This window comes from Cydia pomonella, chromosome 11 (assembly GCF_033807575.1).
Source record: "Cydia pomonella isolate Wapato2018A chromosome 11, ilCydPomo1, whole genome shotgun sequence".
Classification (NCBI taxonomy): Eukaryota; Metazoa; Arthropoda; class Insecta; order Lepidoptera; family Tortricidae; genus Cydia; species Cydia pomonella.
In genome coordinates this window covers 10,138,228-10,200,326 of record NC_084713.1, presented here as the reverse complement: position 1 = coordinate 10,200,326, position 62,099 = coordinate 10,138,228, and the positions used below count along the sequence as shown (strand labels likewise).

Here is a 62,099-nt window from a genome sequence, read left to right as displayed (position 1 = left end):
TTTTTATTTGTCTCACAAAACAAGTTACAGACAATTGCAGTAATTACAGTGTTATTACAGGGTTAGCATACAGTACACATCTAGACTATAACTCTAAACATGTGTGCACAGAAGGATAAGGACATATAATTACTTACAATTTATCGCTAGAGAGGTGAGATGTCATTTCTACGCTAGATTATGGACGAAACGGTAAAATAAAGAATAGCAAGATAATATTATTTACTAAGGTATATTGTTAAGGATATGCTGATATTTCGTGAAACGGAAAACGACTCTCTCGGGCCCGAAGCAAGGTGTGGACCTAATTGACCCATTAATGCTGGATTACCTAAATAATAGATATGTAATACGAATGGGAAACGTCTTTACCATTTCCACTATTTTAGTTTTCAATAAATATTTTTGGTTTGATGGGATCCTTTAACAGTCTTACTATGGCCTCCTACATCAGACTAGGTTGGATCCAGGCGGTTGGCCAGCGCCTTCCTGCGATTACCACATTACCTCATTACATTTACTAACCTTGCCGCGTTCCCGACTAAGTATCGTGCTCTAGGACCTTTATTACTTGATTGTTTCCTGTTACGCAGGAAAACAGACGCACACAGACGTAATCATTGTGTTAGTGCCGTAAGTAAGGATAAACAGGCAGCTACTACGATGTAGTTTTGCCTTTTTTGGAAAATTACCTCATTATCATGGCCACATGTACCTACCTATCAGTTTGAAATTTGGAGTGTATGAAAATAAACTTCTTATGCTGACAGTGGCTAGGGCTTGCAGTCCGGATATCCATATAACCGTTTTATCCGGATATCCGTCAAATTTACTATCCGGATAATTCTTAAGTTGATATTCGGATAAAACGAATAATTCGAATACCGTTTGTGACAAAAAATATTGTTACATTTTTTAAGAAAACTATTTGAAAAACGTTGAAAGTTACATTGAAAACGACGTTGTCGGTTGAGTTTTTCTTATTTGAATAATTTTTATATACATTCGAGGATAATCTTATGCATATCGCCTTATATTAATTCCATAAAAGTAACTTTCATTATTGGTAGCGTTACAAATACAGTTCGTGTCACCAGTTCGGAAAACCATCCAATCAAGTAATTAAAGCTTGTGTAAGAAATCATTGCCAAAAATTAATTTCAACGTCGCAACTCAACACAATAATTCTTAATAACAAATAATAATTGTTAATTCTTAACATAACTCTAACCTAACCTACATCTACATATTTTCGTCCAAAATACCGCAGTGTCTTAGGACGAAAGTCTTCAACCAGTGTGTGTTTGTTACCAGTGATGACGTACGGCAGAGAAACGTGGTCGCTCACAATGGGCCTCATAAGAAGGCTCAAGGTCACTCAGAGAGCAATGGAGCGAGCTATGCTCGAAGTCTCTCTGCGTGATAGAATAAGAAATGAGGAGATTCGCAGGAGAACCAAAGTTGTCGACGTAGCTCAGAGAATTGCCAGACTTAAGTGGCAGTGGGCGGGCCACATTGCTCGCAGAACCGATGGCCGATGGGGCAGAAAGGATCTCGAGTGGCTACCACGTACTGGAAGACGCAGCGTGGGAAGGTCCCAGACTAGATGGACCGACGATCTGATCAAAGTCGCGGGAAACCGTTGGTTGAAGGCAGCGAATAACCGTTCGTTGTGAAGATCTTAGAGGGAAGCCTTTGTCCAGCAGTGGACGTCTTTCGGCTGAGATGATGAACCTAACCTAACGGTTCCCAACTATGTTTGCACATCATCTTCAAAGGTCATATTACAACGTTTATTCTACGTGCGTTGTCGTCGCGCCTAAGTACCTAAACAAATTTTGTATACCTACAATAATAACCTACTTAGACAAAAAAATCGAATCCAAATAAAACGTTCTCATAAAGATTAATTCCCGAAGGTTGTTTTTCACAGTAAAGCATAGGCAAAAAGCATTAAAGTCACCGATATTTTTTTCCAAATGAATTTTGGAAAAAAATATCGGTGAAAAGATAGGACGCCTAAAAATTTTATTACATAAAGGTCGTGTGAGTTTTATTAAACTTTTCACAAAGGACGGATGAGATTTATTAAATAAAAAGTAAATATTCGAAGTATTCGTTTTATCCGGATATCCGGCTAGTAAAATGACAAGTATTCGAAATATCTGGTTACAAAAAGGGCGGATAATTGCAAGCCCTAACAGTGACACAAATTCACTGATATACAATTTCCATTATTTATCCATTGTATGTAATCGGTTAGGTACGCCTGAGTGTCAGCTTCGCCGTGATTAACATTAGTATTGTATTTCGGGGTAGTTAACAGCCGCAAAATGAAAATTACTAGTCATGTCATGATCCAGCCATGTTCAAAGTGTTATCATACCAATAACACGATACAACACAAATTATATCTCAAGTCATACCTACTAGCAAAATTTAAATTAATTTAGTATTTGTTATTCAAAAAATTTGCTTAACCGTTTACAATACAATATAAGCACTCATGTTCCATTATGTATAATTCCAGTGGTCCTGGTGGTTGCGGTATCGTGCCGGCCGGACAAGCCGGACCTGAAGCAGCTGAAGGCGGAGGCGGCGCGCAAGAAGGCGTGCACACACGACTGCACTTCCGTGGCGCTCGACCCCGTCTGCGCGGGCAAGCAGGGCGACAAGCCCAAGTCCTTTGCCAACGAGTGCGTCATGAACAACTACAACTGCGAACACAAGGACAGTAAGTACTGCTGTAACTACTACTACACCCCTCGAGCCAGTCTGCGTTGACAAGCAAGGCGACAAGTATAAATCTTTCGCTAACGAGTGAGTCATGACAACTGCACCTGCGAGCACAAGGACAGTAATGTACATTAGTACAGCTGTACTACTATGGTGACTCTCAAGCCAGTCTGCATTGACAAGAAGGGCGACAAGCCTTAATCCGTCGCCAACGAGTGCGTCATGACAACTACAACTGTGAGCACAAGGACAGTAATGTACATTAGTACAGCTGTAGCTACTATAGTGACTCTCAAGCCAGTCTGCATTGACAAGTAGGGCGACAAGCCTTAATCCTTCGCCAACGAGTGCATTATGACAACTAGTTATAACTGCAAGCACAAGGACAGTAAGTACTGCTGTAGCTAGTATCACTATTATATAGTGCTATCACTATAGTAGCTGTCCTCGAGCCAGTCTGCATTGACAAGCTGGGCAACAAGCCCTAGTCCTTCGCCAACGAGTGCGTCATGAAAACTACTGTACTTCGTTTTTCTATGATTAGATTTTTTCTACCCTCAAAAGTAGTGGTAAGCTAAAGCTTTATCTTCCGAAATGTTAGGTTCCTATGATATTGCGGTATAATATTTTCCGTGCAATTTAAATATTAATTTAGGTATGAGTTTAATGTTTTATTTTGCTTTATTGTTTAGTTGTTGACATGTATTTTTATTTTTATTTGATATTGTTATTATTTTTGTGTTTTATCTATGGGCCAGCCTGAAATAAATAAATTGAATTTTATAATATGTAAATTACACTATAATTTAGTGCATAGATACTCAGATTTAATTTTGGAGGAAAAAAGTTATCAACACTTTTGAGGTTATTAATCATTCAATCAAATTTCTTACCTTAAAAAAACAGGGTATAGCTGTATAGGGAAGTGGATACTTATGTAAGGGCACCGACTGTACATCTGTAACTTCCTCTATGACTATCGACTCCTCTATGACTTGCATCGACAAGCTAGGCGCCAAGCCCTGGGGCCTCCCGCAAGAGTGCGTAGATTACGCGTGACGCGATGCAAGCTGCCCTAGGAACCTAATTGTACATAAGGATTTGTAAGTTTTAAATATGAACCGTTTAAACAACCATAAAAGCCGGTGAAGCCTTAACTAACCATTTACGAGGAAATTCTTTCGAATATGGTTCCGTTCAAAGCTGTGTAAATAAATAGTGCTTTCGATAGTTTCGACAAAGGTGCCATTCGCAATCTCATTTTGCAGCTCAACTTTTGCACACACCGTGCTTCAGCGTGTATAAAATTAATTGAGGCTACGAGTACTTATGTCGGTTTAATTTTCGGGTTTGCATTATTTCTGAATCTGGGTATAGGTACTGCAAAACACATTTACGAAGCATAAAGTATACCGAATTCGCCAGTGAAAGCCATGCCACCATGATTGGGAGTTCGACACGCGCGGCAGAGTGTGACATGACATGACGCAAGCTTTGTCAGCAGCAGACCTTGCTATTGTGCGGGCGCCGGCATCGGCAAGCCGACCGGATCGTGACTCACGTTTGTTTTTTGTAAACATGGACTTTCCGTGGAAGTAAACTGGATTGAGTGAGCTAAACTTAGCTTTTTGCAGTTATACATTTGAATCAATAGGTACTGTAGATATAAGTTTTAAATAGGAATGTCAGTAAGTTAGAAATAACAAAACATACCAGTTATAAATACCTTGCTTAAATGGAAAAATTATGCGTTCGATGTCCCTGAAAGTTAGTTGTGTAGGTATTATCCGTTCGCATGTACCTATATAAGCACTGATCAGTGGGCATGAGCTGACCAAGGCCTCCAGTACCTAGTGCTGCATTATGTCCATTTGTTGGGTTCTTGCTGGGTTCTTGAACCACATAAGCTAAGAAAAAGCGATTTAGCTCTAAATTTAATTAGAATAGCTTAATATCAAAGCAGTCATGATATTGTAATTTATACTACGTCGGTGGCAAACAAGCATACGGCCCGCCTGCTGGTAATCAGTCTCCGTAATCTATGGACGCCTGCAACTCCAGACCAGAGGTGAGGTGGTGGTGTGTATGAATTTACCGCCCCCCTTATTCAAAAACTTTACGATCCTGATGTAGTTAAAATATGTTTTATCTCTTTCTTACAAATACATAAGCCTAAATGACAGGTAGACAAACGATTCATAGCAAAATCAGGCTTGTAATGCGTTCATGAATAACGCCATTATAATGTGCTCAACCCTGTTATACCTACTCATACTAATGGTCACCAATCCACATGTGTAATTGCGCATATGCACCTTATCTACATCATTACTGCCTTTGTCTATTGAGACAATTACTAATGGTCCTCTCTCTTCCAGCGCTGCACAAGATCAGCAAAGGTGAATGCCCCGGCTCGCAAGGCATCCGTCTGTCCTAAATGACGCGAATACCGCCAGCTATTACACTCATTTATTATAAGTAATCCGCCAGCACTGATGTCTCTTTGCATTATAATGATCTGTGAATAACCTCTTTTGAAGATTTTAACTGCGATCTACAAGATGCTGTATTACATATTTGTGATTTTTTTGTATTAAGCTAGCTTTGAAAGTAATAAACAAAAGCGAATTTGTTTAATGAAAAAGACTTTGAATTTAGAAATATAACCTTTGTGAAAATTAAAATTAATGTGATGATATGAGATATATAGTAAGTAATAGAGCCTATTGTGCAACGAGGGCGGTATGTGAAATATTGGACATGAGGGTGATATTTAAAGAGCCGAGTTTGCAATATTCTTGCCCCCGGAGTTACATACAATGTTTTTCATTACACTTCCGAAGAAAAATAACTCTTATTGACGACATTTCAAACATTCGTCTACCATATTGCCATTGTTTGATAGGTTAGGCATCGAAGGCACAGATCTATCTGGCATTCAGCCACGATTGGAAATACTGTAATGCCTGACCTATAATATATGATCATGCGCCATATTGCGGAATTTCATTGAAACTAAATTTTTCATACTGAACTGAATTGTCACCCTATACTTGAGAATAACAGCGCCCTCTTGACAATGAAATTTATATTTTTACACATAAACAAAAATATGAAATTGGAAACGTCAGTATTTTAAAAGTAAAATTTATACCTACATGGGTCGTTTGAATTAGTGACAGAATTTACATTTATTCCCAATCCATAGCTCCCCCTGGGAATAATATAGGCCTTTGTCCTTTACCTTATCTTTACCTGCATGAAATAAAATCTTTTTCGAGCAAGTGCGATGAAAAAATATTAGAACCTAGAGGGTAAGGGCCACCCCACACTAGTGTCTTTTGAGCGTCTGAATCTAGTCAGCGCTATGGAAAATGGCTTCGCTGAGCAGGTGCGCTTGCGTTGCGTCGAGCAGCAACCATAGACTTCAGTAGACGCCGACGCTCGACCGCTCGAGAAACATTAAGAAGATCATAATTCATAATAGACACCTATCTAGTACACATACTTAGAGGTAAGTTTATCTTTAAAAAAAATGTAAAAGAAGTTGTTATAAAATATATGCTTTATTCATATTAAAAATATTTACTTGATACATTTATAAATACAGCAATTCGTCTAGGACTGGAATATTTCAGTCGCTTTACTAACCTACCGGTTAACTCGTACTTTGTACAATAAATAATCATATGTTGTAGGTGTACTGCTTAATACTACGGAAACTAGAAAAACTTAAGACAATTTATGTCTCCAATCATTTTAAAGATTATTCTGAATCTTCTAATGACAATTTGGAATTTAGGAACTTTTCTACTAGCAACGCCCTAATTATTAGTAAATATTATATTCTTTGGTATTTTTCATGTAATGCGCATTAAGTTTTATGCATTTTATCGTTTATTACTTAGGAGATATTGAGTATTATTACTCAGTTTATAAACTAATTCTCTCTCGTATTTATTAGTCAAAATATAAAACAAAATTTTAAGTCCGCTATACGATTTTATGGAAGATCATTTACGATTTCTTTGTAGGCAGCGGATATAAGTAACAAAGGTATATTTATTTCATATTTTTGCAAAAAACTTTTGGGTAAAGTAATCTTATACTACATTTATGGCCGTCTCTTCAGTCAGCACTCGCCCAAGCTCGTGATAGCATAATCTGTAAAAAAAAAACACAAGTTATCGATTAGGTATGCGAAATACTCCTTTTGTAAACAATGGATAAGGAGTGCGTATAAAACTAAAATAAACCTTAAGAAGAAAGGGGATGGCTGCTTCTCTATACAAACGTAGTCCCCATTTTCCTCTCTGGATATTGACATTATGGAAAATATTTTTACTTAATTTGATGTACCTATATTAACAATAGCTACGCCCTTACGTTTGACCTTTATTAGATTTTTTGATTATTGTTAAAATTAGGAGCGAAAAACAGATTTCATACAAATTTTTAAATGCTCCTAACTCTTAATCGCCGTGGTTGATATACAACAAATTGTGTCAAAATATTTTCTATAATGTTAATATCCAGAGAGGAAAATGAGGACTACGTTTGTATGAAAAGGTGATTTCGAGCGAGTCCTCCACTTTATTTATTTATTTAACATATAAACTTTATTGCACACATAAAGAAAAATGTACAAATGGCGAACTTAATGCCAAAAGGCATTCTCTGCCAGTCAAGCATTGGGTCAAACAGAGACATTTGTATGTGTCGGTGCAGGAAAAATTAATAACAAACAATAAGGAAAAATGTAAACGTCTTCGTACTTTCGTCTTTAATTTCGGTTTTTTTAAGGTTAAGTTCATTTTTCCCTCTTTAGTTTCAGTTTTTGTCATGAGTGACGCAGCATTCTTCAAGACTTGTGCCTATCTATCGAAACATAAACACTAATGTTAGTAATGTCATTAAACAGTTTTGCGCACTAAACGTTTCAAACTTCAAGGTCCGGATCTGAATCCATCAAGATTTGAGGAATTCCCTCAATTCCACATGGAACCCATCATCAGTACTGGACCTTGACACAATTTTTTCTTAATAACCTTACTTGCTTAACAAACTTAACGAAGAAGACAAATCGCCCAATGTGAAACACTCATTAACAGTTTTGAGTTTGAATTTATGTCTAGTGAAACACGCGTTGTTGAAGAGCTGCTCCGTTCTGGTATCAGTTTCCACTTTTTTGAATGAAAATGCTACCAGGATTTTATTTGAGTGGGGCTTGAACCCAAAAAGGGTAGGTAGGGACCCTGAAAATTCCCACGGTCGGATAATGATTCTTTTCGGGGGGGTGTTTGGATCACTTACAGGTGCTCTCACGGCACGATACTGCCTCAAGCTCGCAAAGTGTCGCGAATGTGCGTGCTGTGCCAGCTGCATCGAAGGCGCAAACCGGGCCGCGTGGCGGCGAGGCGCAGCGGCCCGCGCACAGCGGCGGCGGCACGCCCTCGCGCACGCGCGCGCGCATCTCCACGGGCAGCCGCGCGTCCGCCACGTCGTCCAGCAACTCGTTGTCGTCGCTGTCGTCCAGCTGCGGCAGCCGCACGAACGGGAGGCTGGCGGTATGAGCCTCGTGCCACGCTGAAAAAACACAAAAGAATCACTAGACCTCTTCGAGAAGTTAAGAACATTGTCAATTTACGTGCAGTAGTACTGCTTTTGACTTAGCCAACAGTTTACAAATGGGAGCGTGCACGACTGTCACGCAACCTAGTGTCCGCAAGTCTAGGGGAAAACGTCAATTCACTACATCTTATAAAACTACTCCAAAACTAAAAACTACTGAACGAATTTTCATACGACTTTCATTTATCAATAGAGTGATTCTTGAGGAAGGCTTAAGTATTTAACTTGTTAAGGTTTTGTGTAAATTGTTTGAAATATAACGATGTTGTCGGAAAAAATCACGCTGGCTAGGAGCTTTAATCCAAAACGCTGCCTAATCCGTTTGAGCTACTATAACAACACAATGTATGGTGGGGTTGTTTCTCATTCATAGGTTTACAAAAAAGTCCGCGATGTTAAATGTCTATCTTTTAAGGATAACTTACTATACATATTCGTAACTTCTAGAAAAAGATCACGTAATATGTGGCATTTGCAAAGCTATTTACATGGATACATTATTAACAATTATCAAAATAAATACGTTCGTTATATTAAGCATTTCATACAGCTTACAATGGTCCCTTACACCATACAATTTAAATGAATATTTCAGAAGTAATCGTAAATCAAAGTTTCATTTCGAGCCATATAATTGTACGAAATGTTAAAGACGCTATCCGCAATTAGTTCAAATTTTTACCACCTTATGCGCTGGGATCGCTTTACTTACCCCCACCATGCACTTCGCACGGTCCCAGGTTTATTTATTATTTAATGTTGTTCATGACCCAACAAAGAAAAACAAGGTTTAAAAAGTAGGTATGCTTGAATTTAAATAGGCAAGCATTTTCATGTCCAAAGTCTTGCACTTGATCAGAGAAGTTGATTTGTGGCCGTAAATGTAATATCTCTACCGTAAATGCTATGAGTAAATTATGATCCCATATTAAAACACGTGTTTGCGTTAAGTCTCATTTTGTATGGGATTTTGAGTTTCCAAAACGTTCCGCTTGGCGCGCTGTGTCTAAATCCCATACTAAATGAGACTTAACGCAAACGCGTACGTCACGTTTCGTAATCGAATAAATTTACACTAGGGGCTCGGGTATATAACGAATTTATTTTGTTACTTTTATTTCCGACGTTTAGACGCAGGTTACACTGGCAATGTGTTTGGCAGCTTATGTTGTACTATGTGTTCAAAACTGGAAATTATGATCCTGCTCTTATTATTTGTGGAACCGTCGAACAGACATCTAACAACGTTGAGTATTATCAGTTACTTTCTAATCAGATTTTGAAAACCAAGTCAAGTTTTTACATTTACTGAGTCGCGATACTCGAAAAGATTAAAAAAAGAATATCGAGCCAAATGGCTGAAAGCTGCGCGCCGACTGTCACCGATACACTATCTCCATATAATTAATGAGGACATAAACGTAGCTTAATTGTTTCTCGTTTTATTCCGTTATTGTTTTGACGAGGCTCCAGATTATGGCGACTCTTACATGACCTTTAATCTAATCTCCTTTGTTTGTTTTTCTAACTTTTCCTGTGATCTCATGCTTTTATCTATATCAACTATTGTGTCAGCAATGAAAATAACTCTTAATTTGGTTTATGTAAACAGTAAGTTAAATGCGTAAATGATTATTTGTTGCATTGAGTTTGTAATAAGTGTAGGGATGCTATTATCTAATGAGTATTTATTTACAGGCATGTCGCCACAATCAACCCTTTGCCACACCTATTTTATACAACGCACCATTGTAAGCCTTAGCCGAATGTACGAAGGTTGATATTACACTATAACCGAGCGCGTCAGTTGACGTCTTTGGTGGTTGAAGAGTTAAGAAGTAGTACGTTGTGTCTGTGCGTTGTTTGCGGATTGTCTGGTGACTGATGTGAGTGCTGCGGTACTTGCACAGTGTCACGTATGTAGCCGTCCAAGCTAACTCTGCAGCAACTTTGACTTAACAAAGTGTGGAATTGTGGAGGTGAATGAACGACATACTTTCATTGTAATTTGATGTTTCTGGTGACACTATCACACTCTGTTGCTGCAGAGTTATCTTGGTTTGACTATAGCTTTTTCATTGCAGTTTAATATTTGAACAATGTGTTGATGTGGATTTTCTAACTTACCTAACAAGTTTATCCTAGGCGTATCAGGAAAGGTTTCTACCTATCTACCTAGTACCTACTAGTAAAGTAGTAGGAACAGATCAGAACAATATAGGTATGTAGTATTTATGGACTTCATGGTAAGGAGTTTATGGTAATAATATGGTAGGATTTTATTTTGTAACTAATCATTGGAAATTTGAAGAAATATAATAGGTAAGGAAATTAACACATTTTATCCTACACGTTCTCTGTAAGTACATGGAGTTCGATATCAGAATTATCAAACACGGAAAGATTTCAAAAGTTGATAGACTTTGAAATATAGTACTTATGCAATTAAAATACAATGACACATTTTGCACTCGCGGGGTTTCCAAACTGACGAGGTAAAAAATACCACTTGATCGTCCACACAAAAGGAGAAAACGTTTTTCCACTTCTAAATACTTTCCATTCGCCATGTTTTTTTAGAATGTTATTGACACAATGAAAAACTAGGTTAAGAGGTTATACCTATAAACCTAGAATATAATTATTATGTTGAAGCGATCGACATCAAAATCAAAGTGAATTTGTTAAGATTTAGTGGAAACCGTTTTCTCCCGAAATGGAATTTCATAGAAAAATTACCGTTACTTCGTTAGATTCAAAAAGTTATCCTTCCCTCTTAAGTTACATAAAAATGTTGATTGATAAATAAACGGGAAAACAACAAATGATGATGATGATGATGACACTTCAATGGATCATACGTCATTATTTTCCTTATTATTCTTCCTATTACATGTTTTGTCCTAGGTCACACGGTAGGTAATATTATTTACTAATTATTAAGCAGCAGGTTATATTTTATAACATGCAAACTACACATACGTATGATATGTACGTTAAATCGTTCAATAACCACTTTAGTGGTTTAAAAAACTATTCGATAAAAACGTTAGGGTTCCGAATTTGTTGTCGTGACAATGACAACGACGTCTACTAAAGGTTAAACGGCTTAGGTTTTTGCAGCTTACTTAAGCTAAAACGTAATTTTAGGCAATATGTGGTAATGGACGCTAGCCGGAAGATCAGAGGTGACATGGAGTTTTAAGCAAAGTTAAGACAAAACTTTGTAATTAGAACGTGGAATTACAATAAGTCCTGTAACTGTAAGTATAAATACTACACTACTATTAATAATAGTGTGTGGATATCTGCATACCTACCTAACAAGTTAATCGACATAAACTAAGTTTTTCTCTTTGACAGAAACAATTACGAAGTATTTCGAAGAGGATTGATCAGTAGTGCTTTGATCTACTGCCCTGAATCCTGTTCCAGAAATACTCCAAAAAATGTAGAAAGTTATTAATTAATTTCTTAAAATAATCAAATCCCGGAAATGATCCAAGGCCGCCAAGGTAAAGTTTATAATGTAGGTAGGGTTTAAAGTGGCAGTTGGTCTAGATTTATTTCCGACAATAGGTCCGTTGCTTTTAAACAACTGCGCAATTTTCGCTGTCATATCGATGACGACGGCACTCGGCCTGGTTTCCACAAATCTGAGCTCGCTACTTCCGATGAGTCAGTTCAGGATATCGTGGTATCTCCGTTCCCACGCCGTGTGTAGGCTGTATTGCGATTTAATCTATGTACCTAACCAGTACTGGGTTGACGCTTCTGAATTGCTATTGCTATTTTTCTAAATGCTGAACAATTTCCGAAGGTGGAGGTTCTGAAATCGACGGGTCTTTGTTTTTTATGGATCTTCCCCGATTTGTCGAACACGGCGTGACTGGTTTGAAAAATGCTTTCTTTGTTTGAGATTATATTATACGTACTCGTACAGTTAGGATTTATAAGTAGTTAATCGTGCATTTGCTGAAGGAAAACATTCGATTTGGTATAATGTATGTAACTGCTGACGGAGACCATCAAACGATGGCATTTTAAACTGTAAAATAGTTATTGATGTTATTTATTTAAGTGACAATTTAATGTTTTTTTGCCGCCAATAATGTTTTTTTTTTCAGATCGTAATCATAATCGAATATCCGTAGTTTATCTGTCGTACGATTTTCAGGAAACAAAGTAGTTTATTACATTCTTAAACTTAAGATTACCTGAATAATATAATAAGTAATCGAACTTATTTTTATGATTCCCTAAGATGGCTGAAATAAAAAAGTATCGTGGCTGATATTTATAAAAAAAAAATGTTAAATTATATTATCTTAATAAACGAGATCTAGATAGCTTTATATCTCTAGTCTATCTTATCTTGTAAAACACCAAAACTATTGCTGACATTTTCATTGTAGCAGATAATTAAAGCGGTACAAATGTACCGGTCGTACGGAGGCTCAACTTTTTTTTATTGACTGTTCTTTCACATTTTCTGTTTGGTCTGAAACATCATTAAAATGGGTACTGCTGTCAGGGCTCCGACCCGTATTGGAATACCTATTAATATCGTTCCCAAATCGGTTTATTATTTCGTTCATTCAAACCGGATAATTGATTGAACGTGAACCAAAAAAAAATCGTGTTCTCCTTAGCGGTAAGAAGAGGGAATGAAATTTTATAGTTTGCGAGGAACGATATCATACCGGTTATTCTCGGCTCTCGGACACTCTCAGCTAAACTTGTAGTCTATCTTGCTTCGATATTTTCAATTTAACCGGTGAATTTCGTTCTACAAAAACGAAAGATGAACTAATTTGGCATAAACTGGTATCTCAATAGAACAATTCTCTAACAGGTAACCGCAAACGAAAATGAAATCATTTTTGTTCCCGGGTGAATAAACGAAATCGACTTGAAAAATAAAACTGTTTCCGAGACCTGGCTGCCGTGGTACAAGTAGTCAAACTAGCCGAATTAGCCCTGATAAGTTACGGCCTGATAGAAAGAAATCGTTTTTTTAAAGCAATATATTAAATGACTAAACAGAATCATGATGTAATCTGTATGAATCTGATTTAATTGCTGTATCAAGTTGTACAAAGTTGCATCGCTCTAGTCGTCTTAAAGTCTGTCAGTAGATCGGTTACTCACGTCTAATAATACGGCGGTGGGCGGGTCCCGCGCGATAACCCGGGATCAAGTCGCCACTCGGTCTACGCAGCTGCCCTGCGCCTACCCTCCGTTTATCTAGATTTGCGAAAGCACAGGCCATCTTTGTTTACGAGATGATATCATGCCTAAACAAAGAGCCGAGGATATTCACTAGGATCTTTCCATTGAGTTTGATCGGTGCGTCGATTGACTGGTGGAAATTGGTCCGTTTAGGCGGACGACGGAATTGTAGCTCGTTTCAACTTACGAATACCAACTCTTTTTGGCTAATTCCATTGACTAGAGCCTAAAATTTTTCATCATGCTTAAATAATTAGCCATTTTTTCCTTAACACGACAAACCAGACTGAGTACATACTTAAACTTGATGCTACGCGCACTTATTTTCATCGTATTGAAAAACTGTTATGTTTGCAATATACTTAGAACAAGAGGAATAAGATATTAAGTAGGTATGTTAAACATAACACACGCACGAACAATGTTCCAACTCGACTTATTAAACAGTTTGAGTACTGATACTTATTAACTGTCTGGTATTTTATTCTGTTTTTAAATATAAATCATAAAAGGCTTCATAACTTACCAGCTACTAATATCACGCAAAACAGAAGCTTCCCGCTTAACATCTCCACCTGATTGTGTCCGAAAACGTAACTGCCGCCACAAGCCTACACTCGCGAAGCCTTCGCGTGCGATCCGGATCGAGATCCGACTTTATTTAATATATATTTGTTTTGTTTTGTGGTCGGTCGGTGTTATTGGTTGTGTATTTTTCGCTTTACTGGTGCATCGGTATCGAGCGGGAGCTGGTGGGGGAAGCGATAACCTCTGCTAGCCGGAGGACGGGGCACGATAACGACACCGACTTTCAAACGAGAGCGAGTACTCTTTTGTGGACGATAAAACGTGGATTTTTTCGAGATTTGGGAAGATGTTAAGGGGAATCATTAGTGGTCATATTCCCATACAAACATTCTCGACATTTTCCTCTTTGGATTTTGGCCCAAGATGATTTTTTTTATATGAGTTCAATATTACCAATACATGAGTTTGTACGTTTTGCTTTTTTTTAAATATTCTTGTTTTAATAAGAACTAGGTTACTTCAAAAAGCGCTAAAAACAAACTGCATAGCATAGCATACAAAATCGGCAACAACAAACGCAAAAATCAAAACGGTCGGACAAAGATAATTTCTTTCTCATTCCGTCCCTAAAATTTCGTTATGATGGGTTGTGTTTTGGAGGAGGAAAATGTCGAGGACAAAACCTTGTTTCTGAGATTTTTCGCCTAAGCCTTGTCCTTATTGCACTTATTTTAGGAGCCGCCCCCGCCCCCGTCAGCGCAACAGTTATTACCTAAAATTCTCAAATTTGAAAAGAGGCTCAGCTGGCCTCTTGAACGAGCTCAGATTATGAATGGAACTTTGGAAAATGGAATTGTTATAAAAAATAGTATCTGTAATATAAATAAAAATCTACGCACAGTCGCAATGAAGGGATCCTCTACCTTACACATAAAAAAAAATCACTTTTTTGTACTCCCAACATGAAGAATTGCGCAAAAGGTTCAAGTAAGTGACTTTTATGGGGCTCTACTTTAAATTCTTAATTTTTATTATTTGCAGTTTTTTTTCAATTACTTAACTATGGCGATATTTACAGACTGACGGCCAGTGGAGACTAGAGGACCCAGTTAGCGATATGCAATTTCTGAAACATTTCACTAGTTTCCTTCGGTGACATATTTCAACTGTTGAAAATTACGTAATCAATAGGAAATGTTACCGTATAAATTTCATGTAACCTGTCCGCTACTCCTGACGTCAGTAGAATGGATTGTGATAGAAAAATTCAAGAATATACATGCGTGGGTAATCGTACCCGGTTGTTATACAAAGGACGGAAGTTCCAGACCACCGTTACGCTGGGCTCTTTTTCCTTTCTTTTCATTTTTTTTTTTTATATAACATATCTGCTATTTGTTTTCCTTCGTATGTGTGTATTGTCATGATTTATTTATGTTTACATTTAAGATAGCAGTTAAATAATAATTATACCGTGACAACATTATTATGTTACCCCGATTAATACAGGGGTAGTTGGAAAAATAACATTATACTGAACACGATTTAACATTATGTCAAAACACGGTAGTTTTAGCAGGTGGTGGGGACACGGTAAATGTTGGACAGGCTCGTTCACTTGGGTTGAGGCTGTCAAAGAGGAAGCATCGTAATGAACTGGTTAGGTCAGAGTACCTGGAAGTATCCCGATTGCTGTAGTAGTAATAGTTTAGGGTAACCATGCAATAAGAAGCACAATAAATCAGAAGTGTTAACGTACCACTAACCCACATTGGGATTTTGAGATTTATTTTGATTCCTAAGTTTTATGAAACGTAAGTTATAGAAATAAAAAGTATTTTATTTCATGAGTTTAGGACGATTTACATGCTTCAGATATATGTTTTTGGCGCCTGCTTGTAAGTAATTATTATATGTATTAGCAATTTAAAAAAATGCATGATGAAGTTGCAGGTAGCTTTAAAACTCGTGAGTAAAAATAGTCATTAAGAAGTATATCTTACCACTTCTTTGCAAGCAACTGAAAACAATAAATTGGCTGGTAGTTTATTGTGATAGATAATGAATTTATGATAATTTAGACAGATAATATTAAATGATTGTTGTAAATCATATGATGGCCCAAGAAAGTTAATTAAATATATATTATGATAATAAAAGTTCCTTTAAGACATCAGTATATGAGGCATCATGACCAGAAATAAATTAGTTTTGTCATTTTTACACATGGAGTAGGTTATGCTTTCCTATATATTTTTTTCTTTGATAAGAATTTTTAAAAGCATTTATGTATTTCATTGTTGTACACGTCATGATTTATGTTCAATGCAGCAGTTTTAGTTAAAGCTATACGAAATCAGTGAATTGGTAGTAGTAAAATAGAATACCTCGTTGGACAGCACTAAAATGCGAAATAATAAGTACCTATTTATAGACATATTTTTGTCGAAATAAATACCTACGTTTAATGGTGGCAGTGACAGTGTTATACAGGTGACAGTGTTACACATGTTATCTGTAAATTTTACTCCAATTTAGCTAAAATTGTATGAGACTCATAGTTTATTTATGCTAATGAAAGCCTTACAGTTGAAAGCGGGCTAGCATAAAAATATAAGTAAATACAGATACTTATTTAAAGTAAGCTAGTGTACAACAACGTAAACAAGCGTTTTGTGTAGTATATACTTATGTAGTTTTAATAACATGAGTAATATTAAGAGTTTGGACGTGAAAGATGAGATAAATAGAATAGCAGATTCATAATGTGAGCGTACATTATGGTAAATTTACATGAGCGAATGTAAATTAGATGATAGTACTTCATAATGTGAGCGTACATTATGGTAAATTTACATGAGCGTATGTAAATTAGATGATAGTACTTCATAATGTGAGCGTACATTATGGTAAATTTACATGAGCGTATGTAAATTAGATGATAGTACTTCATAATGTGAGCGTACATTATGGTAAATTTACATGAGCGTATGTAAATTAGATGATAGTACTTCATAATGTGAGCGTACATTATGGTAAATTTACATGAGAGCATGTAAATTAGATGATAGTACTTCATAATGTGAGCGTACATTATGGTAAATTTACATGAGCGTATGTAAATTAGATGATGATAGTTTTTCATAATGTGAGCGTACATTATGTAAATTTACTTGAGTGTAAGTAAATTAGAAGATGATAGTTTGACATAACGTTCTGACGTTGCATTATCTTATACCTTTGAACGAGCAATTCTTGTATATATATATAGTTTTCTGTGGTCTCGGAAACGGCTCTGGCGATTTCGCTGAAATTTGGTATATGGGGGTTTTTGGGGGTGTACAGTCGGTCTAGATTAGTCTTGTGTTTGGGAAGGCGCGTGTTTTCGAGTTTTCATGCGTTTTTCTTTCGACGCAGAATGTGGTCGCTGATTTCGTGTTACTGGCCACTGTCCGTCTGGTCCGGCGGGTCGGGACGCGGACGGCTAGAAACGAGTGTTACGGGTTCGAATCTCGCCCGTTGACTAACCTTTGTTTTTTTTTATATGTTCAAGTTTATATATAATTTTTAATTTTCATTGTTTTGGACAGGTTTGGTTTGGTAAAAAAATGAGCTATGTAATAAGAGAAATTGGCAATAGATGGCGTTACTCTGTGACAAGTGCTGTAAGGTTGAATTCGATTGTAAATAATAATAATTGTCAGTTCACATTTTACTTTTTAAGTTTATGTAGATTATCACCTATTATACGCCACCATATTGCAATGGATAGTTGTAGCCGAGCGGAGCTCGGTCGCCCAGGTACTAGTAATTTTAAATGAGCGTATCTAAGAGATCTTAATGAAACATAAAGAGATTTGTTATGGGCTAGAAGCCTGAAATAGACAATCCTTTTTTTTTATTTTATTAATGAGATAATTTAATTGGGTTAAATGACACTATACTTATGTATAATGTGACAATGGATTTTGACAGTGTGTAAATTTAAATGCATTGATTCTAAATCACTTATTTAGTATTAAACGACAATATAGAACTTGGAAAGAAGTTATGATAATTAAACTCATGCAGAGTCTGTGTAAAATTGCTGGTCAATCATATGGTCTACTAGTATGATTTAAAGTTACGCAGGTACACGATATATAATAACAATGTGAGAGAGCATTATGGTAGCTTAACATAAGCGAAGGTAACTTAAGAGAAGTTAACTCAAGTTTTTGTATGACAATAATAAATAATATATTTATTAGCATGAGAGCGAGTATTGAGAGTTTGTTGTATACAGAACTATTCAGTGTCAGTGCCAGATGATAGTTTTGTTAAAGACAACAAAGAGCGAAAGACATATAATTTATAACGAATTTGTTTGTTTCACTGATGAAAATATTTTATCACGTCAGCAGCTCGAACAAGGGTAATTTGCTGCTTAAAAACAGTGAGCAAAATCACATTTTGCTCACCGAGTGAGACAAAATAACATTCAAGTGACCTTTAGAGTCGAATGTCATTTCAACGAGCGGGGCCTAATACAAGTTCGGAATATTTGAACAAAAAAAGTGCATACGTAATTCAACGGTATATTGACGGTTTATAATAGACCCCCGAAATAAGTCAGACCGCATCGTTCCAAAACACCCTACGAGTCTTCATTCGTAATAATTAATTAATGAAATAAAAGTTTAAAATTTAATAAAAACACCATATTTTACGTATTTTATTATACAATCAAAACAAGCACTCAAAGAAATATCAAACTTTGCTTTCTTGTTGTACAAATAACTATTGTTCAATCAAGTTATTTAACTTTTGTTGGACGTGAGAGTGCGTCTAAAATTTGATTATCGATTGACGTGAGCATGCGTCATGGAAGTAGGAAATTTTTTGACGTGAGAGTTCGTCTGAAATATGATTTGTGCTTGACGTGAGTGTGCGTCAAGGAAGTTGAAAATTATTTGACGAGAGAGTGCGTCTTAAATTTGATTTTTATTTGATGTGAGCGTGCGTTTTAAATTTGATTTTTGTTTATCGTGAGAGCACGTCAAGGAAATTGTTTTTTATTTGACATGAGCATACGTCAAGGTAGTTAGAAGTTATTTGTCGTGAGAGTACATCTGAAATTTGATTTTTGTGTGAAGTGAGCGTGCGTCAAGGAAAGTAAACATTAAAGTACGTGAGAGTACATCTTAATATTTTATTTTTGTTTGACGTGAGGGTTCGTCACGGATGTTGAGAATTAGATGAAATTGTTTGTTTTTTGACGGAAGTGTACACATTGAAATTGCGAATTATAAAATGCGAATGTGCGAATGGTGAATTCTGTATGACTAGTTGCTAAAGATTTGACTATGGTGGTCGCGAGAACGCGACGGATGTTTTTTTTAGTCCAAATAAGATGACTAACCTTTTCTTTGATTGTTCATAAATTATATTCTAACGTGACATTGCAAGTAATATTTACAGTATTTAGTACGATGACGAGAATGCAACTGGTTATTGATGGAATGATAATAAAAAAAAGTAATTTGTAGCTTATATTGATTTTTAATTCCAACAAGCATACGTATGTATTGATTAAACGGAGATACAGAATCACAATAGTGACTTGTGAGAGCTGTTCGTTCTCTTGAAATGGTTCATATATTTTTTTTATTTTATATATGGTTGAAATTAAAATAACCCTGAGCATACGCCTCAAATTTTGGAGAGATGAATCAAACGAAGGATGAATTAGTGAAATTACACTCTTATGAAGATAAGAATTATAGATTTTTATCGACGCTGGCAGTTTAACGACTGTCGTGTGTGGAGATATACTTACGCGATTTTTTTTAAGATATAGAATTTACAGTGGCCTTGTGAGAAGAGAATATAAAGTATAAGTGGGTAAAATGTAAGACAGCGTCTTGATTACAAGTTAGATCGAAATTAAGTTTGATCTCCGTTAAATTCTATAATACAGAGTATCAAATATTTTATTTTATGAAATGAAGTAAAAAAAAAAGTATAACAAAACCTAATGGTTTACATCTATCTAATGATAGATGGTAAAATGAAAAGAGAGATAAGTTATACATAGAAAACATATTGTATGTGTGTGAGCATTGTCCGATTAAAATGTTTTATAATACTATTATAAGATGCTAAAATGAAAAGAGAGAAAAGTTGTACATAGAGAACAGATACTGTATGTCTGTGACTATTGTTCGATTGAAATGTGTGTTACAATTAATATTTTTTACAAAAAAATTTGTTAGAATTTGGGGAAGTTTTTCTCTTTTTCTAGGAAAAAACAGTTGTTTGAATTTCGGGTGTTGAGCCAGATGAAGAACGTAATTGAACATGAATGCGTTTAATGCTTGAGCATTGATTAAGGCTCTTGAGTTTGATATAGTGATCCAAAACTGAACTGCAGAAATTTAAACCGTCGTGAGTAATGATACAGTAGCAAGTACGTAAAGTGACTGAGTTCTAACACAGATCGAGGTTTTCTTTCTTTTTTTCGAGTAAAGAGATTTGCCTTTAAGCAGGAAATTGAAAAGTATCGAAGTACTTAGGTAGGTAAGCAGAAGCCGGTATACTAGAGAAAAATATATTGAAAGTTTATACGAGATTGATAAATATAACAGAAATTAATTGTCATTTGACGGGATAAAGAGACTTATAATGGATAGACCAGAGCAGTGTGAGTAATCTTTTTGAGAGGTGGACAAAATGCATAGTTAAAATAGAATAGAAATATTTTATTGACAAACTGTGTACAGGTGATGTCATTACAGACTAAAGTATCAAGTTACCCAGTTTGAACATGAAATTAACTACAAGCTAGTAGTATTTTCATAAATGAATTCTGGGTTTTCTTAATGCAACCAATAATTAAGACACGAAACAGTATTGCAAAAGTTTGCTGTAGTTTGTTAGCTTACTTATAGTAGAACAATTCGTGATCTCTTGTGAGTCGATAGTGAAATGAGAAACAGAAACGTAAATAATGACCCAAACAGTTAAAAAAAAAGAGAGGCGACAAGATAGAGGTATAATAGAAGATTTGAAAATATGATGCCTGAAAAAATTTAACGCATATGTTCGAACAATAGGATAACTAATAAATAAGTGTTGAACGTAGTAAAAGAAAGGAATTATTAAAATTATTGAAAAAAGACAAAAACAATAGAGCAGAGAGATTGGGTATGTTATAACATACAGCTGTTTCTTTATAATTGATATCGAGAGGAATATGGAACAAAATAGGAGTATAGAAAGATGATTGTATCCTATCAAATACTTAAAAGACATGACACGATTGACTGATTCGAGTTAGCTGATGATCAGGAGTTTATCAAATGAAGTGGATGCTAATAAACCTATCCATGTTTAGTTGAGCTTTTGTAAATATTATAGTATACACGTCGCTTTATCGATGTAAAAATAAACTTTTGTTCAATTTAATCCACTCAGAACAACATAGTTGACTAAATGACTACTTATACGCAGTCTTGAGGAAAGATGCATGTGTTAGAGTTGTAGCTCCTTTTTAGTATCCAACAAGCTAAATATGATAGTATTAAAAATAGTAAAATGAAATTGTGATAACATTTGACATCTTATATTGGCTATGGATGTTTAGTGTTTTTGACTGAATTTTTGAGTCGCAAACTCTTGTGACAGCGAGTTCGTGAAATTGATTAAACTTTTGGGATAATTAACTCGATGTTGTTGATGATCAGTATTAGAAGAAATATCTTTATATATATATATGTGAAATTTTAAATAATTGTTAATTATTTTCATGTTTCGATAGATTAGACGATATTCATATTGCATTTTGAGATATTGTACAGACATTAGACAATAGAGACATTGTTGTATGAGTATATTTTATGCACACGAAGTTCTAACTATCATAATTTTGAAGTAACTTTAATTATTATTCGAATAAAAAGGTGTTAAATGTATAGAAATGCATTAAATAAGAGATCAGAGGTAATTATCATGGATTAAACGAGATATTCCGTTAAATAAAACTAATTATTATTAATAAAACTAATGAATGCAGATGGACGCATAATGTTGAAGTGATAACTGCTAACAAATAAACAGTAACAGGATAGTGCCTATATAAGCATATGTATACCTACCTATGGAGATTACCAAAATACCAAATGTTATAGTATAATAAATATGTTTTACTGTACGACTTAAATATAGAACAAATATAGTATAGAGTAGACTTCAGACAGTACAAGAGTATCTCAGGTAAACAGATTTTGAGTAGTCGAGATTGTAAAGTAAACAACAGATCGGACATATTGCAAACGATTTGTTGTATCCATGGGATTTGTGACAAAGGCTAACAAGTGAAAAAAAGTAGGCACTTGAGTGTAGATGATGATAATTGCCCTAAATATAGATTACGTAGGGAAACAGGGAAGATAAAGGAACAATTATTCAGAAAGATCAATAGAGAGACGAATCTTTTGTTTGCAGATTGAATGGTGATTATCTAGAATTGGTTGGAAGTTATATTTACATAACTAACGTTTGAAACTTAGCAAACGCGGTGTTCAGTTCGAACGATTCAATATAATTTGTACTTGTAGTACCTATGGGAGTATGCGTTGTAACAGCATCAGTTAGTAGCGATGTTAAAGTTAGATAATTACGACGGGACAGATAAGATAATTGAGTTGAACGCAAATGTACATGGTCATATTTCGCAAGTTGAAAGTATAAAAATATGATACAGATATCCAGAAAACGTTTTAAACTGCTACGTAGTTCCTGAAATTCAAAACTGGAAGTAGTAAAAAACGATGTATAATTTATAAAAAAAAAAACGAATGAAAAAGAGATGTGTGAGAAAAGAGTGCATAGACGATAGAGATTTGACGTATCTGTAGAGTTATTAGTAGCGTTACGAGGTAAATACGCAATAAATTGTATGTAATAAGCTTAATGAGGATAGTTAGTTAATATAGTATTTACCTGACGATAATAACAAGTAACGCCCAAATAAGCTATAGATATAGGTTTGACAGAACAGTTATTTATTTAATCTTTATTGCACAAAAGAAAACCTTATTTATTAAAAGGCGGACTTAATGCCATGAGGCACATTTGGGGTTATTGTCCTTTTAGTAAAGATATATCTGTTATGGTTTGCTAATTATCATAATTTATATTGTTTACAAAAGTAATACAAGATATTGGAAGAAAAAAAAAGCTCGTAGAGGTTTAAGGCAAGATAATATTAATAAAAATGTGAACTTCGATCAATGACATGAACAATATATTATGGCATAGATGTAGTCCTAGAAAAAAATATATATATAAAGAAAAAAATGGATTTTATTGGATATGACAATAATTTGATTTGGTAGTTTCAATCATTGTTTAAATTAAATGAACTTGAGTTTTTAGTATTGACACTTGTCATTTTACATTGATGTCAAAGGCGTATCTAGCAGTGCTTTAGTCACCTTAAAAGCAGTATACGGGAATCTTATGTTAATGTATAAATACAACCAATTATTGAAACTGAAACTTTTGCAAAATGTTTGGCATCCTTTGAAATTTCAAGACACAAAATTTAATTACCTCAAGGACACTTTAGTATCACCCCTAGCAGAGTTGTATAATAGCCTCTGAAAGCGATGTTATTCAAGGTGGCATTTGAATAAAGAAATTGTCGTGTGTTATTGTCATACGAACACCCATTATGAAATGAGTAGTATTATTAACAATCAGAGCAACCTTTTAAATAAAAAAGTACAAAAACTTGAACATTGTTATAGGTATTGTTACCTATAACAATCCAATTATACGTTTATATAAGTTTGACACTTCACGTGCAGATATGGATCCAGAGACATAATATTGTAAATGTGTAAAATTTCAACTGAACTTAATAGTTTTGAGCTGAACACAGGACTAATGACTATAAAGATTGTCACGTCGACTTCAGAGTTAAAGCCATTTAGGGGTTAAATATTATCTCTAACCTGTTGCTACGTTACGTAACGATTAATACATGAATGGAGTAAGATGAAGTCTACATTAACGCAATGTAGTATAATACAATATTGGGTCAAGAAATGTTTGATTGTTAAATGTAGAACTGAAACAGATAGTGCTGAAGTCGAACCACTTTTGCCTGTAAAACAACGGGTATTGAATTAAATCAAAGACAAGTTTTAACGGACAGAAGTAATGTTTGGTTTTTGAGAAAACAAAACAAACTTTATACATAATAAAAACTGAGCTTATTCTGTTTTTTTTTTTTAGTTATACGAAATTAACAACAGGTATTAAGATTTTTCATTAACGTAGCAAAATGCTAATGTCACGGCATAGTAGTGAGTTATATGAACAAGGGGAAACAGAAGACCGAATGTCATGATATTATTTTCATGTATCTCATTATAATTTTATTTAACACATTTCCTGATTATGTAAATGTATCAATTGTGATAAGTTAAGTTTCAATTTACTTCATTAGAAACTGTTTTGACGCTTGAAATAATTTTTGACGGTTGGTGTAAGATTTAAATCGATCTAGCTTTTAGTGAGAAGGTTCGTGCGCCGGAGTCATGCACGAAGTTGGATGGCCGAATGTCATGATTTATTTATGTTTACATTTAAGATAGCAGTTAAATAATAATTATACCGTGACAACATTATTATGTTACCCCGATTAATACAGGGGTAGTTGGAAAAATAACATTATACTGAACACGATTTAACATTATGTCAAAACACGGTAGTTTTAGCAGGTGGTGGGGACACGGTAAATGTTGGACAGGCTCGTTCACTTGGGTTGAGGCTGTCAAAGAGGAAGCATCGTAATGAACTGGTTAGGTCAGAGTACCTGGAAGTATCCCGATTGCTGTAGTAGTAATAGTTTAGGGTAACCATGCAATAAGAAGCACAATAGTATATAAAACTTTTTCATTTGAATCTCTCATACCTGAAATGTTGACATAAAAATAGTCTGGGTATATTTCGCTTGAATTAATAGACCCTAGGAAATGCTAACACCCATTTTCGCTAGTGTTTTGCATACAAGAACATAACGATGCTAACGAAGCAATTATTTCCCCTATTTTTCCTACTTTGTTCAAATATTGAACCAAGTGAGTACCTTGAGCATTTATCTTTGTTTACCCAAACTACTTCACAATAGGATATAGCAATCTATGTAACCGTAGGTAGGTAGGTATACGAAATCACCGTCAGGGCAACGATCATAATTATTTAGATTTTAAGGTCCAATATAGTAGTAGCCGTTGGTTATTTTCGTCTTATCTATGCAACAGTTGCTTCGTGACCTGTTACCCTAAGATTACCTATTATTATACTGAGAGTCAATTCTTGAATGCCCTAACGAATGTGGAAAAGATTGGATGCACGTTCTTCTCTTACCCAAGGTAATGAACTACCAAAATACGGTGTTTGGTTCATCGATTGCCAAATTAAAATGCCAAAGGTTAGGGTAATTTTCCATATTAAAGGTAAAAGGCATTATTTGTAACAATTACAAAAAAAAAACATTAGGTGTGCATTAGGAAATGGACCCAACTCAGCATAATGCTATAAAATCCAGCGCTATAATCATCTCAGACCTCCCAAAAATTCTTGTATCCATGGATTTTCTTATATCTTAAATTATTTTTGAAACCGTTATATATACTCGAATAAAAAAAATGTTAATAGTAGAGTAACTATTAATTTATGCTCAATATAAGCATAGCCATAGTCTATATTATATTTAGCATATATTTTTTGTAATGTTAATATCCAGAGAGGAAAATGGGGACTACGTTTGTATGGAGAAGCGATCGTCCCTTTTCGTCTTTAGGTCCTCTATCGTTGGTCTTCGTTTGATCCATATTGAACGCCGTATCCTGTATATTTAATATCGGGCCTATACATTTCGCCGTAGGTATATACGTAAAAAAAAAACTAAGTTTTGCAAAGACTCAGTCTGCCTGCCTCACAAAGTTGTAGCGAAAATCAACCGATGAGATGTAAATAAGCGATTTTCGATAAATCTGACTAGTAGGTAAGCTTGTTTTCCTTATTTTCTGTCTCGATCGAACTTTTTTTGAGAATGGAATGTTTATATTGGTATGTTTATAAGACCAATTATTTTCTCAGGGCGCTTACAAAGCGCTAAATGATACTAAATGACTCCACAAGGGTAAAGTGACTTACAGAACGTATGTGTGTGCGTTCAGTATGTAATTAGAAAACAAAATTGTATTTGTTATACCTAATATTTGCTTATATATGTAAAAACAGTACTCAAAACTATTTTTTACTGAAATTAATATTTGGACAATTAGTCCAATCCAAACCAGTTTTCACAAAGGCATTTCGCGAATACTAGTTTTGACTGAAAATAATTTTATAGAAGGTATTTTGAAAAACTATTTAGTTATGAGTATGACTATATGTAAGAGAAAACGTGTTTTAACTAAAAAACGTAACATACAGGGTTTCTCCCGCAATAGGGCTTAAATGCAGGGCTCAATTCTACTCGCTACACTAAACTACTTTTATTATAGGGCCAACCCCGAAATCGCAAAAAAATATTGGCTTTTTCATAAATATTAATAATAATAATAATAAATATTAATAAATATAATAAATATTATAGGACATTATTACACAAATTGACTAAGTCCCACAGTAAGCTCAATAAGGCTTGTGTTGGGGGTACTTAGACAACGATATATATAATATATAAATATCTATAAATACTTAAATACATAGAAAACACCCATGACTCAGGAACAAATATCCATGCTCATCACACGAATACATGCCCTTACCAGGATTTGAACCCGGGACCATCAGCTTCGTAGGCAGGGTCACTACCCACTAGGCCAAACCGGTCGTCGCATATTGGCTGTTCATATGTCGATGTTTTCTATTGAAAAGCCCAAAAGGCGTAAAAAGGTAATCAATGAGTTCGATCAGTAATAAAATTGCGCATCTTTAGAAGCAATTTTCATATTATTAGGTTTTTTACCCGACTGCCAAAGGGAGGATGGTAATGTTTTTCGAGTGTATGTATGTATGTCTGTTTCTTTGTGGCCTCCTGTAGCCTAAACAGCTTGATGGATTTTGATGTATGATGTATCGTTAGATTCGTCTTGATCACGGGAGTGTCATATGATGTTTCTTTGGGGTAAAAGTTATAAATTTTTTTTTATAAAAAAAACAAAAAACCCGACTGCATACTAAAAAAGAGGAAAACAAGCCCCACAAGAATATTGTTGTTGATGGTAAGTATCGCAGGCGGGGACCAACAACCAAAATGACTATAAGTAACCCTCTGTTGGTTCTTTATAATAATTATTTTTTTTATTTGCAAAATATTATACAAATGTTTAATTTGCGTTATAGACCTACTTTTGTGATTTCTTTCTATCGAGTGAAAGTCAAGAAGTTACTAGGGAAGGCCTCATGATTGCTAATTAATTTTTTTGCAACCGTATTATGATCTGAATAAGCGCTACGATTATTCAAAAACTTTGCTTGCTGGACCTGCTGCACCTTGATATGAACTTTATATATTTACTCATTAGCGTCAATTTCAAGTGTCATAGAAATCGAACTTTATATATTTACTCATTAGCGTCAATTTCAAGTGTCATAGAAATCGAACTTTATATATTTACTCATTAGCGTCAATTTCAAGTGTCATAGAAATCGAAACTAACTGTTAGACCGTTTTGCAATAAACGTGCAGATTTTTTTTCTAATACCGAGAATATTTCATGGGAACATTGCAATTTTTAAATTCTCTTTCGCAGATTGCTAAATGTACATTCTTATCTTATCTAGATTTCATTCTAAAAAATAAGCGATTTTTGAGGTTTAGTTTAGTCACCTCATAAACATCTTAGTGTGTAAGTAGTGAGTATTTGTACGAGTAACTACGAGTAGTAAAAAAAAAACGAGCAATGACGACAGGAAAGGCCTACTTAAATCTAAGCTGTATATATCCATTATGTATATTGTTATTGTCAATAAATAGATTACATGATAAATAAAAAAATCTAAGCTAAAATGCTAAGTTGTCTTACTAACTGAACATAAAATAATGATGACAATGCTAATATTACCCGGACTATAATGATTCACAGAAGTACAAGTAAGTGATAACTGACACGTGCGTTAAAAGGGACTGTTTTAATGATCAAGTCACTTCCCAGAATCTTTCAGGCGCAGTATAACCATGACGCAATTAATATAAAATGTATTTATTATACTATCAATGGAATGTTCATACTTGTAATCTATAGTAATCGCGTTATTTTAGATGACTCTAAAAGTTTGTTTTGCGATATTACGAAACAATAGCAAACTTTGGGTCAAGTACTTTGAATCAACAATTAACATTGATCATCGGTTTTTGAGGAATTAGGGACTTGATTTTTGAACACGAGCTTAAGAGTTGCATAGTATGATGTGTTTGGCAATCTTAACAAAAATACACGATAAAAGAGTTCAGAAACAAATTCCTTAAGTATAAAGAAAAGACGCTTAGCACAATGAATTGATTTCGAATAGGAAGAAATTTCGTACATTGACCTTTAGGCGTACTGCCAGTGGTATGAAAAGGTCCACCGACGTAAATGATATAAAGTCTTTTATTTAAAGTAAAATTAAATATGAATGCTTGTTAGTTAAGATTTCGACATTACTTTATATTTTGTATTTATTTGATTTATTGATCAAGATCTTATATTTAATCTATCCACATTTTTTAGAAATGAGAAATTAAGAAAGTAATAATCTATGTAAACTGATGCTTATTAAAAAAAATCTAATGAAGAAAGTTTACTCGAAGATTGTGGTTAGGTAACAACGGCACACGTAAATTATGACAGAAGAGAATAAAGGTCTGGGGGTTAACTGTTAACCCTTATCTTATATTCTATATTCAAATATTCCAGGTTCGGAAAATCATACGTATCATATTTGATACAATTCTAATTTTTCGAAGAGAAATGTGGTTTTAAATACAACATGTAATGCAACATAAATCAACATTTATTGTTAATAAAACGCGTCAGATGACTATTATACCTGTAAAAATAAATTATAATTATCTACGGTAGAAAAAATGGACCCCGAAGAGATTAAAAAAGCGGCCAAGTGCAAGTCGGACTCGCCCATGAAGGGTTCCGTACCATTTATGACGTATTAAAAAACTACTTACTAGATCTCGTTTAAACCAATTTTTGGTGGAAGTTTGCATGGCAATGTATTTTCATATATTTTTTTTAATTTTATCATTCTGATATTTTAGAAGTTACGGGGGGGGGGGACACATTTTACCACTTTGGAAGTGTCTTTCGAGGAAACTATTCAGTTTAGAAAAAAATGATACCTCAATATCATTTTTGAAGACCTGTGCATAGATATAGTAGATACGTGTGGGGTACGTAAGAGTTTGATAAAAAAAAAATGAGTTTCAGTTCTAAGTATGGGGAACCCCAAAATTTATTGTTTTTTTTCCTATTTTTGTGTGAAAAACTTCTTAATCTTCATCACAGGATACATCTACTTACCAAGTTTCAACAGTATAGTTCTTATAGTTTCGGAAAAAAGTGATAATTCGCAAAACAAATAATTAAAAGTAAAAAAAAAAAAATTTGAATCGGGGGTATTTTTGCCATAAATATAATTTTCGGCGATACGGTCTACAGCGTAGCAATAATGCTCCAGCATACGAATATTCAAACAAATTACATCTATTACTTAAAAAAATATATGTTCAATGACTAAATGATACTTAATAGAATCAGGCGTTACTTTGCGGAAATCCATGCTAATTAAAGCAAGAAATATTACTTTGCTAATCCGCGAGAAAATAACGTGCTAGTCAATCAGTGCTAACCCGTTATACTTACTTGCGTATTTTTACATGCAATTAATGTACCCACCGCCACGCAAAAATAAATAAGCAAAGTAATATTAACTGGATTCTTGCCCTAATTTTATTATCGAAACAAGATCGTTACGTATGCTTCAGATAAATATTTGGTGGTCGGTGGTGGATGAATTCTGAAATATTGTGAGTGATGAATATGATTTAGTGATAGTTACATTAATATAATTAGTTCTTAAAAGTCATCAAAAAATAAAAAATAAAAGAGCAAGGAACTGTAGTTTTGAAAACCAACTTTGGCGGAAACTAGAAAAAAGGTGGTGGGTTGGTTAAGTTGGACTAAAAATGTTACCGGTAAGTCAACAAGTTGGATAAAATGATTGCAGATTGATTGTATATAGTTCTAACTAAAAGCTTTTAGTACATATCTGGTGTTACAGTGAGCTTTATAAATTTTAACTTTTCAAAAAAAAAATTTTTAAGTGAGATTAATAACGGTATTTGGAAGCCCTAGTGGGCTTTTGTGATCAAGTTAGTACCGGGAGACTAGGGTTTATAATATACCTACTTTGACGCAGGGAAACTGATAATTTTTTAAATCTGTAAAAATAAGTAGCGATATGTATGAAAGTATATTTATTAGAAAAGTTCTTAACTCAAGTTTTTTCTACATAACATATGTATATTACTAACTATATACGAATATTAGACCAAAGATACTTATAGAAAAAACTGACAAAAATGCACAAGCAATAACTTTTTTCCACATTTTTTCATATAGCATGTTGCACAAAGGAAAATGTGGAAATTTGAAATGAAAAAGTCGTACATGAGCCCACTTTGGCTTGTTAATTAAAGTTCCGGTGATAAGTGAAAATTAATTTGAGTAACATTATGATGCCTTCAGTAGAAACTTGGTTCCAATGACCCGTGCAGACTTGTTAGGTTGATAAGCAAGAGTAGTAAGACAGTAAAGTAGTTGTTAGTATGTATAAGAATGCGAGTATAAGATTATAATGAGACTCATTTGTAAGATGCGTGGATATCAGGCTCGATCGTGTCGTTCACGACAATGCGTGCCTTGACTCGTATTGTCATATTATTAAAGGTTAGAGTTGACAAATCTGCGCGTCATTGTGTATGACATGAACTATATCAGCCCTTTCTTAAGGAAAACGCAAAGTGCCCGCCGGCGGCGGCGGCCGGTATTCACAGGTCAAGTCCGTTTGGCAGGCACCTCTGAGGGCCAGGGTTGTCTCCACAGAGATCTGTAGATAATTTCGAGTACTGAGATAGTTTGTTCATAACAGCTACGATATTTATGAAATTTTCTCAGCAACTCTTAACTGTGGTGCAAACAGTTATAAATTCGTAACCCCACTTACTCGTACAGTAAGAAATTATGAATGAATTCATTGATGAAGTCGCCATGCACTCTTACAGCTGATTGTACATGTACGAATTAGAGTTTATAACTCATATATAGAAATAAAAAATAAAGCAAAGGATGTGCTGAACAAAAATTGTTTTATTATATCATACTATTGTACCGCATTCAAAGAAATAAATAAATAAATGATTGATTGATTGATGACCGCTGTTCCATATAAACTCTGTATGTAATTTTGGCACTAATTACAAATCAATGCATAATACCTACAGGAAATGGGCGTAATCAAAACGTAACAAAAATGCAGGTGTGATCGAATTGTACTCTATAACATTAGTATTCACGTTTTGTTACTAATTTTTATATGGATCATGCCTGAATTAAATGATTATTTAATTTAATTTAAATCAAGATTAACAAGTCAATCGCAGTTCACAGATTTTGATAATAAATCCCTCTTGGCTTTGTGCAAGATGTCAACGGAAAATATGTAGACAATTCACAGATCGATAAAATAAAACTAGAGCTTTAGCAGGATAAATTGGTCACAAAATACTAAATTAGCCTATTTTATTAAACATAAATTCTGATACCTGTGAAATCCCTCTAAAAGAAATGACGCACAACCCTACAAAACGAGTTATTAGAAGCCAAATATGTATTTTCATCACTAGCCCTCGGTCTAACCATTGTGACATGATCTAAAAACCCTTATAAACTGTGCGAGTTCGCAGTGGGCACTATAACTGGTTTGTCTGAGCCTTCTACTTGACGGTGCTCGACTGGCATGTCACTACGGGATTTAAGTCGAGTGACTTGCGCCCGCGGCTCTTTTATAGCCATACCCGCAGCCCGGACCTGTCAGAAGCGGACGACACTCGCGCTGAGCGGACGAACTCATAAAATTGTTATAATAAACAATCATGAAGCCGCTGTGCATAATTTTTGTAATCGGTGAGTAACTTCGTTATGTATCATTTTTGAATACTATTCTAAGTAGGTGTGTGGGTTAACTGATCGTCTGACCTTCAAAATTGGTTTCTATTTTAGGAACTGCAGATTTCCCCAAATTCTTAACTTTATACTTATATCGTACCTTGTTTACTTGGACGACGACGCCATAGAGATACTTAGGTACTTCTTGCATTGATTTATTTATAAAAATTAATGGTTAGAGATATGTAAATGGAAAATGAAACTAAAATAAATATTAAACGTACATCTGAAAACGTATGGGTTTTTGTGCAAGCATTTTGCAAACTTACCCTGGCTACAGTTTACATCAGTAATAATAAATAAACATAATTAAAACCATATGCAAGTTGTCTTAGAGACTGAAGTCATTTCGTTTAATTTTCCGTGTTGATTACGTATAACCTGGTTATGTATCTCAAAAAGTACCTATATTTAAAATGTCAAAGTTTTTGCAAGTAGATACCTCGGTTATTAGGCACTTTGCGAGTTTTTGTATGTTCAATTTTAAACTCATTAGCGGTGCAGCACTTAAGTTGTTCACAAAACATTTACCACAAATATAAGAGCTCTTTGTGGTACGCAGCTATAATGACATCGATAATTAATGATATGATAATATAAAGCTATAAGGAAAACCAATTATATATAATTTGTTGAATGTTAATTTGGTTCGATGTCATCTTCGCTGTGTAGAAATAAATAAAACAAACATGATAAGTGTATCTATCTACGCCGTGATTGAAGATCATACGATTTAAATGACCTTTTTAAAATATTTCTCGGCGAGCAGATACGATGAAAAAATTTAAAAATTAAAACGTCGTTTATAAAAAAATGCTTTGCTTCTTAAACTATAACCATAAAATCGAAATCCACATCTAACGCCATAAACTGGTTATCGTTTAATGGGGTGAGTAGGGACGAAATCGAAGTTCAAACCTGCTTATTTTTATATGTGGCACATTGGTTTATATACAAAAAAAGTGTTCCGGATGTAAATTTTAGAAATTTTAGTTTGCAATGATAATTTTTGTTTCATTTTATAGTTTCAAAGATAAACACATAATAATAAACAATCCCAGCCCCGTAGTTGGGGTTAGAAGGGATAGCAATGGGGTGAGATCATGAGATGGGAAAATTGCTAGGGTTGACACTTTCGGTTTATGACAATAGCTTGACTTGTCAAGAGAATATTTTATTTATGTAGCAAAATTATGTTTTATTATTGCTCCTAAATAAAATGATTTAATGTTTTCTGTAAGTTGTGATTGTGACCCTTATTTTTATGTTTTTTTAGATATATATTTTTATTACGTTGGTCTATATGGAATAAGTAAGGTGGATCCCATTAAAACCATAAATGTGAAATAATATATACGACTTGAATAAAAGTACAGGATAAAAGTCAGTTAAACACTCAGTAATAGCCTGTATTACTGTATGAAATAAATAAAAGGCACATTTTAAAATACATAACATGTTTATTTAATTTACAATTTTTTCAGCTCCTCCGATACTTCAATATTTTTTTAAATAATATTTACCACTTTTGACTACTCATGTAAATTGACAACCCTAAACTACAAAAACCAACTCCCCCCTCTATCATCCCGGTACACCCCGATTGTAACACCAACTCTCCCCATTCATGACATGACCCAACTGTCCCCGTTGTCGTCCCAATTTACCCCTCAATACATGCCTACTCACCCCATAAAAATCCTTAAATGCGGCTGAATCATTTTCTTTAGGTATTTTAAATAAGGAAATTAAAACTTACGTTTTCTGTTTTCAATAAGCCTCGTAAGTACATAAACGATAACCGAAAAGTTGATGAATACTTACTTTGGCAAATTTCACATAAAATCAAACTTCAATTCAAACAAAAATCCGATTTTGTCGAGTATCAATTTTGACAGTGAATTTGTGTTTAAAATTGGATGATTTGGTAACTTAGTGTTGCCAAAGGAAGAAAAATATATCTCAAAATATAATCAAATTACTTTAAGACCAACCTGAGCCGAAAATTAAAGTAGCTACTGAAAAAAGAAATTCTTGATTCGTATCCCTACTCCCCCCGCAATCCCTACTCACCCCATTTTACGGTACTAACCTACTGACCGGTAAAAAAATAAATCAGATTCAAACTATTCAGCATGGTATACGTACATCTGTGACTTGTGATGTGAACTTGGGCAAGCCGAGGTGAAAATGTGATTCATCGAGTTGCTAGTCGGAATTTCCACTGCTATTAAGAAACGTTGAAGGACTATAAACGTTTATTGAATACACATTTAATCGTATTTGAGAAATCTCTAGGACTTGTTGCAAGCAACAACTGTGTGACAAGAAACAATTAACTTTCTAGACCAGAATTTGTTATTAGCTAGACGTTCCTGCGGCATCATTCTCGTCAGATTGGGTCTGTGTTCTTTCGCCTACCGTCGCAATGGGGTAGATTTCCAAAAGTTAAATGTCCTTGGGCTTTGTTACTAAATACATGCCAAACTTTTAGTTGTAGAAAGGTTAATAGACACAAAGAATTACTATCGCAATCATAAGACTACTATTATATTAAATAATCCTCTTCGACTAATGTTACAGCTATCTCCAGCGCCATGGCGATGCAGATCAGGCCTAAACGGCAGTCCACCCAGTCTGAAGACACAAACGACTTGGAAGACCGCTACGGTTGGCAGGCACAGGGCAGACCACAGTGGAACCGGTTTCCGGGACAGAACCAATTCCCTGGACAAAACCAATTCCCGGGACAAAACCAATTCCCTGGACAGGTAATAGCAACAACTAAAATTCATTAAATTGGTCAAGACCGGGATAATTTGAGCAATCCTCAGAAAGTTGTCTTAGGTCAAACTAACACAATTTAGTACAAGATATAATTTGAGAATATAATATGGAAAAGGTAGTTTTTGGACTTAATATTGTATACCAATAAATTGTATGAGTCATGTTACTCGAAATAAATAAATGAAATTGAAATTAGAAGCAAGCGCAGATATGTTTTCGTAGAATAGTGGATGTATTAAATATTTCACTGATACCTAATTATAGGTGTCAGCAGAAGACTTAAGGTTAATGATTTACACAAATTAAGTTGCACAACTAATTACAAAAATATGGCGCGAACGATCGAAACGAATCAGTTAATGTTATTTGAGTGCACGATATCTAAGCTTGAAGAACGTTTATGGTAATCTTGCAGTTGGCTTTTGAACATGCTATCGGTGTTTTTTTTTGTTTCGCTGGTATGAAGTGACATTTGTTTTGTGTGATTGTGCGTGACAACTCTACAGCCGATACGTATATATATGAGGCTAAACTGAATGAATGCTCTATTCCTTTTAGCAGGGCCAATTTCCGGGACAGGGGCAGTTCCCAGGACAAGGACAATTCCCAGGACAGGGCCAATTTCCGGGACAAGGGCAGTTTCCGGGACAGGGACAGTTCCCTAACCAAAACCAGCAGTCGACCGTATCTCCGTACGTTCAGTTCCTTCAATATTTATGATAATAAAATGACTGATTTGTAGTTGTGTCCACTTGACGAAGCCTGCGTTGTTCCTCATTTTTGTTATTTAAAATAAATATATATATGTATCAACTGAAAAATATTGTTCACCACATCAGCTGGTAGGGCTGCCATCTCGAATTTCGCCAAACCCGGACAAAGATTCAAAAAACCCGAACATTTGGCGTAAATCGCATTTTTTCCCCGGACGAGTCCGAAAATAATATTTTTAAAAAACAAGACCTTAGTTTTAATGTGCTCCCTTACATGAAAAGTGTCCGGGTTTTCCCCGGACACTTCTTGACACCCCCCCCCCCCCCCGGACGGCCTCCAAACTAGGACAAATCCGGGAAAACCCGGACAGATGGCAACCCTATCAGCTGGTAAAGACGCTCTTGATTGTTAAAAAAACTAATGAGATAGTTGCATTTTTTCCACACTTCACAGTTAGTAATCTGATGCAAATTTTTAGTTTTTTCCTTATGTTGGCTGGTAGAATTGCCTTTTAAATGTCGATTTTGAATGATATAATGGACGTTCCATTTGGATTTGATTTTGTTTGATATATTACAGTAAGTATTTTCGTCACACTGGTGCTGTGAAAAATTTAGTTTTTCACTCGGTGACAACATTTGTTTAACTCTCGTGATATTAAATGAAACCCTCGCTACGCTCAAGATTCCACTTTTCAAACCCGCTTGCCCGGATATCATTATTAGCACGAGCGTTTATGCGTTTAATAGTTATGCATATTTGTTATGCGTATGTGTAAAATCAAATAAAAAAAAAAAACATTCAAAATCATAATTTAAAAGTCAATTCTACCAGCTAACATAAAAAAACGACTCAATATTTGCATCTGATTACTTTGCGTGCACTACACTAAATCTTGATAAAATGCCACTTATTAGTTTTTGTACAATCAAGAGGGCCTTTAGAGGTGGGTGTGGTGAAAATAACCATATCTGACACAGCTGATTGATAACACGACAAATATTGTACCTACTCGCAACGTCTTGTGTAGGTATTGGTACTGGCTAAGTATTGTCTATCCATTATTTCGAAAGCTACATTGTAAGGTCGAGTTCATAATCATCATTTCTAGACAAAGTTCCAAAAATATACTTAGGCGACCTTATTCGTCGTTAGTTGTTTTGGAAAGATGTTTATGAACTCGACTGTACACAAATCTCTAGTTACATATCGAACTCAGCCAAAAAATCTATCGAAAATCTAATAAGTTATTTTATTCTATTTGGCTGAAAAAAAAAACTGTAAAAACAAATAAAAATATTTTAGTATTAGTATCATTGTTTAAAAATTGCATTTAACACAAGTACACATTTTGAATTTCCAGGAATAGCAACACCGCAAGCCAGGACCAGTGCATCAGCACGTGCCCCGTGACGGCGGAGTACAACCCGGTGTGCGGCACCAACATGGTGCAATATGCCAACCCGGGGCGGCTGGCATGCGCCCAATCGTGTGGCGTCAGTGAGTACCTCTGTTTTTGGCTTCTTTCTAACAAACTGAAATGTCAAAATGTCGGATAGGGACAAACGATTATTCACCGTTTGTTAGACTTGACAAACGTTTACGAATAACGCAGAGACATGTCAGTCGCTTCGCTTGACAGACAGATGAAGTGTGCGAAAGAGAAGCCATGACGTATATGAACAAGCCATAAATGCGAAAGAGGCAGACTACATATGAGAAAACGTAACCAATTTTGAGTTCGAAGGCGGCCGAGGCGGCCAAAGTCATATTGCCGTATTTTTTAACGTGAAAAATATAAGAGAATCAAATAGAAAAATATATATTAAGTAATTTAGTGACGATGGTGTCATGTTGTGTGCCGGGTTGTAGTGTTTCAGGGCCAAAAAACCCAGGAAAATACTCATTTCACAGGTAATTATGATATTCCTAGCGAAATTTTCGTAACGATATTTTATCAAATTAATAGCATAAAAAGTGTAAAAAACCAATTTATACAGTTCATTGTAAGTTTTTCTTCAATTGTGTGTTAATATTTCATCATATTAGTCAATAATTTAGAATATTTTGTGTAAAAACCTAAACTGTTACTTTACGCTAGGGCTTGACAAAATGTTCATATGACTGCATCGATAACTTGTCGGTATATTAGTAGGTATGGAATTAGTTGTTCACAAGATATCATTAAGATATTACCTTTATAACTGACTTAAAATAATAACGATTGTTATAATACCTTTTTTGAAGGTGCACATGTTTAGCGATAAATTTAAACTTCACTTTCCAACACAGTACTTACATTTTAACCACTTTTACACGGCTTTGCCGCCAACACAAGGAAACACAAGACAGCGTATACTTGTACACAGCGTATACACACCCAACCCAACTTGTCAGCAGGATAAGGCGCGAAATTCAAATTTTCTTTAGTAAGTCAACTCTTTGCGAACACATTTTCAAACAACTTCAACTTTATAATTTTCAACATTTTCAAACACATTTGAAAAAGTAGTCGATAAAGCAGTTAAACATCGATAGATTATTAATATGTTGTAACATGACATCACTATTTTTGTGCGCACATAGACAATTTACGCACACACTTGCATTTCATTTTTGGTCACACTTTCGAAGTTTGACAGTCGTTCTATACTATCCTATTTCTATGGAATAACGCCATAAGAGTACAAGTTACAATAAGTAAAGCCGGTGAAAACTAGATGGCGCTCGCAACGGTACTTTTTGACTGTTGCCTTTCTCATTTTTCAAGTGTAATGTAAACCGGCAACATTGCTGCGTTTGGTACTTTTTTTTAAATTTATCAAGTCACTTAAAATTTAATAAGGTTCTACACTACCTATTGTAAACGTATTGTAAACCTCTAGGGTTTAATTAACTTATTAACGGAATTATTAGACCAATGTCGGATCGCCTTAGAGCCGTTTGATCCGCCGGTTTTAACTTGTAAAATTGGAACTGGTGTCAATTGGAGACGTTCCGTTATTTTCCCGGAGCATGATCCTTCTTGCTCTTTCTTTCAAAATGTAGGATCGTTACTTAGGAAATATAAACGAACCCCATACTGTTTTTCTGGTGGATAGAACTGCTTGTTTGATTATACCACTAGCGGGTTTCTCTGCTTTATCTGACTGCAGTACCACCGGTAGTCGAGTGCTATATGGAAACAAATGGTTGCGATACTTGCGATATACATGGCCACTTTAGCTGTCACTTGTCGACTGTACACCCGTTTTGTATATCAACTTATATTTTTATTTTATTGTTGAACTTCCTTCTTTAGTCGAGCTACCGCGTGTACTCGTAACTATGTATACTTAGTACCCAGGTAATTTAATAATATAATGGTAGTAAAACAATACTACATTACATGACTATGTCGTTTAAACGCCGCTTTAATGGCTCCTTCTTAAGGAAAACTGTGCCGCAGGCTAGTTTATGAGATTTTTATGAGTATTTTATAACATTTTAAAGGAAAACCATGTAACAAATGGCAACGAATGCTTTTTAAAAAATACATATTCCTAATAAAATGAATGCTGCGGGTTTAGTATTATTAATGGGAATTTTTAGAAAAAAGTGTACTTTGCCTTAATTATCCGTAATTTTCCATAAAAAAATTATTAGTCAGTTTTGTAACGTTACAAAACTAACAGTTAAAAGTGGGACACTTTTTATTATTGCATAAATCGGTAGTGCTCGTGATTCTGAGTAGAAATAACCTAAAATTAGTTAGGCAAAAAAAATGCAAGTTGAGTCTGCGTTGGTAAGTTAAATGAACCAAATGCGTGTAAGTAGCCTTTAAAAATTAATCAAGCCACAGAAACCGTACAGATATGGAATTTCCTACAAAACCGAAGTTTGACAGCGGTTCAGGGATGAATCAGGTTGTCAGTTTCTAATGCATGGCACTATCCCTTTCGGCTATTTAGGGTTGTCAAGTTTCAAGTAATTATCTTACCTGTGGTTGTGTACACAATGGAACGTCAAGTTTGCCAACCCTAATATATCTCATAATTGCTCGTAGCAACGCTGAGCCGAACGGAGCCGAGAGCACCCGAAAGGTTCAGTTTCACCTCACTGGTCAAGTGAAAACTTGCCAGATGCCAATGTCAAAAAGAAGTTCCAGCGGACTTCGGTCTCTTATGTGGTCTCTGGTCTATTGTCTTGATGCCATTCGTTTTTTCAGATGTGTCCTTGCTGAGGTCATCGCCGTGCCCGACGACAACTACCGCTGCGCCAGCACTAGCTTAGATGCAATCTCGAGTACCTTAAGTTACTGACTGAATTGATTAAATCGTAGTTTTCTAAATTACTGCATTTTTACTGTTACTGAAATATTCTTTAGTATACTTATATAATCCTTATTAACATCTTCTTAGCGTTGTGTGCATCAGAAAAGTGTTTACTTGTTTAGGTTCGACTGCCCTCAGAACACGGCGCGTAAGCGTGAGAGACACGTAAGTGTAGCGTAATACAGGCGTAAAAAACAAAACTTCTGATATAATTTACATCATCAAACAATAATCGAAATATTTTTCATCTGACTAGAATGTAAGATAGTCGATACATCCGCCGAAGACATCTGACGCCAGTGAAGCCAAGATTTCAACGATTTGAGATTACACTTATAAAACGATAACGCTTACGCGACGCTTGGTGCCCAGAATTCTATGCGTCTCGTACTCGTAACGCTTTTACGATACGCTTAGGCTGATGCCTCGTGTGCTGAGGCTCAGTCGTAGAAAACCAAAAAGTGAACAATTAGGTAACAAAGATACAATGAATCATCTGCCACAGACGTCAGGTACTTATCAGTGCTCATTACGTGTGCTAACTTGGGGCATGAACACTAATGTGATATTTATTATTAATGTTTATTAATTTCGCACATTGAAAATCCTCTATTATTGTAAAGGGGTTTGACATTGCCGATGGTAAGATTCCAACATAATTACACTCTTATCCAATACTGTAAAGGTGCCACAAGATGCATGTAACTGTCGAAATATCGGGAGGTCAAAAACAATATAAAAGGTAATCATGGTCATGGTTCATATTCCAGTCGATTTAAATCTAGTGATTATATCATTGACATGGGGCTTAATTTGTGTATGAATACTATGAATGTCCTTCATAGTAGCCCCAGGGTTCTCAGGCTATGATATGTATTAACTATATAAATACTTAAATACACAGAAAACACCCAAGATTCTGGAACGAATATCAGTGCTCAACCGTCATCACGCAAATAAATGCTCTTACCGGGATTCGAACCCAGGCCCTGGACCATAGCCAGGGTCACTACCGACTTGGCTAATCCGGCGGTCCTCAAATATTATAATTATGTACTTTATATGACTTAATGTTACGTTTATTTACGTGTATAAACATGTCTGAATAGAAAACATATCAAACTGCTGTCTGTTTACTCTTCCTAATTCTGGATAGTGATTTCAACTTTACGAATAAGCAATGATTTTTTTTTTTTTTAATTTATTTAGGAAACAAACAGTCACATATTAATATATATAAGCTTAAGTGATAACAAACAGACCTTTAGTTCCATTGAAAATAAAAGTATACATAGTAAATTACAGATCGAAACAGGGAAGGTGTTAGGCATCTTCTTGTCTGTCACGCGTACAGGAACTTCAAAACATCGGTAGGTAATTAATAAATGCATGACATAGTACAGAGTTTAAAGTGGTATACAAAATAATTAAAAATACATGTATCGCTATAGTTGTTATGCGTGCAAATAATATACAATACAATATTTATAAAGAAAAGATTGAACTTCGCAGAATGCTACTGTATTTACAAAATGATAATGAAAAAATATCTAAATTTGAAAATTTATCATTGTAATCACGACAGGCTCGTCTAAAAAAAGTATGCTTGGCAAAATTAGAGCCACAAAAGCTAATATGGAATGTTTGGGGGTGGCGAGTGGGAATACGACGAGGCAATTTAAAAATAATTTTTTCAAGAAGATCAGGAGAGTCAATATAGTTATTTAAAAGCTTATATAAAAACATTTGGTCTATATATACGCGGCGTCCGACTAATGGCGTGAGACCGTGCCGTATGCTGGTACTTTCAGACAGATTCAAACCATGGCGGAAGTTAAGTGACTTTAATAATTTATTTTGAATTCTTTCAATTCGCGTTTTATGAACTGTATATTGGGGAGTCCAAACGATACAACCGAATTCCAAAACACTACGGACGTAAGAGGAATATAATATCTTTAGAGTATTAGGGTCTTTAAAGGGTTTAGAGAGCCGAAGTATCAAACCCAACTGCTTATAAGCTTTTGCAGTAATAAGATCTATATGTGAAATAAAATTGAGCTTTGAGTCTAAAGTGAAACCTAGGTCTCGAACTAAGGAAACTCTAGTTAGTTGCTTGCCTAAAAAGTTATAGTTAAATAAAAGGGGTACACGCTTATGGGTGAAAGTGATACACTTGCATTTATCAGGGTTGAGTAGTAGTTGGTTGGAGTTGCAGTAGGTAGCAAAACTGTCAAGATCACGTTGTAGTTCAAGGCAGTCGTTGTTTGTTTTTATAATTTTAAATATTTTTGTATCATCAGCGTAAACAAGATGCCTTGAACTATTAAGTGATAAACCTATGTCGTTAATATATAGGATAAATAAAAGTGGTCCTAAATGCGAACCTTGGGTTACACCTGAATCAATGGTCAAGTATCTTGAAGTAAAGCCTCTTAGAGATACTGCTTGGCTACGATTTTGTATGTAAGATTCAAGCCATCTATGAAGATCACCGTGTATACCAAGATCATATAATTTTTGAAGTAGGTGGGCATGATTAATTTTATCAAATGCTTTTGAGAAATCGGTATACACGGCGATGATTGAAATGATATTTCTTTTTGGATGGTACAAATAATATATGAACGCGATTTTACTCAAATCTATGGTCAACTTTTATAATAGCAGTAATTCTGAAATAAAATCTGGTCCCCATATAAATAATGAGTCGAAATGAAATTTCAAAACACCTCTGTTTTTTTGGCGATTTCAGGGATGGCCTCACAATAAAAGTTGCTTACAGTACCTATCTGTATCACTATCACCTAAAAATTACATCCCGTAGGTATATCCAACTGCTGAAGATTGCATAGTCGTTATCGTTTAGTACCCACACAATAGAAGCCTCATTGAGCTTACTGTAGGAATAGACCTGTTTGAGCAAGATTATTTATTATTAAGATTGTTTGATTATTTGCTTGAGGATGTTTTACTGGCTCATAGAGTTATATTTCTGTCCTGATCCCCCCGTGTATACAATTTAGATACCCATACCAAAGTACAGATTTCTAGTTACACATCATTTTAACTATGTTAACGGCACCAATCATGGGACATTTAAAAGAACATTTTTTTTATGATAGAGGAGGTAAACGAGCAGATGGATCACCTGATGGTAAACGATTACTGCCGCCCATAGACACCTGCAACACCAGAGGGGTTGTAGTTGCGTTGCCGGCCTTTAAGATGGGAGTACATTTTGAGTATTTTTGATATTTCACCGATACCTATAAATTTTTTACCGCCTTATGCGTTTAAAGTTGAATGTCTTATTCGTCTTTTATATTGTATATGTATTTAATGAAAGCTACTGAAATTGGTTTCAATATTATTAACAAAATAAACTATGGTTGTTTGCTCCAGTCATGGGATGTATGGCGCCATTAACTTTAAAACTTCAATTCAATTCAATTCAATTCAAATATACTTTATTCATGTAGGCCTAGCAACAAGCACTTATGAATAGTAAGACAGTATTACATATAATACAGACAGTAAAACAAATATCAATGGAAAATTAAACCTAAGCAGCTCTTTAGCTCTTGTTTAAGGTAAAATATAGCCAGCGTTGAGAAACTGATGGTAAATACTTGTTTTACGGGATTTGTATATACCATTTGGGGTGTAGCGGAGAGTTCCAATTTCAATTATTAACCTCTGCAATCTCTTTCCTAGTGGCTCCAAGAAGCTGTAGTCACAGCGGCCACACCCCGGGCAACCACGTCAGTGGGCTAAACCTAGGAAAGGGGACTACATCCACGAGCAGCTGTGGAGTAGTCCACGGATGATTCCCGTGAATGTAAAGTCTGCATCGACTTATATCTTCTTAAATGTTGATGTAGCAAGGTAGTGTGGAAAACCTTAAGGGCGTTAGTCAGAATCCACTTAGTGGCTTGCGGCCTTTCCACTGCATCCTGACCTTTGCCGATCGTACCGGTTTTCCGGTCCATTGGGCCACAAAGGTAGGGACGAGTGAAGTGGACTTGTACCCGCGCAACCGCTGGTCCACTATAAATAAGTTCACGCGCAGATGACCTTAGCAACTCAATCTGGATTCGAGCTAAAAAGTCCTTCGGCGATGGGGTGTTGGCGGTGGGGTTTAGGTATCGATGTACCGAGACCTTAGTTGACACCCTGCACGTAGGCGGCCAGGAGAGAGTGGTCGCTCTTGGAGTCGACCGAGGCGGGACTCTGAGTTCGGCAGCACATCTGGCGACAAAGCAGCCCTATTTAGGATCGCTCTGCTTTCCTCTGCACAGAGGAGGGGCCTAGAAAAGGTGGCCCAAAAATAGTCTGCCTCTCCATTACCTAGGTGCCTAACCGCGGGCATCTGGGCATCGAAGAAATGCGGTCGAAATATACATAAACAACAACGGATGTTAATAACAAAACGACAACTTTGCATTGCTACCTGGAATGTGCGAACTTTACTGGACAATGATCGCAACTTATGTCCAGAAAGAAAAACTGCTCTGATAGCGAGAGAGCTAGCCAGATATAAAATAGATATTGCTGCCATTAGCGAAACCCACCTAAGTGATTGTGGAGAGCTGTGTGAGCAGCTTGGCGGGTACACATATTACTGGAGCGGACGTCCTGCCGGTGAGAGGGTGGGTAGTGGCGTGGGCTTTGCTATACGCAATAGTTTGGCAAGAGATCTGAGTGATCTGCCTAAGGGTGTCAATGACCGCCTCATGACTCTGCGCCTACAAATCACAAATAACAAATACGCCCATCTGATAAGTGCTTACGCTCCAACTCTACCTTCTTCGGATGAGGATAAGGAGGTATTTTACCAAGTTCTTCATCGAACTCTTGAAGGAATTCCGAAGCACGACAAAATCATTTTGTTGGGAGATTTTAATGCCCGTGTAGGCACCGATCACGAACACTGGAACGGTGTCCTCGGTAAACATGGCGTTGGCAAGTGTAACGACAACGGATCGCGCCTTTTGACGTTGTGTGCTGAATTAGATCTTGCCATCACCAACACCTTTTTTCGTCTGGCCGAGAAATATAAAACTTCGTGGATGCACCCAAGATCTAAGCATTGGCATCTTCTAGACTACGTCATCGTCCGCCGTAAAGACCTGCGTGACGTTCTCGTAACGAGAGCGATGCGTGGGGCGCTGGGCTGGACTGACCATCGTCTCATCAGGACGAAGATCCAATTAAAGCTTAAGGCTCCACGTCGTGCACCCCACAAAAACCCGTCAAAATTGGCCTTTTCTAAGCTTATTACATCACCGGAGTTGGGTGGTGAATTAGATTCAGCTTTTGCTGCGAGTGTTCCGCAGACTGAGTTTTTAACAACAGATGAAGAATGGCGATCATTTGCAAACAGCCTTCGTACATGTGCTCTGGAAACTATTGGAAAACCGCAGAAGAAGGATCAGGACTGGTTTGATACGTCGGACAATAGTATTAGAGTACTTGTTGAAAGATACAGGCATGATTTAAACTCAAAGTCTGCGGGCACCCCTACTGGAAGAGAGGCTCAACACAATCTAAGATCTAAGGTTCGTGAACTGAAAGACAAGTGGTGGAAAGAAAAAGCTGCTGAATTACAACACTGTGCCGACACACACCAGACGGGTAAGTTCTTTGAAGGGATACAAGCCGTTTTTGGCCCACGTGTCCGAAAGATCGCCCCAATGTACACAAAAGATAGGCAGTACCGAGTTACGGATAAAGATGCGGTATTAAAGCGTTGGGCAGAGCATTTTAATTATGTTTTGAACCCTGACGCGCTCAGTGCAAACCTGCCTTATATCGACACCCTTGAAGAGTTACCAGTCTGGCCAGAGCTAGATGAGCCACCAACTTTTGAAGAGTTCGTAAGAGCCGTGAAGCGTCTTAAAAACTCAAAAACACCCGGGTTGGACCAACTTCCTGCAGAAATTTATAAATATAGTGGGCATAGTATTAATGAGAAGTTGTACCAACTGATCCTCAGAGTGTGGCATGCTGAACAGGTGCCTCAGGACTGGAGGGATGCGGTAATTTGTAAGTTGTATAAAGGGAAAGGAGATGTCTCCGATTGCAGCTCTTACCGTGGAATATCGCTTCTCTCTTGTGCTGGTAAAATCCTTGCCCACATTATAAACACCCGCTTGAGTGCGTTTGCTGAACAACACCTCCCAGAAAGTCAATGTGGCTTCCGTCCTGGCCGGGGTACCATCGACGCTATCGCTGTTGTACGGCAACTCCAAGAGAAAAGCCTCGAGCACCAACGGCCTCTCTACATGTGCTTTGTGGACCTGGAAAAGGCTTTTGACAGAGTTCCACGCGAAGCCCTGTGGCTTGTCCTTCGAAAATCTGGATACCCAAAGAAGTTTGTAAACCTCATTTGCCAATTCCACGTTGGCATGAAAGCGCAGGTTCAACATGAAAACGAACTCTCTGAGGAGATCCCGATTACAAGTGGCGTGAAGCAGGGATGTGTCATGGCACCCACACTCTTTGCCATATACTTCTCAGTGGTAATGAGAGACGCTTTAAATTATTGTGGCAACACAATACAACTAAATGTGAGGACTGAGAAGGGTGTCTTTGACATATCAAGATTCAGGGCGAAATCTAAAGTGCGAAAAGTCTCCATATTAGAGATACTCTACGCTGACGACGTGTGCTTTATGTCTGACAGTATGGCACATCTCCAAAGCTACGTAGACGCATTGAACCGCTCTTGTCAACAATTCGGCCTGGTAATAAGTGCTTCCAAGACGCAAATCCTCAAACAACCACCTCGGAGAGCTGAGTCTGATTCAACACCGCTGTATCTAGATGGGAAACCACTAGATGAAGTCTATCATTTTAAATATCTTGGGAGCACTATACGAAATGACAACACCCTGGCTTCAGAAATACCATCTCGCATTGCTAGTGCCGCTGCCAATTTCGGGCGACTTACTGATCGTGTCTGGAGGTCCCATGATATCAAGCTTGAGACAAAGATAAGCGTCTATAAGGCCCTAATAATCCCAGTCCTTCTATATGGCGCAGAAACATGGTGCCTGTACAAGCCAGATATCAAAAGACTAGACACGTACCATCTAAAATGTCTAAGATCTATACTTAGGATTAAGTGGCAGGACCGTATACCAAACTCTGAAGTTCTGCGTCGCTCCGGGATGTACGGCATGGAGGCGCTATTGATGCAGCGTCAGCTCAGATGGTGTGGGCATGTTTTCCGAATGGACGATCGCCGCTTGCCTAAAGCTATATTCTACTCAGAATTAGCAGAGGGAAAGCGGAAGCACGGCGGTCAACACCTTCGATATAAGGACGTGCTAAAGCGCCACCTAAAGGCGTGTGCGATCGATAATGCACGTTGGGAGGAGCTCGCTGCGAAACGGTCATCTTGGCGATCTACCATCTTCGAATCTACCAAGTCGTTTGAGGAAAACCGCCTCGCTACATTAGACGTAAAACGCCAACTACGCAAGGATAGACCTAAGCCCTCCTATGTGTATACATACAACGCGGCCGGTCAACTATACTGTTGTGAATGTGAAAGGGTGTTTAAGAGCAAGTTTGGCCTGGCCAGCCACATAAGAGCTCATGAGAGGAAAAACCCTTGATTGCTGAGGTCGCCGTCATCGAAATCGATGTGGAGGACTATATATATACCATGTCATTGCTGGTGCCAGTCCCATGATGGATGCCCTAAAACGCCCCTTTTAGAAGGAGCAAGCACCTTCAATAATAGTTATGAATAATAAAGGTGTCGATTTTTTCATATCTACATTCTATGGATAGATACATTGACATATATATCTAAGGACGGGCCTTACGGGCACTAAGAATGGCGCTAGTCCAGTGGTGTCACTCACGAATTCGAGCCAATCGTGCAGTCTAACGGAACTAGTAACGACCAATCGCGCGCTCGGTGCGAACTCATCAACTAATCGCGTTGCGCCGTTAGACTGCACGATTGGCTCGAATTCGTGTGCGTGACATCGCTGTACTGGCCTCATTCTTATTGTCCGTAAGGCCCGTCCTTAAATATATATGTCAATGGATAGATACGACTCTGACGAGTCTGACGTCAATACAGCAATTTAGTATTGGAAAACTAAATCTTTGTAATTGAAAATGTTTGATTGATTTTGTACTTATTTGAAATTGAGATGAGATGGCATAAGATACCAACAAATATATGACAGTTAGATCAGCACGGAATCGGAGCAAAGTAACTAGGAAACATATTCCTTTTCGCCTATGTGCAATTAATACTTATTGATATTCATCTTGATGTGTTTACTTATTGTTTGTAAAATAAAAAGTACTATTACTTCGAGGTATATGTACTACTAATAAGGGTAGAAATGGTAAAAAGGTGAAGGGTCAGCAAAGCGGGGTTTATCTGCTAAACCTGAGTGTGAAATTGGAACAAAACGAAGATTCATACACAACGTTGAACAACTGGTTTGCACGGAATTTCTTTGCAGGATAGTTAATGATGCGATTCACACGGCTGCTGCCACTATGAGAACAGGGGGAATACCGCTGAGTAATGGCAAAAAGTACGTTAACCCCTTATGGCTGCTCAAAGTGCTCAAGTGGCTATTAAAATGATAAAAAAGCCAATTTTAATGGAAGATGAATAAGTAACAGGCAGTGGTTTCCTAGTAAATGTAGTTTAATACCAATTTTGGGTTATTTTGAATTAAACAATAAATGCAGTTGAAGAACAAGAATTCATTTACTGGTAAATGTCGCTAAATGCCTAAAATTAAAACATAACTAATTAACTTTTATTAATTGACTCGAAGTGAATCATAGAAACACGGGCAACAGAACCAGGTATTAAGTTTATCAAAAATCGTTCTTAAAGACCAATCTTGGTATTGAATTGATAGTCCTATCCAACGACACCTCAAACTATAGGGTTCAAGCGAAAAAAATATTCATCCCCTCTTTTCGCGTAGAGGAGCCACCCTAAAAAAACATTGTTCTAGTTTTTATTTTACGACTTTGTCGGCGTAACTGATTTATATGTGACCTGAACCGGCAAAATGTCCCACTTTGTCGCTTCCCATAAGTCCTTACAGTCCAGCAGTTGCAGCATAAGTCTTGACAGGTTATTCGCATAAAGAGATACAAACAACTCTCGTCCTTATGGCAAGCAACAAAGTGGGGCGCTTTGCCGGTTTCGGTCACATATACATATTCGTGCCAAATTTGAGCTTTCTAGCACGGAGTAAAGCCGCGGACGGACAGACATGGCGAAATTATAAGGGTTCCTAGTTGCCTACGGAACCCTAAAAACAGGCATTAGTTAAACAAAATAATGAAACATATGAGCTAAACGTGTTACAATAAATTAATGACTTTCCGAGTTTTTAAGTAATCTATCGCCGATATTATTCACAATGCATTTGGCAAAATACACTGAATGCAGGGTTAGAGCTGAGGGTAGGCCCGCATTCTTGCACATTTGATCAATAGAGAGCGAAATTTCGATTTCCGCAGTGAACGTCTGTTAAAATAATATCCATAATTACCAAGTGTTTGAGATACTTTTTTATGCAGGCATAATAATGTACAAATTATTGAGATCCGGGCAATAAAGTTTACCAACTCTACTTAGGTCTACTGCTTAACTCTATTCTTCCAAAGCGTCGACTTCACACGGGAATGTAATTAAAAAATACTCTATTTTATGAGATAAAAAATCTAGGTATTTATTCCTTCACAACCTTGAAGTAATCTTTAAGGGAATGTGCGGTTGGCTCCGGAATCCGGAATTACTCACAATTCGGCCGGAGCTACAGCATACCGGATTTATTTCTCTACGAAATCTAATATGGCTCGGTGTTACTATGCTTCAGTGACTCGTTCTTTCTAAGTGCTTGAAGCAGAAACAACTTACTGAATTACGCACAACTTCAAAGAGGCATTATTTTTATATTGTAATCAGTTAAATTGTGCATCTTGTTCAACTCGTCTCGTCAGAGGGTCAGATCGTGGCGTGGCCATCGTCAGTCCACTTTTCTCATAAATTTACATAAAAGTGTAATTATTATTAGGCGAATCAATGTGTATGACGCAATTGATCTGTGTAATGCGATTGTTTTAAATTTTTAATTGTTTTTTACTAGTTTCCTAAGAAACTAAAGCTAGCAAATTATGTTAATTCAAATGCTGTGTTATAGATAGTAGAGCTAAACTAGAGGTATACAAGATACACTTATTATGTCCGTCAATGTACATTATTATTACTTAGTATTCTTTACGTTACAATATCACAATCTTCCTACAATTTTTTATACGTTAAATAATCAGATACTCTTTTAAATAGACAGTATGGTAAATTGTTATGTGACTAGGTATTTTGTTGTAAAAATGGACCGGTTGTCCGTAACCGCCGCACTGCAAGTTTTCAGTCATGTCACTAATTAAGGGCTCGGAAGATCATAATGCTTCCTGGCGTACATAATAAATTTATAAATAAAGAGCAACAGTAATGTTATAATATTTACGTATCTAAAAAGATTTCTTATCGACGTACGTAGTTTTACATTATAAATTGCTGGCTCTGCTCTTTTTTGAAGATTAAGTGCTCTCCACATCTGCTCCTCTTTCCCACACTAGGACTCCCTATGACATCAGACTATGAAAATAATACCAATCTTGCTGTATCTGTTATTTGTCTTATTTTTCTAACGACATAGGCAGCAGAACATAATTTACTACTTAAGCTAGTCAGGTGCGATCCCCAATGAAGTTTTGAATCGATAGTTAAACCAAAAAAAATGTGCTATCTGAAAACTCAAAAACTTCCTGTCCGAGAATCAAATTGGATTTGAGACCCATTTGCTGACGGCAAGTGGAAAACAGGATACATTTAGTCTTTTTCGGGTTCAGAAGCAAGTTGTTTGTGGAAAACCAAATCAACGTCTTCTGCAAGATCGGGTTTATGATAGTCTCAGCCGTATCACTGTTTCTGGGAACTTTAAACAAGAGAGACGTGTTTTCAGCGGTAAATAACTGTCTCCGTTAAACTTTCGAGCACTTAGGTATGGCCAAAAATAGAAAATTCAATCTGACGGTCACGTGACCCTGACGCGAGTTTAACATTTTTTCCCCATCTCAAAGAGTGCACAGCGCCGCTAAATAAGTTTTCACTTCAAATATATATATATATATATATTTTGATATATTTTTATTTTTATAAAAAGTAATTAAATGCTTCATATAGCGTTGTTGTAAACAATTGAAAACTGCTACATATCAATGTCATTTCGAACACCCATCCTCCGAGATAGTACTTACGTTTAGTAGCAAATGTATGAACTCGTACTAAACACTAATCAATATGTAAACAGGCCCTAAGGCAAGTGAACACGCTCGTAAGGGTCTTATCAGATAAAAAATAATTATTGATTATCTCCGAAATGAAGTTAATTAGAATAACGGTTTCTTCGAGAAAGTAGCTTAATTTAAGCTCAGGGATACACCCTTGCAATTAGCGGAAAAAAAAAACACGGTGTATAAATATATAGCCCAGGAAATCACCACAGTTCAGATGTTGGCGTGATGTAGATAGAGCGTAACGTACTTTATGACAATAATGAAAAGATCACAACGCCATGGGGATTGGTACTGTTGGTAGAAATAAATTACTTAATTTAAGTGAACCTGCATCTGTAATCAGTAGCATATGTACCAACATATTACCATGTATGGTTGTAATCAGTTCCTGATTATGAAATTCGATACAATTACGCATGTAGGAACTTGCTTTTTAGCATAAACTTAAACCGACCGTATTCGAGGAAAAGTTATCGACCTTAAGATATCACTCACTTTACACAACATTTGTTAATACTTACTAAGTTTGCCATAGGCAATGGTTTAGGAATTTATACTGTAAACGTGAAACCACCATTGTTACACTAATCTTATTATTCTAGTAAGAACCTGATGATAATTGTTTTTTTAGGTACTTAAATCTCCAACATCTATGATGGGTTTATTCAGTCATGAACTGTTTCGTAATAGTAGTCATTCAATTAGCCTAATTACATCTTACCAGTTTTTTTCTATCTTTCAGTTATATTATTGGACTATAACACCCGAATCACTACTAATATAAAAAAAATATAAATAAATAAACTACTACTACTAATAAATAGATGCGAAAAAGTAACACGAAAATAAGAAATTGATAACCAAGGGATGAAATGGTGCCTTTCATCCGAGTTAAACACTCTACTTTTTGTTTCGATTACGAGGAAAGTAAAATACATGTGAATTTTAAAAAAACCCGGCTAAGTTTAAACTTCAGTAGTATTTGTTGGGGGTATACTTTAAATTAACAATTTACGTAAAAATATCTTTATATATGGAATGGGGAGGTAATTATCAGAGTGGAAATTATACAACGAATCCATTTAAAACCAAAATTTTAATCGCTTATCGTAAATAAAAGAAAAAATCGTACTTAGAATGTACAGTGCTCTAGAGCAGAAACATAATTTTCTGCACTCTTTTTAAAACCACAACTACCCACTTTCAGAGCATGAGAAATTAAAAAGAATAAAAAAAACTCGGGTACCTAAGTAACTATAACTCTGTATCTTTGGGTATTTAAATAAAAGTAAACAAACAATTTATGAATTTTCGGGTAGCTGTAATATTTATTGGTTACCAACCAAATTACAAAACCGCCTGGATCTGTCACTGAACGACCCGACTTTAAACCTACATTATTTGATCATGTAATGTTTTCATCTACCCTCAACTAGCTTAAGGAGCCATATGAGGGTAGATTTTGTTTACCTTTTTTAAATACCTAAAGATACAAAGTATAGGTCCCTTTCAGTTTGACTTATGGTCTTTTGACTGACCGTTGATGAGTGTTTCCTTTCACAAAAGTAGTCATATATATGGTCGCAATATCAGTAAAATTATATTAATGACCAAGGTAATTTATAATTATCTGTCAAGTAGTTGTTCGAATAACATAACTAGTAAAACCCTATGCTGGTCATATTGAAGGTTCCGTTAAACCACCTTCGTTCAGGGTAAATCTTTGATAATTCACAGAACCGATCGATAATAAACATATGAATCATATAGGTATACGAATGAATTACTAGCGTAGCGAGGACCAACTCATATGGTGGGGATGTTATAAACTCACAGGACTTAAGATTCGCTTATTATATGTCTGAGATCTCGCTGCACCGCGGACCGTTACCAACAGACAGAGTGCCCTAAAAAGGATCAATTAAATTTTAATTTAGTTATCACATTATTAACCTAGAAAATGGTTCAATGGATTGCTATACTAGGTAAGTTATATTTGTTTTTTATTTTATTTTACTTGTTGTAACTCTAATAGTTAGGTCTAATTGGTATTTTATCTCGACGACGGTGGTTTACCGTGTGATTAAGTCATCTTTCTTTGGTATCATAGGTACTTAATTTATTCTTTAAACACATTAAAATAAATAAATAAACATTATGGGGCATTATCACACAAATTGACGAAGTTTCACAATAAGCTCAAGAGGGCTTGTGTTGTAGGTACTTTAGACAACGTTGATATAGATAGGTATATAATATATAAAGAACTTACTCATACTTAAATACATAGAAACAGCCATGACTCTGGAACAAAATATGTCCGTGCTTATCACATAAATAAGTACCCTTACCAGAATTTGAATCCGGGACCATCGGCTTCATAGGCAGGGTCACTGCCCACTATGCCAAACCGATCGTCACCAGCACCACACATTAATAGCACATTAGTCGTTATGAGGTAGATGATTGGTAGGTACCAACTTATTCCGTTTTAGTAGAGTGCTGAAGTGTATGTAGTGTTTACTACTACTAGTACTAGATACGTATTAAAACATTTTGATCTTCGACTACAATCATTAGTAAAAAATGTAATCCGAAAACTGGTAACATCTTAAATAATTCATGAATTTTATATATTCCCCGTACTGTCTAGCGAGCCATTTAGGGTTCTTAGCTAAGTACACTATGAAATGACTGGTGTCAAGTAAACTCTAAATGACGCAACCCAGAATAAGATAATATAGCACATACATTAACGTACCCTAGAATTATACAGATTCGTATGCACCTATTTTTTATAAGATTACATTTTACGGTCTAAGAGATATAATTCATACATAACAAAATGTTAACGTAAATCTTTATTTATTTATTTTGACATTACCTTTTGAATAGAAGGTAACACTTTTGATCTGAAAAAAGACTGTAGTCCAATTGTGCCCACTTCACACTGTGTGTTAGACCCTTAAGGTTAAACCCTAATTATAATTAGTGCGGTTTATTCGAACCGTACGTGTACTCGGAAGTGAGTGTCGAATGCACCAAGGACTCAAGTTCATGTGTGAAACTGTGAAAGCCCACGCAACAATTAACATGAATAGAGCCAACACAGTGTTTTTTATAAAACCTTGACTTTGCAGTCAGAATTTTTTTTGGTTGATTTTCCATTCCAAAACAAAATAGGTGCGTGTGCCTTTTCCTTGTTAATGACGAATAGTAACAAAGTAGGCCCATATACATAACTCACTCCAAGTGTATCCTAAAAAATATTGACAAACATTGGCAAATATGAAAAATCTTCGAAATTAAATAAGGCTACGATTGCTTATAGGTAATGTGTGATCGGTACCAGCTAAATTGCATACCTACCTATACTTTAATGTGTTACCGTAAATAAAATTGACTCTACTTGCGCCAAATATTTTGTTCTGTCACAAGTTGACAATACTGTAAATTAATAAATGAAATCAATAATTGCTTTTGTTACAGTGGCATTGGTCTGTTCGAGCGGACCATCGTTCAGCCGAAGTTGGGTCGGATTTGATGACGACGATGGCGGGTCGTGGGAAGCAGACCCCGACCATGAAGGGCCAAGTTCCAAATTTAAATATTATGGCCGACCTGCATCAGAGGAAAGCTATGAAGATTATAACGAATCAGGATATGATAATGGATATGGACATGATGCCCATACTTGGAACAATCAAGCATATCACAATGATCGAAATGATCATGCATTTGATTATGATCATAATCATGATAATCATCATCAATATCATGGCGACCACAGTTATAAAGACCACTGGGGTCCTCACGGACACAATAGTGAATCTGGATTTTCGGGACAATCCGGCCAATATGGAGCATCACACGGGCATTCAGACGGAACTCATGCTTATCCCAGCAAACATTGGGGACCTCATGGACAACATAGTGCAACCGGATCTTATGGTCAACATTGGGGACTTCACGGACATCCTAGTCAACCCGGATCTGTTCAAAATAGCCAAAACAGCGGACCTTCTCGGGATTTACCTCAAAACAATTTAATCCCACCTCAACGTTCTTCGAACGACGCTGACCGCGTGGTGTTTCCGGATTTTAACAACCAAGGTCCTACAACTAGGTACGTCATGTCATCGTTACTCGCATTTCTTGTGTTATCTAATAATAGTCGAATCAATGTTACATTTTTTTGCACCTAGTTTTTGTACATTTTTACACATCTTGCTATAGATATGATTAATTATAGGTATTATATCTGATCTGATAGTCACATATTCTTTAGATACATTTAAATAATTAGACGTCTCATTGGTATTCGGAAAGGGATTCTTATGCGGATTCGTATTTCATACATAATTCTAAAAAGACACTTAGTAGTGGCAAAGAGTAACTACTTTATTCCCACACATAGCAATGGGGGTTTTCCAGTATCCATTATTGACTTGGAAATACATTTAACACAATGCCCTGCATTGCTTATACACATATCGAGTTATTGTTCTTACACTACGTAAGTGACGTTTTCAATCAAAAGGTACCACATTGTCGGTTGTCGATAAGGTTCATTTCAAAGTGAAGCTATATGGAAATAAAAAAGTGCTGTGTTTTTTCTCTTTCTTTATACGAGAACATTTAATCAAATCTTAATAATATGTATTATGCAGATTTTAAGGGAAAGAATATAAATGGAAGGCGGCGTAATGTATGTATAATTAATTATAATATATAATTGAATAAATAAAATAAAATCATGACATCATAATCATATACCTACCTATAGGTATGTTTATTTCGCAAAATTACTAAAAAATGCTATTAAAATTTTATTGGCAATTTATAATTATAATTAAAAACAATTACAATAACAAAACTTATAAACTACTATTAAATTTAAGTATGAACTAAAATAATAATAATAAAACTTATACTCACGCGGAAGGGTGCCCATAAGGCTGGCCACATTCCCACGCTGAATAGCTATGGCTATTCTTTGGCCTAGGAATGAGCTAGCCTCTCTCTTTAGGCTCTGGAAAATAAAATAATAATAAAGCGATTAAAAGTTAAAAAATGTGAATCTTCCAAATTGCGCAGTGGCAGGTGCCCACCGCCTTGCTACATCAAGGAAGGATGTGTTTTAATTATATTACCATAATTTTCAGGTCCCCACCAACAACCCGACCTGTTACACCCAGTACGAGTACCGCTCGGCCCACCACGACAGACAGGACGCTGCTCGACCTAGTCATCTGCATACGCGCCTGTCCGACCACGTCGGAGTACAACCCCGTCTGCGGCACCAACAACGTGACCTACAACAATCCTGGAGCCTTGCATTGTGCTAGTAACTGTGGGCTCAGTAAGTCTATATTTAAGACGCTACACGATAAAGCAATATTTACGGCTACCACCAGTTTGACACTGACATTCGCTAGCGTGTGCGTATCTTACTTTCTATGTATCTCGCTCGTACTCGCATATTAGTACGAGCAAGATGTATAGAAAGTAAATTACGCAGACGTTAGCGAATATGTCAGTTTAACACTGCTAAGGCAGTCGTGGTAAGGCTACTTATGGTTTACTGAAACAAATGGAGGTAAACTTACAGTGGTATAAATAATCTCTATTATTCTTGTTTCAAAGCAATTATGTCAAATAAGACGCTTGTTTTTTAACTGAACAATGTTGTTGCTCCTTGAACGAACAAAAACTACTATTGAATAGAAAAATAACTATATTGGAAGTAAGAGATGGAGTTAAGAATTTCCTAAAATCTGTATACTTATGAATTTCGTTATTGAGCGAAATATATGAGAAATTATGTTCGATATTCATCACATAATTGTAAAAACATTGTTAAACGTAATAATTTTCAACAGATGTGGGAATAGCCCGCCAGGCGCCGTGCCCGCGTGCTGTCCCCCAGATCCCACAACCTACCAGCACAGCCAGGCCCATCACCAATCCAACCACCAGAGCCACAGTTACTCGGCAAACAACAAGGGCCACCCCCATTACTAGACCAACCACAGTGAGACCCACAGCAGTACCTACTGTGAACCCTACACGATTGACCAACATTGATGTTAACTCCAATAGACCTGGTCCAACTTTAATACCCCTTGATATCTTACAGAGTGTTTTCGGTAACGCCTTGCCGACTACCAGTAATAACGAAGAATTTGAATTCGATATTGATAAGCGAATTTACCCCTAGATTATATAATTAAATTATGCTTTAAATTAATAAATTAATTAATGCCTAATCGACTTTCTTTATTGTCATCAAGCTTTAAGCAGTCAATTAATTACTCTAATTTTACAAAGTTTCTTAGGAGTAATTAGCCATTATTTTTTAATGACATGGATCAGCGCTAATTATGCAAGTACTTGTACTGATATAAGAATGCAAACGGAAAGAAATGGATTAGTTATTGTAGAGCAAGCAAGTTGAACAACAGGGATTTAATTAGAATAATATATTGGTTTAAAGTACCGTCAATATTCAAAATGCAGTTCTTAAGCATTAAGCTAGTGCCATGTGTATTAATGGGAGTAATTTTTGCGTTAAGCTCATGCGTAAATGCAAAATCTCGTAAGTACTTACCTATCTAATATTTATTCAATATACCTACCTACTTATTTAACAATCTTACAAAAAATATTAATTGTCCTATGATACTTTGATGTTCATGCCAAGTTTCATGTTATGTCACCATGTCGTTTTAAAATGAGAGCGCAACTTGTCTTGTATGGTGGCGGATTAGAGAAATTCATATTATTAATTAACGTGACTACAAAAATATCCGGAATAAAGCGGTGGTGGATATTTAAATTGGAATATTGCTAATGATGATATAAACCTATATTTTTAAGATCCTATTTTCCTAAGAACAAAACAAATGAAATTCGAAAGTCGCTTAACATTATTCCTTAATTTTTAGCTGACTTTATCAAAATATGTGAAGATACCTCAACCGATTGCTTGAGGGAGTCCCTCCAGGCCACTTTGCCTGGGTTTTTGAGAGGTTCTCCTGATTTGGGCATAAACACTATGGATCCTTTCAAAGTCAACAATTTGAATCTGACTCTGCCGGGTGGCTTGACGATCAGCTTCAATCAAGGCGTAGCTACCGGATTCAGAAAGTGTGTCATTGATAAAGCAAGGTATGTAATAAATTTAAAGCTATACATAGAAAGACAGTGCGGAACATGTCGCGAGAAACGTAGGTTCATCTATGGCAATACTGTGATATGTAATATGTATCGTCCCCAATTCTAACGGCGGGTGGGAACTTATTGCTTTGAATTGCACTAATTCTCCATAATTGACTATTGAAAAACAGTGTGTAGAATCAGTAGTTACTCTATGATTCGATTCATTTAATAAATTGTTTTTATAATTTAATCGAGCATAACACCCCATTCAGACGGTCCAAGAACTTGCATGTGATATTCGTTACATTGCGGTATTTGATCTATCCACTGAATTAATTGTCTAAATAAAATAAATAAATATTATAGCACATTATTACACAAATTGACTAAGTCCCACATTAAGCTCAATAAGGCTTGTGTTGAGGGTACTTAGACAACGATACATATAATATATAAATATTTATAAATACTTAAATACCTACATAGAAAACACCCTTGACTCAGGAACAAATATCCATGTTCATCACACGAATAAATGCCCTTACCAGCATATGAACCTGGGACCATCAGTTTCGTAGGCAGGGTCACTACCCACTAGGCCAAACCGGTCGTCAATTGTTCACTATATATGTATCGAATATTGCATGCACGTTCTTGAACCGTCTACATACTATTGATTTTGGCATCTTACTTTCACCATGTAATTTAACCATTTTGCAAATATCCTTTTTTATTTTTCAGAATGATAAAAGACAGCTTGGACATTCAGTTACACTGTAACTTGACTATAAGGGGGAAGTATATCTCCACGGGCAGACTCCTCATGTTTCCCATTGATGGCCACGGTGACTCGCTCATTAAATGCAGTAAGTGTTTTTATACGAATGTTTACGTCACTTCTGATGTCTGTATAAACAGCAAATTCGAGAACAAAGCATTTGGAATTTATAATTTTTGTTATTTACATATTCTATTCCAAACTCTTTAAATATAATTGTTACTTCATTACCTTTTATGAATGGGTTTATAGTATAATTATGGAATGTATTAAAATGCAATTTAATTAAAATTGTGAGGTTTAATATTATGAGAAGGCAAGAAGAAAATACATATACCAAAAAACTGAGAAGTACCTGGAATATTTTACATACAACATTTTTTTTCTTGCAGAAAATATAAGATTGGAGGCACTAGTAAAACTAGGATCTAAAATGCAGCATTCTGAAAAATATTTAGATGTTAAGAGTCTGAAGGTGAACCACAAATTTCAGGGTAGAGTGTCTTACCAAATGACGAACCTTTTCAAGGGCAACCCTGAGATAAGTAAGTATACTTCCTAACACTATTTTATCTTTTGCAATGGATTTCTTCGAATTTGTGACTCGCCTAATTGACCACAGATGACGTGGACATCTGCCCTTGACTTAAATTACTTCGAAAAACAATATAACAAATAACGGACATATGCGTTCTCTAATTCATAATGCAGCTAAATACCAGAAAAGCCTGTGCTGTATATAGTATAGTACTTAAATAAAAAACTAATGTCAATATGATTAATACTATTCGATTTATATAAATTACGTTTTACTTACAGGTAAATTAGTGTTAGAGTTCATGAACAGGAATTGGAAATTAGTGGCTGAAGAGTTCGGTAAGCCGATCGTCGACTTCGGCGTGGACTCCATCATGACTAGTGTCCACCAACTATTCAGAGTTGTGCCGATGAAAGACTTATTATCGGGGCCAGTTAATCTGTGACATCGTTTCCACGAGACATAATACCTACTGTTTTTTTATTTGGTGCAGAACGGTTGAGACGGATAAGGAATAGTTGTGGGACTTAACCGTGCCATATTACTTAAGAGTACATTATAATGTTATGTGATGAATATAAAAATAAAACAAATGCTACTTAATTATAGTACCTACGAAACTAAATTTAATATAGTTTTATTTTTTAAGTAAGAGTACCCCATTGAACTTTTGGGGCATATATTACTTCCACATATCTTGAGAAATTGTAGAAACAAATCTTTGTTAAAGGTAGCTTATCCCGCAATCTCCAACCAACCGTGACATGTCATCAAAACTTGAAAACAGGTTACATTTAATTAAAACTAAATAATACGGTTTCAGTTCATTAAAACAAACTTTGTTTATTTTTGTATTATCTATACGCATTTAAATCTGAAATAAACATTTTGAATTGAAATAAACTGACTCAATAGTATGGAATGAACTTAGTTAATAAAGAATTCAACCATTGCTTATCATATATGCACAGAATAAATGCCTTAATGACACCAAATTTTACAAGGTTTCTTTTACGCATAACGACGCAGCTAAATTGCCAGATTTAACCATAAGGTTGTGCACGTAACATGCAGATATGATCAGTGATAGACATACCTATATGTAGGGCGATGTACGTGCAAAAAATGTATGTAATAAGAATTAGACTTCGCGATATCTTACTTGATATTCTATGAAACAGATGAAAGAATTCATATACATAGGTATACACATGGTGCTCACGAGGAACCCGAAAAAATTAAAGCACGCATTTCTGAGGCCAAACGAAGAAAAAGAAATGAAATAAATGTTGGTCGATTTCGTTTTGTTTGTTCTTTAGATTTGTACATAAATAGTTAATGCTATTGGTAAAACTGTCGCTCAAAATTAAGTTTTTTTTTTGGCAAATCTTAGTTTTCACTTTTTGACATCTATCAATAAGGATAGGTATTTAGACTAGTTAGCAGGTCCCATAGTGGCAACATCGCCATCAGAAAGGCATTTGGCAAAGTATAACAAACAAAAACGTTTTTTTTATTGGTAACCAGGCGAACTTGTAGACTAATGCCTAAATTATTATATTATACCTATTGCACTCTGGGTGCCAAAGAGGATGCCGTGGATTCTTACCAACTGGCAGGGATGCGTTATGTAGGCGGAGAAATGAAAAAGTCGAGTCCTCGTGATTTACGTAGCTTTATAATAATACAAATCTCTCGTCGTAAGATTAAAATACACTTATGATTACAAAGATAAACTTCGATAATTATTGTATACGAGGACAACACAAAACTTAAGATTAAGATTAAGATGGCTACTGTTTGAGAGCAAAGCAAAGGTCGGAAAGATATTAAGAATTAGGATATTAATTGTTGTAATTACATTAGATATTAATTGTTGTAATGTAATTACATTACAACAATTAATATCTAATTAGATAGACACATATTATGTTGATGGCACGATAGCTTAATGTTGCGGGTACCTACATACATATATAAACACTAGCTGTGCCCGCGGCTCCGCCCGCGTGGTATTCGGTCTGTGTCAGTAA

At 35.8% G+C, this 62,099-nt stretch overlaps 5 protein-coding genes across 6 annotated transcripts in view; 4 read left to right on the top strand and 1 right to left on the bottom strand.

The window, feature by feature from the left end:
• LOC133522818 (Kazal peptide Pr13a-like) overlaps positions 1 to 5,380 on the top strand; it is a 6,684-nt gene extending 1,304 nt beyond the window's left edge. Inside the window, exons 2-3 of the mRNA XM_061858280.1 lie at positions 2,531 to 2,734; positions 5,115 to 5,380. Coding sequence (XP_061714264.1) covers positions 2,531 to 2,734; positions 5,115 to 5,173 — 263 coding nt within the window. The 3' untranslated portion in view covers positions 5,174 to 5,380. The remainder of the gene's footprint in view (positions 1 to 2,530; positions 2,735 to 5,114) is intronic.
• Positions 5,381 to 6,283: 903 nt separating this feature from the next.
• Positions 6,284 to 14,619, bottom strand: LOC133522817 (uncharacterized). Its single transcript, XM_061858279.1, has 3 exons — positions 14,126 to 14,619; positions 8,050 to 8,322; positions 6,284 to 6,900 (listed from the first exon to the last, which is right to left on the bottom strand). Exons 1-3 carry the CDS (start codon positions 14,166 to 14,168, stop codon positions 6,869 to 6,871), a joined length of 348 nt encoding a protein of 115 aa, XP_061714263.1. The 5' UTR covers positions 14,169 to 14,619; the 3' UTR covers positions 6,284 to 6,868.
• A 17,595-nt stretch (positions 14,620 to 32,214) lies between these two features.
• On the top strand, positions 32,215 to 40,245 carry LOC133522815 (uncharacterized). 2 transcript variants are annotated; one of them, XM_061858276.1, is made up of 5 exons: positions 32,215 to 32,372; positions 34,998 to 35,185; positions 35,763 to 35,893; positions 37,279 to 37,415; positions 40,123 to 40,245. In XM_061858276.1, the coding sequence occupies exons 1-5, from the start codon at positions 32,342 to 32,344 to the stop codon at positions 40,185 to 40,187; spliced, it is 552 nt and encodes a 183-aa protein (XP_061714260.1). In that variant the 5' UTR covers positions 32,215 to 32,341; the 3' UTR covers positions 40,188 to 40,245. The 2 variants fall into 2 exon arrangements, with proteins under 2 accessions (XP_061714260.1, XP_061714258.1); XM_061858274.1 differs by having other exon boundaries at positions 35,760 to 35,893.
• A 13,177-nt stretch (positions 40,246 to 53,422) lies between these two features.
• LOC133522796 (mucin-2-like) lies at positions 53,423 to 57,858 on the top strand. The gene is made up of 4 exons (XM_061858244.1): positions 53,423 to 53,574; positions 55,079 to 55,715; positions 56,755 to 56,951; positions 57,472 to 57,858. The coding sequence occupies exons 1-4, from the start codon at positions 53,550 to 53,552 to the stop codon at positions 57,807 to 57,809; spliced, it is 1,197 nt and encodes a 398-aa protein (XP_061714228.1). The 5' UTR covers positions 53,423 to 53,549; the 3' UTR covers positions 57,810 to 57,858.
• Positions 57,859 to 58,009: 151 nt separating this feature from the next.
• LOC133522797 (circadian clock-controlled protein daywake-like) lies at positions 58,010 to 60,691 on the top strand. Its single transcript, XM_061858245.1, has 5 exons — positions 58,010 to 58,187; positions 58,537 to 58,759; positions 59,492 to 59,616; positions 59,921 to 60,073; positions 60,348 to 60,691. The coding sequence occupies exons 1-5, from the start codon at positions 58,103 to 58,105 to the stop codon at positions 60,509 to 60,511; spliced, it is 750 nt and encodes a 249-aa protein (XP_061714229.1). The 5' UTR covers positions 58,010 to 58,102; the 3' UTR covers positions 60,512 to 60,691.
• The last annotated feature ends 1,408 nt before the right edge of the window (positions 60,692 to 62,099 follow it).

What these genes read in the sequence shown, in the direction of transcription:
- LOC133522817 (XM_061858279.1), bottom strand. Translation starts at nt 14,168, where the DNA reads ATGTTAAGCGGGAAGCTTCTGTTTTGCGTGATATTAGTAGCTG. An exon ending in TTGCGTGATATTAGTAGCTG is followed by an intron (nt 8,323 to 14,125) that starts GTAAGTTATGAA and finishes GTGTTTTTTCAG; the next exon opens with CGTGGCACGAGGCTCATACC. An exon ending in ATCGTGCCGTGAGAGCACCT is followed by an intron (nt 6,901 to 8,049) that starts GTAAGTGATCCA and finishes TTTTTTTTACAG; the next exon opens with ATTATGCTATCACGAGCTTG.
- LOC133522815 (XM_061858274.1), top strand. Translation starts at nt 32,342, where the DNA reads ATGAAGCCGCTGTGCATAATTTTTGTAATCG. An exon ending in GTGCATAATTTTTGTAATCG is followed by an intron (nt 32,373 to 34,997) that starts GTGAGTAACTTC and finishes CTAATGTTACAG; the next exon opens with CTATCTCCAGCGCCATGGCG. An exon ending in AAAACCAATTCCCTGGACAG is followed by an intron (nt 35,186 to 35,759) that starts GTAATAGCAACA and finishes TATTCCTTTTAG; the next exon opens with CAGGGCCAATTTCCGGGACA.
- LOC133522796 (XM_061858244.1), top strand. Translation starts at nt 53,550, where the DNA reads ATGGTTCAATGGATTGCTATACTAG. An exon ending in AACCAAGGTCCTACAACTAG is followed by an intron (nt 55,716 to 56,754) that starts GTACGTCATGTC and finishes CATAATTTTCAG; the next exon opens with GTCCCCACCAACAACCCGAC. An exon ending in TGCTAGTAACTGTGGGCTCA is followed by an intron (nt 56,952 to 57,471) that starts GTAAGTCTATAT and finishes AATTTTCAACAG; the next exon opens with ATGTGGGAATAGCCCGCCAG.
- LOC133522797 (XM_061858245.1), top strand. Translation starts at nt 58,103, where the DNA reads ATGCAGTTCTTAAGCATTAAGCTAGTGCCATGTGTATTAATGGGAGTA. An exon ending in ATGCGTAAATGCAAAATCTC is followed by an intron (nt 58,188 to 58,536) that starts GTAAGTACTTAC and finishes CTTAATTTTTAG; the next exon opens with CTGACTTTATCAAAATATGT. An exon ending in TGTGTCATTGATAAAGCAAG is followed by an intron (nt 58,760 to 59,491) that starts GTATGTAATAAA and finishes TTTATTTTTCAG; the next exon opens with AATGATAAAAGACAGCTTGG.